Below are 60,948 nucleotides of genomic sequence, written 5' to 3' on the forward strand. Positions count from 1 at the left end.
TTATGGAAAGATGGATTTCTAATCCAATACTACATCTTATTATGAGCAAAGTAAGGTTACAATAGCATTACAGTATGGATATTTTTAAAAAAAGTAATGTATTTTAGATGGTCAGAAGAATAAAAACCTTTATATTGAAAATTTTTATTTCAGAAAGACAAATAATTAAGAGAATCTGTGAAAGATTTATTATTTCAAAGGGTATGTGAAATGCTTTTCAAGTACAATAATAACATGGAGGGAAAGAGAATTAATACATTTAGGAAAGGAGTAATTTTCCCAGATTCCTTCAGGATTCTCCCTTGCCATGCTTGAGAGATTCATTACCACCAGTACGCAAACCACTTGCTTGATCCCATCTGACTTTCTCTGGGAGGATATGGTAAATATGTAAAGAAAATTATGGAAACCAATTATGGAAACCCACATAGTATTCAAGTTTGTTCAAGTTGATTAAAACAGCATCTCTCCAGATCATGGTGCATGCACAAAGACACACAATACACAGTACATAAACATCACATAGATCAGTGGTTCTCAACCTTTCTTTCCACTCACATACCACTTTAAGTATTCCCTATGCCATAGGTACTCTGTAATTATTATTGGATTGTTTAAGGTGTTATGTGGGTGGAAAGAAAAAGTTTGAAAACCACTGTTTTCATCATACCTAATTGACTTGTTATGTGCATAGTTTCATAACTCCAAAGGAAATGGGCCAATCACAATTTTTTTCAAGCAAAATATTTAAGTAACAATTGGGTCCAAGGCAGTGGTTCTCAATCTTCCCACTCACATACCTTAAGTAATCCCTTACTGATCACAGAGCACCGATGGCATAGGGATTACTTAAAGTGGTATGTGAGTGGAAAGAAAAAGTTGGAGACCACTGACATGTAGTGTGTGTCGAAAGAACCAAAGACTTGTTGATCCAAACCAAGGCTTTTATTAACTAAAAGACTGGAGCATATCACAAGTAGGTCGACCAGTCCAGAATGACCTAGTCTGGCTAGGAGCAATCCTTTAAGACCTGCCAGTAGGTGTGCCTACACTCTCAGCCAATCACAGTCATCCTTCACTACCATCTGTACATATACACATTGGTGATAGAATCTGTACTAATCACTATATATATATCTATATCGATATATCTATAGATATAGATATCTATATCTGTATATATATCGATATAGATATCTATATAGATATATATATATAGATATCTATAGATATAGATATCTATATCTGTATATATATCTATATAGATATCTATATCTATAGATATATCGATATAGATATATATATTTTTTTTTGGGGTGGTTGTCATGGTAACAGCTCATCAATCTCACAGGTTGTGGGAAGAAGCTATCCCTAGCCAGATTTTGATGATCCTGTTCCTTTTTGATTGCAATGAATTGAAGATTCCGTGCACTAGATGGAAGGGGTATGTTATCATTCTCTTTGGAGAAATCTTCCAGAATAGGGCAGCACATTTAGCACAACACTATTACAGCATCAGTGTTGTGAGTGAGGAAACAGGTTTGGTAGGTCTCAAAGGCAAGGACTCTGAACACAGTTTTGATGTAGGGAAGGATTTCAATTACAGAAGGCAAGTGTGGGAAAATGGTAACTGATGCAGAGAACACACACATGTACACACAATGAACTGGTGCATACAATGATCAGGGAAAGATCACTACGTCGCCCCACCACCCACCCCTTGACTCATTGCAGGCCCGGTTCTATGCTACAAAGGAAACTAATTAAACACTCTCAACTCTTTTTTAACAGTGCATATCTTATCAACAGTTTCTCCAGCACCCTTCCGCATTTCTAGGCCTGGAGTGAAGCAGGGTGGTCCCATGCTGGTAAACAGAGCACATGGCCCCTTTATAGTGCTGGAGGGACAAGCCCACATCATTTACTGGGGGCCAATAGCTCCGTGGCAGGAGGGTTAATCTAATTACAACAGCCAATGGCCCAAGGCCAAGTATAGGCAGTGCAGTCCAGGTAATATACATGCGACCAACAGCTAGGTGTGCAGTAATGGGTGGGGCCAAACCTTGATTGGCAGCTGGTGTGTCCTCCAACTTGGTAGGGGGTCAGTGCTGTCACATGACAGCCACAGCCCTTCTCAATACAATCAGTGACCTGGGTTTGAATCCAGTATTGTCTGCAATGAGTATTAAGAGCTCATGCTTCATTTAGTGTGACTATCACTTCAAGGGTTAATACAGGCTGCAACCATTCAGAGTTGTGATGAGACTGGATGGCACCATCAAATACTGACTAATAAAGTTGATACTCTGGAGGAAGAGAAGGAACAATGGTTGTTTATCCAGGAACACTGGTGGTAAAGAGAGTCATGTGAGTGAGATACTTTAAAAAAAATCATTAATTTCATCACCACCCATCAGATTTTTTGGAATATTTTATTTAAAACAAATTCCATACAAGTAATTAATTAGGCATTATACAATAAAAAGTGTTTAAATTAAATAAATTTTCATTTGTTACATGATGGTTATAACACTTACCCTTCCCTTCCTCTCCCATTCCCATTCCCCTTCATAAAGAATTATATAGAGAGATAGATAGATAGATGTGTGTGATTAAAAAGAATTATATATAGTATAGAAAGAATAAAAAGAGAAAGAAACAGTGTAATATTGTGGATTCCCCAGAGCATCCGTCCCCAACACACTCGAACTCAACAGATTTTATGTGGTCAGTTTCATATTAAGGAGCTTGGAAGAACATTTCAACATATTTATTCCTAAAAATCATGTATGCAGGATCAAAATTCACAAAAATATATGATATTTATTTCTCAAATTGCATGCAATTTTCTTTAAAGGAAGACAGCTTTGAATTTCTGCTTTTGCCATTTTACAATCCTCTGGCACCACCCTATTGCCAAAGAGGACACAAAGATCATAGCTACTGCCCCAACTATCTCTATCCTCAGTTCCACAGCAACCTGGTGTATATACACATTGACTTAATCTCTACATTGTCCAGCACACGTCTGTTCTATTCCAACCTCATCCTGATCCTCAGGTCATTTTCTCTTTTGAATACTGAAGCAAGGAATTCATTTAGGACCTTTACATCCTCCTCCACCTCCAGGCACATGTTGCCTCCTTTGTCCTTTAGCGCCCCCACCTTCATTCTCATCATCCTTCTCTTCTTGGGGTTCTCTTTAATCTTACATGCCAAGGCCTTCAAGTTCTCCCATGTCCTTTCTTAAACTCTTTCCTGGCTAACATATTCTTCTCACAAGGCCTTCCTATTTCCTGCTTTCTATATCTAATGTATCCTCCTGTGGTGGGTAAGCCGCTAAATCAAAAGGAACACTTTGAGAGCTCTGGAGAAACTGGTTTAAAATCATGTGCTTGAAAAGGCCCACCTGGTCCTAGAGTCAACGTCCAGGCCGCAGCTTTGCCCTGCTCTGAGCATCTCTGCAGATTCCACTGGCTGTGGACTTACCTGCAGCTGCTGGCTCCGGTTTACCTGTCATGCAGGTGAGCTGCTACACTTCCTTCTTCCTTTTAACTAGCTGCTTCACCTGTTTTGTCAACTACAGTTCCCTTTTTCTATCATCTTTTCCCTGTCCCAGTGGGATAAACCTATCCTGAACCCAGCACGTGGTCCCTAAACTTCCACCACATTAGTTCTGTACTTTTACCGTTGACCATCTCTTTCCAATTTAATCTTGCTAGTTCCTGCCTCATACCAATGTAATTAGCCTTTCCCCCAAATAAACACTTTCTCATTTTGTCAGGGAGTTGTCACTCTCACCAATGTGCTCACCCACCGAGAGGTCCGCCACCTGACCAGGTTCATTATCCAGAATGGCCTCTCCTCTTGTCGGTTTGTCTGCATGCTGTGTCAGGTATCCTTCTTGAACACACCTGACAAATTCAGTCCCATCTTGCAGTCAGGAAGTACCAATTAATATTCAGGAAGTTGAAGTTTCCCTTCACAACAACCTCGCATTTCCTGCACCATTCCAAAATCTGCCTGCTTATCTGTTCCTCGGTGTCCTGAGGGCAGTTTGGAGGCCTATAGACTACTCCCATTAAAGTGATTGCACCCTTCCTATTTCTAGCTTCCACCCACATTGTCTCAGTAGACACTCCCTCATCAGCGTCCTCTCTTCCTAAAGCCATGATACAATTCCTACTCCTCCCCCTCTTAACAGGCACAACATTGTAGTTCCATGTACTAATCCATGTTCTGTTTACCCCTTTATACCTAGCATTTAAATAGACACATTTCAAACTCTCTGACTACTTTTATGTTTTGTTCCCTGCCCATTCTTCCTCACAAACACTGAACACATAGCATCGTGGTTTGATCTTCTGCCATATTCTTTGCACTATCATTCTGTTTCCACCCCCCACCCCCCCGCCAAACTAGTATAAACTCTCCCCAACAATTCTAGCAAGCCTGCCCGCCAGGATATTGGTCCCTCTCCAGTTCAGGTGCAGCCTGTCCTTGTTGTACAGATCAGACCTTCCCCAGGAGAGATCCCAGTGATCCATAAATCTGAACCCCTGTCCTCTGCACCAACTCTTCAGCCATGCATTCATCTGCTTAGGCAATTCCATGGGATTGAGGATAATTTACAACTGCTCTGGTTTTGGGGTCTCTGAGGTGGCAAATGAAGCTGACATGTGGAATCTTTCACTGATGGACCAGTGGCTGATGGGGAGTTTTTGAGCTGGTCCATTTCTTTCTCTGTTTTTGCAGGACAATGCAGACCTAGGAAGTCCTCCATCCTCAATTCTCCTTTTTCACTATGAGTAGACCTGGGCCAGAATGTCCTGGGAATCAGTGGGAATGCTGCACTTCTTCAAGGGGGCTTTGAACACATCCTTAAATCTTTTCCTCCATCTGCTTGCTCATCCTATCCCCCAAGAGAGCAGAGAAACCTAGTATCTCTTTTGGAAGTCTTGTATGAGCTTGGTCAAATTAGTTGAGTAAGTGTATTTTGGGACTCATTACAGTGGGCATTTCCCTGAGAGAGGACACGGATGTTGGATTACCTATGTTTCCATGGAATTTGGCAAATTTTGCAAAGAAAGATTTAGTGGTGTTTTTCTGTTTCTTAAGGTGATCCAGGTTCCAAAACCATATGGGGGAGTAGGGTTTGTTGTTGCCCAGTAGACAATGAGTCTTGCACCAGTTCTGGACCCTGATTTCCAAATAATCACCTAACGTCTGATCTACTGTACTGAAAGTAGTGATTAACTTCATCATCCAGAGATGGGTGCAGCAGGGACCTTTGCTCTGAGTGTATGAAATTTAAGAACTACCCTCTCATGTGCAGACACATAATTACTGGAGGAACTCAGCAGACTGGACGTTGTGAGATCGAAAACTTTGTGGCTGCTTTCCAAGTTTGACTCAATTTAATTGTATAGTTACAGTCTAAAAATAATAAATAAAAACTACCTAGCTCATACAACACATTTCACGTAAGTGGATTTAAACGTTCTTCTATACTGTATACAATCTAAATAGTATGAAAAAAAAACCCTGATGCTCCCCTAAACGACCCTCCCTTTATTTTGTACACATGTCCTCTGGTGTTTGCTATCCCTGGTCTGGGGAAAAAGGCACTGGCTTTCCACCCTATCTATGCCTCTCATAATCTTGAAGACCTCTCATCCTTCTACATTCCAAAGAGAAAAGTCCCAGCTCTGCCAACCTTGCCTCATAAGACTTGTTTTCCAATCCAGGCAAAATACCGGCAAATCTCATCTTCACCCTCTCCATAGCTTCCATACCTCTTTTTCTCTTTGGCTTGGCATCACAGACGAAGATTTATGGAGGGGTAAATGTCCACGTCAGCTGCAGGCTCATTTGTGGCTGACGTCCGATGCGGGACAGGCAGACACGGTTGCAGCGGAAAATTGGTTGGTGGGGTTGGGTTTTGGGTTTTTCCTCCTTTGTCTTTTGTCAGTGAGGTGGGCTCTGCGGTCTTCTTCAAAGGAGGTTGCTGCCCACTGAACTGTGAGGCACCAAGATGCACGGTTTGAAGCGATATCAGCCCACTGGCGGTGGTCAAGGTGGCAGGCACCAAGAGATTTCTTTAGGCAGTCCTTGTACCTCTTCTTTGGTGCACCTCTGTCACGGTGGCCAGTGGAGAGCTCGCCATATAACACGATCTTGGGAAGGCGATGGTCCTCCATTCTACCAACGTCCTGGTAAATCTCCACTGCACCCTCTCCATAGCTTCCACATCCGTCCTATAAAAATGAACACAAAACTCCAAGTCTGGTCTAACCAGAGATTTATTGAGTTGCAACCTGAGCTCTACTCTTGAACTCAATCCTGCTATTAATGAAGCCCAAAATCCCATAGGCCTTCTTTTCTATCCTATCAACTTGTGCTGTGACCTTGAAGGATGAATGAACCCAAGGTCCCTCTGTTCATCCACATACTTAAGTAACTGACCATTAACCATATACTCAGCCTTTTTTGGTTTGTCTTTCCAAAATGCATCACTTCACACTTACCCAGATTGAACTCCATCTGCCACTTTTTGTCCCAACTCTGCATCCTGTCTATATCCTTTTGTAACCTACGACAAACTTCAGCACCATCAATTTCTCATCTAATCTTGGCATCATCTGCAAGAATACTGACCCATCCTTTTGCTTCTTCACCTAGGTAATTTTTAAAGATCTCAAAGAGTGGGGGTCGCAGAACAGATCTGTGACCTCCAGGCAGAATACTTTCCTTCCATTACTATCCTCTGCTTTCTACAGGTAAGACCATTTTTTATCCACATAGCCAAGGTTCCATGGATCCCATGCCTCATGACTTTCTGAATGAGTGTCTCATGGAGGACCCTGTCAAATGCCTTACTAAAATTAATATAGGATCCAACACTTTGTCCTCCTTAATCTCAATATTGTCTAGCACACAATTCTGTTCTATTCCAACCTCACCCTGATCCAGGCCATTTTCTCTTTTGAATACTGAAGCAAAGTATTCATTTAGGACCTCTCCAACCTCCTCCACCTCCAGGCACATATTGCGTCCTTTATCCTTTAGCACCCTCACCTTCATTCTCATCATCCTTCTCTTCTTCACATAGAACACCTTAGGGTTCTCTTTAATCTTACATGCCAAGGCCTTCAAGCTCTCCCATGTCCTTTCTTAAACTCTTTCCTGGCTAACATATTCTTCTCATGAGCCCTTCTTATTTCCTGCTTCCTATATCAAATATACACTTCCTTTTGACCAGCTGCCTCACCTGTTTTGTCAACCACAGTTCCCTTTACCTACCATCTTATACTAAAGTTCAGGGAATTATCATTCTCACCAAAGTGCTCACCAACTGAGATGTCCGCCACCTGACCAGGCTCATTATCCAGAATGGCCTCTCCTCTTGTCAGTTTGTCCACATACTGTGTCGGGAACCCTTCATGAACACACCTGACAAATTCAGTCCCATCTTGCAGTCAGGAGTGCCGGTCAAAATATTCGGGAAGCTGAAGTTTCCCTTCACAACAACCTTGTATTTCCTGCACCATTCCAAAGTCTGCCTGCTTATTTGCTCTTCGGTGGCCTGAGGGCTATTTGGAGGCTTATAGATTACTCCCAGTAAAGTGATTGCTTTCTTCCCATTTCTAACTTCCACCTACACCTTCTCAATAGACACTCCCTCAGCAGCATCCTCCCTTTCTATAGCCGTAATACTATTCCTTACCAGTAATGCTACTTCCCCCAACCTTCCATCCTATTCCTTTTAAAACACCTAAACCCCGATACCTGCATCAGCCAATCCTGCCCATCCTCCAGCCATGTCTTTGTATGGCTATAATATCATATTTACACATACTAACTACTTTTATATTTTGTCCCCGCCCGTCCTTCCTCACAAACTCACAACACAATAGCATCCTGCTTTTGACCTTTTTCCCTATTATCTGTATTCTTATTCTGTTTCCACTCCCCTGCCAAACTTGTATAAGCCCTCCCCAACAACTCTAGCAAACCTGCCCATCTGGATAACGGTCCCTCTCCAGTTCAGGTGTAGACCATCCTTATTTTACAGGACAGATGTTCTCCAGAAGAGATCCCAGAGATCCACAATCTGAACCTCTGCCCCCTGCACCAACTCTTCAGCCACACATTCATCTGCTTAGGTTAGGGGTATCCAAAGTGGTTGATATTGACCCCTGAGGGTCGATGAGAAAATGTAAGAGGTCACTAAATGCCGGGGGGGTTGAAAGTAGATCGATAAATAGATTTAGTGGTGTTTTTCTGTTTCTTATGATGCCTGCTTAAGGTGGTCCAGGTTCAGGAACCATATAAGGGTGCAGGGATTGTTATTGCCCAGTAGACAATGAGTCTTGCACCAGGTCTGGATCCTGATTTTCAAATAATCACCCAAAGCCTGATCTACTGCATTTAAAGGTAGTGATTAACTTCATCATCCAGAGATGGGTGCAGCAGGACCTTTGCTCTGAGTATATGAAGATATGTCACGTGCAGACAAATAATTAATGGACGAACTCAGCAGATTGGGTGAATGTAGAGTCTTTTTCCTTAAGAGAGCAATCGAGATCCAGAGGACATAGGCTAAAGGTGAGGGAGGAGATTTAATAGGAATCTAACAGGTAATGTTTTTTATACAAGGGTTGGTGGATACATGGAACAAACTGCTGGAGAAATTAGTTGACGCAGGCACTTTTGCAATATTAAAGAAATATTGGGATATGGATAGGATAGGTTTAGAGCAGTGGTCCTCAACCTTTTTCTTTCCACTCACACATGCCACTTTAAGTAATCCCTATGCCATAGGTGCTCTGTGATTAGTAAGGGATTGCTTAAGGTGGTATGTGGGTGGAAAGAAAAAGGTTGAAAACCACTGTTTTAATTGTACCTAATTGACTCGTTATGTGAACGGTTTCATAACTCCAAAGGAAATGGGCCAATGGCAATTTTTCCCAAGCAAAATATTTCAGTAACAATTGGGTCTAGAGCAGTGATTCTAAACTTCCCTTCCAACTCACATACCACCTTAAGCAATCCCTTACTAATCACCGATGGCATAGGGAAATCTTACAGTGGTATGTGAGTGAAAAGAAAAAGGTTGAGAACCACTGGTTTAGAGGGATATGGTCGAAAGGTGGGATGAGTGCAGATTAGACATTTTGGTTGGAATGGGAAAGATGGGGTGTAGAATGGGGGAAAAAATCTGGGGAAGATGTGGGAAGTTTAAAGACAATGAGAAACCATGAGTTGGGGGGGGGGAGTATAGTTAATGAGAGAGAAAAAAGTCAGTACAGGAATATTTAAAGAAGAGATGGGAAGAATGTATTTAGAGTTACCTAAAATGTTCATGCTATTAGGTTGAATCTGTCCAGGAGGAACACATGTTATTCCTCAAGTTTATGGTTGGCCTGATTGGAATAAAATGTGAATATTTATTTATTTATTTGTATGTATGCATACTTGTCCAGTATATGTATAGTCTGTTTCTATATGTGTTATATCTGGCTATGCATCTGCGTGTTTTTAATTGAGGACCAGAGAATGCTGTTTTATCAGGTTGTGCTTGTGCAATCGGATGACAATAAATTTGACTTGACTTGAAATGTTGACTGATCATTTCTACCCATGGATGCTGTCAGACCTGTTGAGTTCCTCCAGGAATTTTTTGTCTGCTCTTATCTCTCAGGTGGTTCACTCATGCACAACCTCTGCTTGGCCTTTCTGATATAGGTGGATCCAAGATAGTTTATTTATTTCCATCATTTCCCAGAAGAACAGGATTCTTCAGATGGTATCTCCTCTGCTCGATTCCAAATAGAAACAGATTTATGGCAATAATCATGACTGTGTACTTTCTACATTCTCAATGTCAAAAGGTCTCAGGGTACACAAAAGATTGCAGATCCTGGAGCCAAACAATTCCCAAACTATTGGAGGAACTCAGGACACCAAGAAGCATGTTTGATCAATATGTATTAATTTAGGTAAATACTTGGCAAATTGATTTGCTAAAACTTTCGCTATGATTTTATAATCTACATTCAGTAAAGAAATAGGACTATACGAAGACACTTTCAACAGGTATCGATCTTTTTTTGGAATTACAGTAATTAAAGCACTAGAACAAGATTCTGGCAACTCATGCTCTTCAGTTACCTGTTGTAATATCTCCTCAAACACAGATGATACATCTTCATTAAAAATTTTATAAAATTCCACAGAAAATCCATCGTCCCCTGGTGACTTCCCATTTGGCATCTTCAACATAGCTTCCTTAATCTCAAATTCTGTAAATGGAGCTTCCAATTCCATAACATCCTCCTCTTCCAATGCTGGTAATGTTAATTTAGATAAATAAGATTCAATAGAACCACTATCCTGTTTCCCCTCAGAAATATTCAATTTTTTATAAAATGAATAAAACTGGACATTAATTTCCTGAGATTTATAAGTAACTGTTGAATTCTTTTTAACCTGTTTTGGAAACCTGCTCCGTCTTTAACTGCCACGCTAGTACCTTACGTGCCCTCTCACCCAACTCATAATAACATTGCTTAGATCGATTAATTAAATGCTCAAATTGATAAGTTTGCAATGTATTATAACGTAATTTCAAATTAGCCAAAGCCACATTTTTTAAAATCTTCTGTCACATCTTTCTGAAATTCCTTCTCCAATTCAGCAATTTACTTCTCCAGTTCCAAACTCTCTGCCATATAGAGTTTCTTAACTTTAGTAGTATAACTAATAATCTGCCCTCTTAAATAAGCTTTTAATGTATCCCATAATACAAAATGACTATCTACAGAATTAGCATTCTCAGTCAAAAACAAAGTAAGTTGTTCCTTAACAAAAGGAACAAATTCTGTTTTTTTCAACATTGTATTAAATCTCCATCTATAAGATGAACATACCACTTCTGAACTTATGCAAGAGAAAAATAATAAAGAATGATCTGATATGACCCTATTTTTATATTCCGCCTGTAATACTCTTCCTTGTAAATGTGCGGAGATACTAAAAAAAAAATCTATTCTGGAAAATGAATCATGTCAGGACGAATAAAAAGAGAAATGCTTCTCCATAGGATTGATCCTTCTCCGTAGGATTGACCCTCCTCCGTAGGATTGACCCTTCTCCGTAGGATTGACCCTTCTCGAAATATCCACCAAATTTAAGTCCTTCATCAAAGCCCCAATTTGTACCGCCATCTTTGATTTCTTTATACTTTTTGGAGATCTATCCAGGAAAGGATCCAAAACACAATTAAAATCTCCCCCAACTATGATACTTTCATTAGCTTGATTTAGCAACAAAAAAATCATCAGAAATAAAATGCTCATCATCCACATTAGGTGTGTAAACATTAAGCAAAGTCCAAGGTTCAGCAAAAAAATTACAATTCACCCTTAAGACCCATCCAACATTTCCTTCCATATTTTGTAATTCAAAAGACAAATTCTTATGAATTATAATTGCTACCCCTCTTGCCTTAGAATTAAATGAAGAAGAAAACACATGACCAAACCAATCTCTCTTCAATTTCAAATGTTCTTTTTCAGTCAAATGAGTTTCTTGTAAAAAGGCAGTGTCAATTTTCATTTTCTTAATATACGCCAAAACTCGCTTTTGCTTAATCCGATTATTTCACCCCTGAACATTAAGAGCTTTGGTGAAAGATATGTATAGTAGAGAGATGGTTTTACCTGTATTGATGGAATTTGAGTCTCTTTGATTTCTTCTATACCAAGAAAGGGTTATATTTCTGTTATGAACCAAGTATTACAAGACAACATGGATAAACCAGAATGGGAGAAGTCGAAGCTTAAATGGGAAAATGATTTAGCTTTTGTTTTTCCTGAAGACTATTGGGCAGATACGTGTCATGATAGTGTTACTAAATTGACGAATGTGCAGTATGGAATGGGTAATTATAACATTTTACATCAGTTGTATTTAACCCCAGAGAAATTGAAAAATATGGTTTTAGTAATTCAGACTCTTGTTTTGGATGTGGTGTATGTACTGGTACTTTTTTTTTACATGCTGTTTGGTCTTGTGTTCATTTACAACCATTTTGGCAAGAAATTAGGTTAAGTTTGGAAAAATGATATGACATTAAGTGACCACTAGACCCATCTATTTTGTTTTAATGGGTTATAGGATTCCTTTAAAGGGATTAGGGTTGGATAAATTTCAAATTGCATTTGTATGCTTAGCATTGTCTGTAGCTTGAAAATGTGTAGCAAGTACATGGAAAGATAACATAGTGATTAATATAATGTGGTGACATAATGAATTGAAAGCTTGTATTGTTATGGAAAAAAAACATAATTTGCATGATAATTATTTTTTGTTAATAAGTGGTTACCCTATTTGGAATATATGCATTTAGATGTATTTTGATTTATTATATATTCTTAGTTTCTGTTTATATATTTTGGCTCTCCTTAAGAGAGCTGGCTGATGGGGTGGGAGGGGACACAGTTTTTTAAATATTTTTTTGTTTTTTAAATTTAAAAAAAAATGTACTTATATAAAATTGTCTTTATGGAATGTATGCTGTATTATTAAAAATGATCTTTCAAATAAATAAATACACCAGGAAGCATGTTTGGAGCCCAGTGTGCAGTCAACAGTTCATGTAGGGTGCAGTCCAGCTGAAGAGATTGCCTTTCCTTTCCCATCCTCAGATGCTGCCCAACCCAATGAGATCCTCCAGCAGGTTTTTTTTTGCTTTTATCAGGCCTCTCATCAATTGTCTTGCTTTAGAACCATAGAACATTAGAGCACAGAAAACAGGCCCTTTGTCCCTTCCAGTCAGTTCCAAAGCACCCAGTCTGTACCCCTCCCATCCATCCATCTCCCTGTCCAAATTTTTCTCAAATGTTAAAATTGATCCCACATTCATCTCATCAGCTAGCAGCTCGTCCCATACTCACTGTGTGAAGAACTTCCCTCTAATGTTCCCCCTAAATCAGCAGTCCTCAAACTCTCCCCCCCCCCCCCCCCTACTTAAATACCACCTTAGGTAATCCCTTACTAACCTCAGAGCACTTAAGGCAAAACAGAAGTTGAGAACCACTCCTCTTTCACCCTGCCTTCTGGTTTGTATTCTCACTTCTCTGAGGGGAACGACCCCTTCTGCGACTGGGCATCAACAGGGACTGAGACTGATTTTGGGGAGGGGGGGGATTTAACTACAAAGACTAGGAGCCACAGTGGGGAGAAGGGGGTGCTGGAGAGCTGATGGAATAAGGTAGAGGGATGGAAATCGATGAACGTGTCATGTGGAAGACAGGTTTCTTTTGTAAGTCATTGATTGTGAATAAAGAACTTTTTTTTGGAAGGGAAAAGGCTCTGCATGGATGAAGAGAGAAAACCTGTTGGGAGAAGCAGCGATAGAGACTAAATATCCGCACTCATGCAGTTCCTGTTCCGTCTTGGCTGCTTCTCTCGGGCTTCTTTCTGGGCGGGGTGGACCGATCACAACACTTTGCATCCACTGGGAGCTGCAGGGGTTGCGAGAAAAGTTCCAGGGGAGGGAAAAATGCGACCGAGTTCCCTGCAAGTGAGCAGGCTGCGTCTGACCAGGCTCTGCGGCAACCTTGGAGGGCTTGAACGAGAAGGTTACGCGGGCGGCCGGGCTGCGGAGACGGGGCGGAGGCGAGGGCTGCCGGGGGGACCGGCCGCTGCCTTGCCGCGTGTCTCCGCCGTTCTCCGGCGCGGGGTTCACTCCTCCCGCGGCTTGACCGCAACTTACCAGGACGAATTTCGCAAGTCCGTGGAGGCTCCAGAAAAGTTTTGGAGCGAATGTGCCCAGCAGATCACCTGGTTTAAACCGTGGCGAAAGATTCTGGATTTTTCAGACCCGCCTTCTGTTCGATGGTAAGTATTTGTTGTTGCAAATAAAGGTCCAAGTGGCCCGCTTTGCGCTGTAATTTCACGCTGCTGACCAGAAGCGCAGGGGGTTCCGCTCCGCTCGCTTCCTTTGCCATCAGCTGGACGGGGGTGGAAAGTATCTCTGAGATACTTCACGAGGGGAGGTGGGGAAGGGGAGGTGGGGAAGGGGAGGTGGGGAAGGGGAGGTGGGGAAGGGGAGGTGGGGAAGGGGAGGTGGGGAAGGGGAGGTGGGGAAGGGGAGGTGGGGAAGGGGAGGTGGGGAAGGGGAGGTGGGGAAGGGGAGGTGGGGAAGGGGAGGTGGGGAAGGGGAGGTGGGGAAGGGGAGGTGGGGAAGGGGAGGTGGGGAAGGGGAGGTGGGGAAGGGGAGGTGGGGAAGGGGAGGTGGGGAAGGGGAGGTGGGGAAGGGGAGGTGGGGAAGGGGAGGTGGGGAAGGGGAGGTGGGGAAGGGGAGGTGGGGAAGGGGAGGTGGGGAAGGGGAGGTGGGGAAGGGGAGGTGGGGAAGGGGAGGTGGGGAAGGGGAGGTGGGGAAGGGGAGGTGGGGAAGGGGAGGTGGGGAAGGGGAGGTGGGGAAGGGGAGGTGGGGAAGGGGAGGTGGGGAAGGGGAGGTGGGGAAGGGGAGGTGGGGAAGGGGAGGTGGGGAAGGGGAGGTGGGGAAGGGGAGGTGGGGAAGGGGAGGTGGGGAAGGGGAGGTGGGGAAGGGGAGGTGGGGAAGGGGAGGTGGGGAAGGGGAGGTGGGGAAGGGGAGGTGGGGAAGGGGAGGTGGGGAAGGGGAGGTGGGGAAGGGGAGGTGGGGAAGGGGAGGTGGGGAAGGGGAGGTGGGGAAGGGGAGGTGGGGAAGGGGAGGTGGGGAAGGGGAGGTGGGGAAGGGGAGGTGGGGAAGGGGAGGTGGGGAAGGGGAGGTGGGGAAGGGGAGGTGGGGAAGGGGAGGTGGGGAAGGGGAGGTGGGGAAGGGGAGGTGGGGAAGGGGAGGTGGGGAAGGGGAGGTGGGGAAGGGGAGGTGGGGAAGGGGAGGTGGGGAAGGGGAGGTGGGGAAGGGGAGGTGGGGAAGGGGAGGTGGGGAAGGGGAGGTGGGGAAGGGGAGGTGGGGAAGGGGAGGTGGGGAAGGGGAGGTGGGGAAGGGGAGGTGGGGAAGGGGAGGTGGGGAAGGGGAGGTGGGGAAGGGGAGGTGGGGAAGGGGAGGTGGGGAAGGGGAGGTGGGGAAGGGGAGGTGGGGAAGGGGAGGTGGGGAAGGGGAGGTGGGGAAGGGGAGGTGGGGAAGGGGAGGTGGGGAAGGGGAGGTGGGGAAGGGGAGGTGGGGAAGGGGAGGTGGGGAAGGGGAGGTGGGGAAGGGGAGGTGGGGAAGGGGAGGTGGGGAAGGGGAGGTGGGGAAGGGGAGGTGGGGAAGGGGAGGTGGGGAAGGGGAGGTGGGGAAGGGGAGGTGGGGAAGGGGAGGTGGGGAAGGGGAGGTGGGGAAGGGGAGGTGGGGAAGGGGAGGTGGGGAAGGGGAGGTGGGGAAGGGGAGGTGGGGAAGGGGAGGTGGGGAAGGGGAGGTGGGGAAGGGGAGGTGGGGAAGGGGAGGTGGGGAAGGGGAGGTGGGGAAGGGGAGGTGGGGAAGGGGAGGTGGGGAAGGGGAGGTGGGGAAGGGGAGGTGGGGAAGGGGAGGTGGGGAAGGGGAGGTGGGGAAGGGGAGGTGGGGAAGGGGAGGTGGGGAAGGGGAGGTGGGGAAGGGGAGGTGGGGAAGGGGAGGTGGGGAAGGGGAGGATTAAAAAAAACCCCACACAAACTAATGTTGGAGAAACTCAGCAGGTCAGGCAGTGCAAAGGTATAGATACATCACCAAGTTCCGGGCTTGCTTCTTTCACTGTTGGGTTGGTTTCTAAAGTCTGAGAAGTACTTTTGCAGCCAAACAACAAAAAAAAACCCACACTAACAATTCGCAAACAGTTGAAGGAAGGTTCTTAAATGTTTTACCTCAGGCAAAATGAAGCTTTTGTGTCGCAGGCAATTGAGTTGGAATTGAACTATTAAAAACCTGTAAAGGAGTGCCAAGTCGGAGAGGATATGTGTGTTTTATTTAACATCATGAGTTGTTGACCAGCAAGTATTTCCAACTACGCCGTTTAGACTGACAACGAGGAGAGGCACTGCACCTGCAGCCCCCTCCAGGTTCAACCCTCCGGGTTCAATCCTGACTTCAGCTGGTGGCTGTTACTGCCAGTCCCTTTTTCCCTGGGTGCTCTCCTTCCTTCCTCCCCCACTCCCCCCCCACCCCTTACATCCCAATAGGTTAATTGGCGACTGTAAATTTGTAGTTAAGTGGCAAATGGTATAAACTGGGAAATGAAGATCAAAGAATAGTACAGGTCCTTCGGCCCACGATGTTGTGCCGCCCTATAAATACCTACCGAAAAACAACTAAATCCACCCTACATCGTGACCCTCGATTTTCTTTCATCGGTCTCTTAAATGCCCTTGTTGTTCCCTCCACCGCCTACAACTCTGTGTACAAAAAAAACACACACACAACTTACCCCTGATGTCTCCCCTAAACTTCCTCCCTTCACTTTGTACAGATTTGCTCTGGTGTTTGCTATTTGATGGGAAATGATGCTGGCTGTCTATCTTATCTCTACCTCCTCTACATCATGCTGTAGTCCTCTATTAAATCACCTTTCACCCTTCTTTGGTCCAAAGAGAAAACCTCTAGCTCTGCTAACCTTGCTTCCTAAAAGATAGAATGAATGAGTTGCATGTGGCCTGGGAAGTCAGGCATCTGGGAATGGGGCTGATAAAATTGATCTGGGTGCTAGAATTGACTCAGTAAGCTCTGGTTTCATGTGCTGCAGTAAGTGACAAATGACTGAATCAAATTAGAAGACATCGTTCATGCCACATTCATCCAAGAGGTGAGCTAAAGATCAGACATTGCAGGGCAAACTGGTTTTCAGTTTCATCCTCTTTCGAGTTCATCTGCCCCCATTCAAACTTGATTATTTCTGGTCATTGAATCCTGGCATCTATGTCTCAGCATCTGCCTAGTCCCTCTCACCCTCAACTCATGCTTGCGGTTCTGGCTTTCACTCTTGCTTCAGCAAAGCCTTTATTTAAAAATTCTTGTTTTCAAATAGCATTGTCTGTTTACTCTGTTTCAGTGCTTAAAAACTTCTGAGACTTCTACACTTGCCTTGGAAGTAAAATGCTTTACCATCACAGGCAAGCAGGCCTTTAGAAAGCTGTAGGGTTCCCCTCCCCTCCCCTCCCCCCTGCCACCCCCACCAAACCTAACCACCTTTGTCTCTTTCTACCTTTATCTTTTAAAGTATAGCTCTGCCTAAATTTTTGATTCTTTGGCGAGGCTGTCACCTTTTGTTTGATAATGCTCTTCGGAATCAGCCTGGAACATTTTATTATGTTTTCAAGTTTATTTATCATCTGATTATAAAACCTGAAGAAACTGCATTTGCCTGTCCTCTGCCAAACGCACATACAGACAAATGATACATATGCACAGTACTGAGATACAAATATGATTGGCAGAGAGTAGGTGGAGCCAGCCTCCCAGGTTACCTCCCCGCAGGTACAGTGGGTTTCCCCCTGCAATAGGTAGGAAGGGAGACAGGTGCAGGCAGCCATAGACAGACTAGTGGTTGTATCACTACAAATTGGCATCTACAAAGTAATTTGGAGCCAAAACATGGAGGTTAAAAATTCAGATCGAGTCCATTTACAAATGCAGCATAGAAAGGATTCTTAAGCAAGTTATCAACTGCAGTCAGCTTTCATTTTTAAATATAAATATAATTCAAGTCCTGCAACCACGGGATCTGTGTTTGGCAGCATCCACAAGGGCTTGCAGACTCCAGGGGAGCAATGGACTGACGCAAGGACCAGAAAGTTGGAGAATACTCCTCTTCCCCAGTTGAGAAGAAGCTTTGGATATAATCCTACAGAACGATGACTACGACAGTGGACTAGCGAGGGACTCGGCAGCTGAAGGACCATCACGGGCTGCAGGCTGTTGGCGACCTGCGGTCGAAGGACTCGCACAGGCTGGAGGTTGTTGGAGTCTGGTTAATGCAGAACTAGTTATTGGAACCAGTATTCAAGGTGGGGGGGGGGGGGTGCTGAGGTCAAGAATGGCTCCCGAAAGGCCTCGGGGCCTGAAGGCTTCCTGATCATATCAGAGGTTTGGACCTGGACCACGTTGCTGATAGATTGAGCTGGAATCTGTGCAGCTGTCAAGGCTGCAGGAGCAGGGGAGGCAAATCTATGGGCATTCACCATCTCTGAAAGGACTCACTTTTGCTTCTCTTTCATCTATTGTTAGTGGCACCGGGCAATGCTCATGGTGTCTTTTTGTTGGCTTTATAACTGTCAAAAGTGGAAGTATATCATGTATATTAAAATTTTAAAGTATTATTAAGTAACTGTAAAAAAAAACCTTTGAAAATGGGTACATCTAGTAGTTTCAGACTCAATGTTACTGATATCAGGCCTTTATTTATGAGTTCTTCAATTCAATTTTTCCCTTGATGGGATTTAAACTCTTACCTTTGGATGAATAGTCCAGGCTTGTGGTTACTTGTCTAACAATTCATCTATGCTATTTGTTCTGCGTGATCCATTATTTCATTTTCAATAAATAGCTGTTCATCCAACATTTAGCAGTGTGCTTCCTACCAGCCTCCTAGACATGTCAACTTTTCTCCCTGAACTGCATTGATTCCTGTATCTCAGCCCTGTAATCCAAACATTCTCTTACCTATGTTAAAATCAATATTATTGTTGTCGTCAAATCTGACCTTTATTTAGGGGCGGGGGGGGGGATAAAATGAGAGCAAGCAAGAATAGTAGAGATTTCCTTCTTTTGACTTTCCCATTTGGTGAGAAGGAGAGCCTGGGGAATCATGAAAACTGGTTGGAGCAGTGGAGATTTTCTATTTTTTTTGAAAATCCTCCACACAGTATAATTTAATCACCGCATGTACCCAGGGTAGTTGACAATAATCTTCCAAGGGAATGTTGCTGAAGAACCATAAATAATGCCAATTAAACATTTATGTAGAGTTGAACTTGGTTAAATAGGAAGCTTGAAGAAAAAATTTGCCTTTCTGCTGTATATTTCAGGTACGTTGACGGTGAACTTAACGTGTGCTATAATGCACTAGATCGTCATGTTGAAAATGGACGGGGAGACCAAATTGCCATCATTCATGACAGTCCAGTTACTGGGACCTTACAAACTATTACCTACAGTGAAACTTTGGAACAGGTAATATTGACTTCTCATTAAGTTGAACTCAATTGTGCTTTGATGCCACTGTTGTTACCTCTGGGGTTTGTTTTCCTCAAGGACAATCAATTTATTTCTCCTTGTCCTTTGGCCCTCAACTTTCAACATCGCTTCCAAACCTATCTATTCTTCCCTGGTACCTAATATCTATGTTCAGACCTTGGGCAGGCATGCTAAGATATTAGAGCAGCGCAACTCAGAATTCTTTTTGAAAGTTTTTTAAAACCAAGTGCTGGAAACACATGAACTATAGAGTGATTGTGCTGGACAACATAGAAGTAGGCATTTGCTATCCCATTTGACTTCGCCTGGTCTATATTTCTCTAAGTTAATGTGGCAGAAGCCTACAGTAATGAATGGGGGAAATCAGCTGCTGAGGGGAGGGTACATAATCTAAATCAGTGGTTTTCAACCTTTTTCTTTCCACACACGTAACTCTTTAAGTAATCCCTTTGCCATCGGTGCTCTGTGATTCGTAAGGGATTGCTTAAGGTGATATGTGAGTGTGAAGGGAAGTTTAGAATCACTGCTCTAGACCCAATTGTTACTGAAATATTTTGCTTGAGAAAAATGGTCATTGGCCCATTTCCTTTGGAGTTGTGAAACCGTGCACATAATGAGTCAATTGGGTACGATTAAAATAGTGGTTTTCAAACTTTTTCTTTTCACCCACATACCAACTTAAGCAATCCCTTACTGATCACAGAGCACTAATGGCATAGGGAATACTTAAAGTGGCATGCAAGTGGAAGGAAAAAGGCTGAGAACCACTGAACTAAACACTTAAATCTTAAGACATAATGAAAAGCTCCTGCATCTGTAGCTTTTGTTTCTTTACCATTAAAATCTTTGTTTAAATTTGCTTTTAAGTGTTTTAGGCTTTTAATGTCAAATTTAGTTTTCAAGGTTGAATTTATTCTTATAGGATGGTAACAGGCCCATCCAGCCCATCAGCCCATGCTCCCCCTCCCATACACCTATTGACCTGCAATCCCTGTACGTTTTTGAACGGTGGGAAGAAATTGGATCACTTGGAGGAAACCCACGCAGACATGGGGAGAATGCACAAACTCCTTACAGACAACGTGGGATTAGGCCCTGTAATTGTGTGGTGCTAACTGCTACGTTAACCATGCTGCCCTAATAAATTTCATTATGGTTTGATAAATTTAATTTTTAATACATTAAATTTGACTTTTATGAAATAACCTTGTAGACAGTCAGTGAGGTTGGAGAGCTCATAGTTTGTCAAAGTTTCATAAAATGTTTTTTATATATTCGGTAGGAGAAAAGTACAGAGGAAACCAGCTAAACTTTGAGTGCTTCACAAGGGCCCATAAACTCTGAGCCGAGCCAAAAGAAAGTTGAGAATAGACTGGCATAGACAGATGTTTATGCTGGCAGGAACTCAATGTGTCAGGCAGCATCCATGGATAGAGGTGGTTGCCCAACATATTGGGTCAGGATCCTTTATTGACGCTAAAATAGGAAGCGGTGATATCAGTATCAATTATACAATGGTGTTAGAAAAAAGAGGGGAGGGGGGTGATGGCAGATCAGACAGAAATTGGGAGAGGTGGAGAGACCTGCCTTATTGACCCAGGAATTAATATCATAATCTTTATTGCATTCTAAGATTGCTAAAGGAAATTTATTCTTCTAGAGTTGAGAACAGTTGCAGAAAATGTTGCAGATATAAAATTCTTGTACAACTACTGCAAACTGTTTCAAAAGAGCTTATTGTCCCTGCATTCTAATTTCCAGGAGTAATTCTTGTTAAAAATCTGCAGAAACACTTACAATGAAAATTGCTCCATTTTTAAATAAATCTATTTTTTTCTGTTTACCTTACTAAAAAGAAAGAAAAACAAATTTTTGTAAATATATAATACACCTGGCACCTTGCATTTAACAAGAAGCCACATTACACTATTTCTGCCAGTGGAAACAGTTTTAATTAATTCACATTTCCTAGCTTATTAATTGGCGTGAGCACTTCTAATGACCTTTCTCAACACCCTTAACGTTATATGTGCATTTAGTCTGGTTCAATTAACCCTGCGACTGCTCAGCTAAATTTTTGCTGCATCCTGTCAAGGATTTTCTCATCTTTCCTGTACTGAACGGGCCTGAATCTTATGGTTGTGGCTAACAGTTATTATATAAAGCCTTGTTTTTTCCATGCCTGTATTTGTGTAGCCTAGGATTCCAGATGTTAATTTCATAATTTTCTCAGCCTAACTGTTCCCTTCAAAGGTTTGTCCATACAGATATCAAGATTTCCCTGTTTTTGCCTTCATTACATTTTCATGTTGCAGTGCCTTTACTAATTCTTAACTCCAAAATTTGTCATTTTGCACACCTCTTCACTAGCTTTCATCTGTAACATCTCTGCTTAGTCCACCAGTTTGTCTAACTCAATTTAAAGTATATTACTATCTTCCGCACTTTGTCACATTTTCAAGCTCTGAGCTGCATCAACTCTTTCCTCGTCTAATGACACAACAAATTATTATAACCTAAAAATAACTCCATTGCCAAAAATTTGTTTGTGGAAAGTTTGTTTCTCGCATGAGAATCAGCTTTGTTTTTCACTCGTGTTAATCTTTAATAGCAAGATTGCCAAAGAGATTGCACTACTTTTTGAAATACTAGTTGATTAATAATTAAACTTAAAGGTCTTTTACCATCCTTGAAAAGCCAAATTGCACTAAATCTACACAAGAAAATCTTTTGTTTACAAATATCTATCTGATTTGTGTCTCTCAATTATCTTAATTTTTTTTGAGGGTTTCTAGGAGTTAGTAGCAAGGCCAACACTGATTGCCCAATGGTGACTGACCTTGAGAAGGTGGGGGTGAAATCGCTGCAGGTATTTCTGTTGAAGGTATATTCACTGTGCTATTGGGAAAGCAGTTCTAGGATTTAGCCCTGAAAGATTGGTGATCAATTTCCAAAGTGGGATGGTGTGTATCTTGAAGGGGATCCTGCAGTGGTGGTGATTCCACATGCTTGGGAGGTACTGTTGCAGTACCCTTAGCGAGTAACAGCAGTGCATTTTGGAGATGGTACACACGTGCGACAATGGTGAAGGGTGAGCATGTTTAGGATAATAATGGGGTGTCTTAAAATAACTTGCATTGACTTGGGTGGTGTTGAGTTTCTTGAGAGTAGTTGGTGCAATGCTTATCAACACATCAGCTGCTAAATGGAACCTTGAGGGTTGTGGACATGATTTGAGCTGTCCACACTCTATCAAACCAGTTGTAGCTATTAATGCATTTATCTATCTATCTATTTATTTATTTATTTATTTATTTATTTATGTGGCAGATCCATTGCAGTTACTCAGAAGGAAAGTGCAGGAAAGGCAGTCAAATTGAAGGACCCATCACCCCCAGTCACATGCGTCTCCCTCCTCTAGTTAGGTAGAAGGCTCAAGTGTGTGAAATAGCTGAAAATTAACCCCCCCCCCCACCCCCAACCCAAAGCTATCAGGCTTTTGAATGAAGCTAAACACCACCTGCTGGAGGAACTCAATGCATCAAGCAGGAGAAAAAGAATTGTCAACGTATTGGGCTGAAACCCTTCATCAAGACTAGGGAATGTGGAGAAGAGAAGTCAGTGTAAAAACTGCAGGGTGGAAGGGGTAGGATGTGGTCCATGAGGGATTGGTGAATCAGACGTGACTCATGATAGACAGTGGTGAAAGATTGGCAGATGCCAGTCAATTGGGGACAGAGGCAAGAGAAGCAAAGGGGTCAGATGGAGGAAGATGAGTCACTCAGGGGAGTGAGTGATAAGTGGAAACAAAAGCTGCCAGTGTTGGAATCTGATAAGGGAAGATAAAGTGGTGTAAAGAGAGATCTATGGAAACGGGTGGGGGAAATGAAACCAGAATCCAGTGAAAAGATGGGGGTGGAGGGGGATGATTATGGATAGGTGAGCTGAGTGAGGATGGGTGGGAAAGGGACAAAAAATGAGGTGGGAGGATAAATGCTCTCATGCTGCCCTTGTTTTGTAGAAATTGATCAAAATTCTGTAATTGTGCCCTTCCACTTCACACAGTTCCCTGAATGTTAAAGATGACATTTTAGAATCCTTCTTCCTATACCTGTGACAAATAAAGTTAACATTTGAAACTCTGTGAGAATGTTATTGGTGATCTGGTTGAATATTGAGGCTAGCTGACCTGACTTATAGGAGGTGATTTTTGTCCAGTACTTCTACTGTGTGAATGAAGCTTGGTCTCGCCTGAATGTTGTTTTTGATCTTTCTGCATTCAAGCTTGGCCTACATGAATCTCCAGTTTTTGTTTTAAACATTGTGAAATATTCAGTTGCCTTTTCTTCAGATGCCATGACAGAAGTAAGGTTAATGATGAGGGAACTGAACACTGATGAGTCTTGGACGCTGTTCTGAGGAACAACAGAGTACTGCTTGCCCGAGGTTAGGATAATTGACTCCCCACTGACCAGTATGATTTTCTTTTGTACTATGATGGTACTTCTACATGGCCAGTGATTTTTTTTTTCTCCCCTTGTTGCTTATTAACCAGAGCTTTTAAACTTGAGCAGTAAAATAAAATTCCTGCATTCTATTGAGAAGAATGATGAGAGAATTACTTGTAAAAGTTGTTCAGAAAAGACAGAAATGGGATGTGATTGCACAAAATTTTGGTGGTGTTAGAACAAGTTGAGAAAGAGTCGTATTGTGGTGTCAATTTTATAAATAAAGGTGTAGAGAATTAAAATTATAAGGTTGAGCTGAATAGCTATGACACATAGCTTTATCCATTTCTGATCAGTGCTAGAAAGGTACAGAAAAGGTTTGAGATGATGAGAGTTAATTCTCATTACACAAAAAATGTATTTACAGATGCATTGCTCTGGATTCCAGGTGATGCTTTGTAACCACTTACTCAATCCTCCCTCTTTTACACACAATACCCATATATAACCCTCAGGTACCTTCCTCCATTTTGCTTGTACCTTGATGAAGGGCTCAGGCCCGAATATTGGTTATTCAGTATGTTACTGAAGGAAGTCCCATAAAAAAACTTCTCCAGATGTACCCTGGAGAGCATTCTGGCTGGTTGCATCTTTGCCTGGTATGGAGGTGCCTATGTTCGGGACAATTAAAAAAAAAACTCTAGAGGGTTGTTAACTCAGCCTGCAACATCATGGGCATCTGCCATCTCTCCACTGAGGACAGCTACAGAAGGCGGTATCTTAAGAAAGCAGTCTTTATCCTCAAGGAGCCCCACCACCTAAGCCATGCCCTCTTCACTCTGCTACCATCAGGGAAAAAGGTACAGAAGCCATGAGATGAGCACTCAGTGGCACAAGGACAGCTTCTTCCCTTCTGCCATCAGATTTCTGTATGAACTATGGACAGTACCTCACTTTGTCTTTTTATTGTGCTATTTTTATTTATTTTGTAAGATGGGTTATATAAATGTGATGTTGCCACAAAACCATCAATTTCATGATGTGTTTGTGACAATAAATTCTGATTCTCTTTGCCATAGAAAGAATGCAGTTTGCCCTGCTGAGTTCGTCCAGCATTATGTTTTTACATATAATCCTCTTCCAGTTCACACTGCTTGTACCACTTACAGAATCCTGCTGTCTAGATGGTCTTTTCTTTCGTTCCACTAAAATTTAACACTTTACATTTCTCAGCAGAGTTCCATTTGCTCACTTCCCACCCCCATATCCTTGTCATCAGTTACAATTGACCTCACATTTAATACCAGCCATACCGACAACTGCATGGCCTGTACAAGTCCAGTTCATTGAAGTATAATAAAAACTTGTCCTGGTTCTGTCTTCCAATGCACACTTTTCTCCAGTCTATGAAACATCCTTTCTCCGCCACTGTTTCATGTCGCCAAATATTTTAATCCACCTTATTATTATAGTTTCTATTCCATAAACTTGAACATTGTGGACACATCTATTGTGTGGTACCTTATCATGTGACAACAAATTCGCACAGTGCATTTCCCTCATGAATCAGATTATTTAGACACAGTTTGCCTATAACAAATTTGTGCTGGCTTTCTTTCAATCCACAGTTGTCCAAGAGACTGCTCATTCTATCTTTTAATTGTCATAGTGTGAAACTCAGGTGGTGGGCCTCTATTCCGTTGCTCAAATCTTTGCAGCACAGCTACAATGCTTTACCAACCCAAGCAGCCAAGCCACAAAAATTGCACCCAGTTTCATCCTGAGCTGAATGACTCTGGGACAGTATGTTCCTTGGTATCATTGGAAAGGTGCAGTGATCAGCATATTTAAGTCAGTGGTGAGCAGGTTTGCATACCTCCGGTGGTGCGGCAAGCTTCACCCCAACCAGCTGTACTGACAAACCTCTCAGCTCCATCCACAACCTGTTTTTTAACCTTGTTTTGCAATAGCATCACGTTATCTGTAACGCTGTGAGTCCAGGTGCAAGTTCTCGGTCAAAAAATGTCAACAATTCCTTTCCTCCAATGAATGTTGTTTGACCTACCGAGTTTATGGAGCAATTTTATTTTATTTTGTCCTGATTCTAACATTTTTGGTCTCTTCTGGCTCCTTGTGTTTCTGGATGCACAGGAAAGAACAAGATCTAATGGTGATTCTTGATAACATTTCCATTGACTTGTGGTTTTTAAGATAAGAAATTGTATGTCGTGGGTGTGGGTGTATGTGTGTGATGCCACTTCAGATGTCAGCCAGTAATTTGTCTTTTATTTCTTCGTTTTTCCCTCCCCCTCTTTATCTATCACTTGGTTGTCGAAATTGAGCTGCTCTTCATTCTATCCCTTTGGAATTTCCTACCCAACCTGATTCCCTCTGCCCAGCATAAAGAGGGTGAGTGAGGTGTGCGTGTGTCCTTTTCTTCATCCCCTCCTTGTGATTATTGGCCTCTCCTGTGCTCCTGCTTGAACACATCCCTACCTTTTTCCTTCTTTGTATCCTCCCTACAACTTGCTTTACAACACTGGACAATGAAGATTTTGCTTCCTGAACTCTTTGGGTGTATTTTATGGATTTTGGGCTGCTGATCATAAAAAAAAAACATTTTCCTATCATGTACCACCGTTTAGATATAACTTATTTTTGTGTCCTAACATACTAAAAATTTACATCAAGCAGACAAAACCATGAAGTGCAGCATGTAATGGAAAATTCATCTTCTGCCTTTGCACTCGGACGTCTCTGCTCTTCTTGTTGCTGGTACAGTCACTGAGGAATGTGGTGAAAAGTTTCATTAGGACATTGCGACCATGGAAAAGCAGCATCAGGGCATTTGGAATCCATCAATGCTGGCCGACTATTGTTTGACACTGACTTGAGAGGCATCAGTTACTGAGTACAAACAAAAATAAGCGGCAAAACGCTTTTAGGTCAGTTGAACTAACGCAATGTATCACTAACATCCTGCATTTAAACATGCTAAATTCAATAAATGCTTCAATGTGCCATTGTATAGGACAATCCTCAAAACTTAAAAAAATCTCACCTTAACATCAGGGGTCCTCCTATACAAAGAGTATACTTTGACGACAAAATCACAACACCATCGCCATCTTCCTGCCGACTCTGATGCAATCTCGCGCATGCCCTGTTAGTTATTTACGAAGTCTCAACACTCCTCTGTAGGGTCCATCAGCCTGGTCCGCCTGCTGTCAGCTCTGTACAGGCTTTAAACGGCCTGTTAGAGGAGCCAACAGCAGTTTATTTTAAAATACCCAAATAAAAGCTAAACCTTTAAATGATCATTTGTTAGTAGAATATTGTGATATGGCTTTTAACAGCATTCACTGGTCAGCAGTAAGTGCCTGATTTTGGGGAGCTGTGCTGTCTTATACTCAGAACCAACATTTTAGATGGAATTTCCAGGTTGTCCTAGACACGAGTCATCCTACTCAACAGCAAAAACACTAATGTTTCTTGAACTTCCTATGTGATGCAACAAATCTGAAGTTGTCTATCATAATCCTCAATTTTTTTCAGAAGCAAACCTTTTGGGGGAAAAATGTTGTCGAGTGCCATTAGTTGCCGACATAAGGCGTTTTTCTGTACCTGCGCAACAGCTTGTGGCTTCTCTACATTGTTGGCTTGAAGAGCCATCTTATTCAAATGGAAAGACTCTCAACTTCCAAAAGTGTTTCAATCATTCCCTTTTTTTCATTGTACACTATTTATTATAAAAAACAATAAAAAAGATTGGAAAAAGAAAAGAAAGACCATATTTTAAAACTGATTGTTCACTGAAATCGTGTTTCACACACACTGACGAGTTAGAGTATGTTTTATAGACCTTGGGATGTTGATGCAGCAAAAAAAAATTGTAACAAGGCCTCCAGGCCTTGATACTTTCATGAAGGGCTCAAGCCTGAAACATTGGTTATGTATCTTTACCTTTTGCTGTATAAAGTACATTGTTTGACCGGCTGAGGTTCTCCAGCATCATTTACTTCAACCACGGTGTCTGTAGATTTTCGTGTTTTTTTTTCCCCTCTCTTGTAACAAGGCCTAATGTCCCTGTCCTATTAAACAATTCAAACCTGGATTCTGAACAAATGAAGACAGATAAGAGCAAACAACCTTCCGGAAAGTTGTAATAGTCCTTCCAGGACTGTCCACTGCAATTAGGAACAATGGTTCACGATTATTATATCAAAGAGCATACAGTAGCGATGTATAGTAAAGTTAATTGAGTGGTGGAATGAGCGTGCTGTGGAATCACAACAGGATGTAGGAGAGGTGAAGACTTCTTGGTAAAGTAAAAAGTTAAACCAGAAAATCTTCAGATGGTAGGGTTCAGTGCTACACTGCTGGAAAAACCTGGCAACTGTAGGAAGTAAGAGCTATACTTCCTATGAATGCCGCAAGACCTGCTAAGTTTCTCCAGCACATTTGGGTATTGCATTCGTAGAACAATCAACCTCTGTAGGATCATGGGAAAGTTATTTGTTTAAGAGTGATAAGGGCTCGAAAAATGGTGAGGTGAAGGCTGCTGGGGTGAGAACTCTAATTCCAGAGATTGAAGGCAGCGGTAAGCTTTGGTGATTGAGGAGCAGAAGGATCTGATCATGCAGAGAGAAGATATGGATACTAGTTTGGATGGAATCGCTGATGAGAGCATGGGATGGTGGTTGGAACGGTTTGAGACTTTTGTGCAGGAAGTAATAAAGTTAGAGGGAGTGGCAGGTGAGGTGTATTTATCTGTGAAACTTGATCGTTCCCACAGATCCAACTGCTCCTGAGGCGATACTAGTTAAGTACTCAGATTGTAGACTCAGCAATTTTCACTAAATTCAGGTGGCTATTAAAATGCAGGATGTAGCCTTTGTAAAATTTGGCTGTTGCCCCCTCGAACAAAACTGTGTTCTGGCTTCTGATTTTTAGCTTTTCATTTTTCCACTAAATAATCTCTTTTATTCTTGGCGATTATAAATTGCTACTTATCTTCATCTCCCAGTCTGACACTACCAATTCTGAGGCCCCTTGCTTTCTGCACCCTACTTATTAATATGCAGTTACAGATCATTGCAATTAAAATGTATTAGCATAATAAAATGCCATGAAAGTAAGTTTTGAAACATCTTTATTTTGAAATCATATAGGTGTCGAAGTTGGCTGGCGTCCTCGTCAGGCATGGAGTCAAGAAGGGCGATCGAGTTGTTATTTATATGCCCATGATTCCTCAAGCAATGTACACCATGTTGGCTTGTGCGAGAATTGGAGCCGTGCACAGTTTGATATTTGGTGGATTTGCTTCGAAAGAGCTTTCTGTCCGCATGGACCATGCCAAGGTAATGAGTTACAATGTGCATCATCTGATAAGAATGCTGTTGGAAAGTCACGGCAGGACAGCATGCACAAGCTACATCTCTTTTTCTTTGGCTTGGCTTCGCGGACGAAGATTTATGGAGGGGGTAAAAAGTCCACGTCAGCTGCAGGCTCGTTTGTGGCTGACAAGTCCGATGCGGGACAGGCAGACACGATTGTAGCGGTTGTAGGGGAAAATTGGTTGGTTGGGGTTGGGTGTTGGGTTTTTCCTCCTTTGCCTTTTGTCAGTGAGGTGGGCTCTGCGGTCTTCTTCAAAGGAGGTTGCTGCCCGCCAAACTGTGAGGCGCCAAGATGCACGGTTTGAGGCGTTATCAGCCCACTGGCGGTGGTCAATGTGGCAGGCACCAAGAGATTTCTTTAGGCAGTCCTTGTACCTTTTCTTTGGTGCACCTCTGTCACGGTGGCCAGTGGAGAGCTCGCCATATAACACGATCTCAAGCTACATATTGCTATCAGAACTGACGTTTGGATCCTGATCTAGAAACGGCCTACAATATAGCAGAATACTTCACGAGTATGTAATCAATCACGATTTTCCATTTGGGAGATATTACAGTAAATGATTGCAAAGGATAAATTGTCAGATTTAAGGAAGAAGTTCCAGAGCTTGCGTTCTTGACAGCAGATGCCACCACTAAAAATGATTAAACATGGCTCTAAAGGCTCGGAGGTCCCTGAGGTTGAAAGAGGGCTAAAGGACACTATTGAGGCAGCAAAGGGTGAAACCATGCAAGAATCTGAAAATGGTTGGAATTCATAATGTTTATTAAAACCAAAAATAGAGTTTTTTCACTATAAATTATTTACAAAAGGAAAACATTCAAAATCTCATCCCAACCTTAGTTTCATATCCTTAGGGTTACATCACTGTACATTGTTAAATTCATTTCTATTTACGCCACTGTGGCACCTTGTAGTTTACTCTCTTCTGTTGTGTGAGTGGCTTCCCTTTGGTCTCAGCCCCTCAATGCCCAGTTACGGGAGGACTGTAGACTGCGGTTCTTCCCCACAGCTTTCTCGCGTTGGCTGCATCAAACCTCAGTGCTTCCCTCAGCACATACTCCTGCAGCCTGGAATTTTCCACTTGGCAGCATTTCCAGACCAACTTCTCCACGTGCTGAAAGACCAATATAATTTGGGCAGATCAAAGTGAGTCTTTCAACAAGTTGATGGTCTTCCAGCAATTCTGGACATCTGGCTCTGTGGGCATCCCTTGGAGCAGCTCATAGATCAGAGAGTCCTCTGTCACGCTGCTGCTGGGGATGGACTGTGATAAGAACCCTTCCATCCTTCTCCACAGAGTCTTAGTGAATCTGGATTCAGCAAAGAGGTGGGTGACTGTCTTTGCTCCATTACAGTCGTCTTGACGACAATATCCATTGTGCAGGATGTTCCAGTCATACAGGAAGGATGTGACTGGGAGTGCTCCTCTCTCTACCAGCTAGGCCAAGTCATGGTTCGTGAGCACTGGTGATGAGCCATTCTGCTATGTGACCTGGATGGTCTGATCAGGGAACTACCCCAGTGGGTCTATCCGTGTCTCAGGATGCTTCATGCTTAGCCTGATGGCCTTGTGGTCGAAGGTGATGTTCTGGAAAAAACCTTTCCACAAAGGATAGGTGGTTTGGTAAAGTCCAGCTGACTAGGACATTGTGCTGCATTAAGGCCAGGCCCATCCTTTGCAACATCTGGGGCAGGTAGAACCTCAGCACATAGTGACACTTGGTGATCTCGTACTTTGGTTCCACACACAGGCTGATGCAGCAACAAACAAACAAAGGTGGTCATCAGGATGAGGGTCCAGGCTCCAATTTTCTAGTGACCCTTGTCATCATGGATCCCCATGTGAACTGGAAAACCGTTCTGGTGACCGCCAGCGCGGAGATGCGGTGGATGGGCCACACCTGCGCCATGTACAGCATTACTGAGATCATGTTGCATCTGGTGACCCAATTCTTCCCTGTTATTGAGAGCGAACACCACACTCACAGGCCCAATATCTGGCAGACTTCTGCAATCCACTCCGACCAATTCTTTTTGCATACCTCAGCACCTGCAAACTGGATCCCAACTACTTCAGGTAGTCAGTTCTGACTGTGAAGGGGTTGGTGGACCAGATGGGCCAGTTACCGAAAAGCATTGCTTCACTCTTCCGGTTTACCCTGGTGTCCAATATGGACTCAAATTGGGCACAGATGCTGATTAATCTGGAGACTGATCATGTGTCCGAGAAGGCAGCCATGTCTAAGGAGGCCTTGACCTGAGTGCCTCCACTGCCTGTCAATGTCACTCCTCTTATGCCCTTGTCCTCCCTGATAGATTCAGCAAAGGGCTTTATGCAGCGCACAAATAAGACTGGAGAGAGCGGGCCACCCTGCCAAATTCCAGACTGATGGGGAAGCTATCTGCTTCCCACCCATTGATTTGGACTGTGCTATGGATGTCCACATAGATGAGCTTAACTCTGGATTCACTCATCAAAGCTCATTTTGGAGAGCATGTCCATCAGGTTGAAAACGTCTTCTATTTGGTAGCTGTTAAGTCGACTGCTATGCAGGTGATAGATATTTGGTGCAAAGTAGATCTAGGTTGCCGCTTTGAATTCATCTCAGATGTATAGTGAATAATTAAGGATGGCAGGTCAAGAATGTGTTTCAAGTTGTCAAGTCTAGTGAAAATGAAGTCGTGGTCAGGATCATCAGTAATTAATTTGATGATTGTCAAAGTTGCGTAATATCGTTCAGATGGAAATAGACCGCATTTGCAATGGCATGATAAATGGTTCGAAGCTGACCAACATTACGACTTGTTTTAGAAATGTTTAAAATGTCTTTCATTTTTTTAAACCATTGGAGGCACTTGCTATCCTGTGTATCCCGTATTTTGAGGTTGGTACACTCGTTCAAAACGAGTCCACCATTAGTGATCACACTTTCGGCATGTGAATGCCTTTAATTCTGTAATTCCTATCCTAAGCCTCTCCATATTTACCCAAGCTTAGGGCATCTTTCTTATCTCATTTTGGGAACTGTAGTCAGATTTGGTTTGTTAATGCTTTCGGTAATTGTCTTGAGTCATTTTAGTATATTCTACTTGTTTAATGGCCATTTACAGTTCATTTACATTTATAATAGGTGCTTCAATTTTATTTGTGTATTATGGAAATGTCCAGGCTGCTAAAAGAACAAAGTTGAAAATCAAAATGTTTTAAAATATTTAGTTCAATATTTCCACTTGCTGCCTTAAATTTAATAGATAATTGATTGTTTGTCTCAGTCTGAGACGATCCCTCATTGCTAGAAGGGTTGAATTTAGGAGCAGGAACTGTATAAGGTATTGGTGAAGCTGCATCTGGAGTACTGCGTGCATTTCTGCCTCTTGGGAGGCAGTGCAGAGGAGGTTCATCAGGCTGATCCAAGAGATGAGGGGCTTGGTCTGTGAGGAGAGATTGAGTCGGCTGGGATTGAACTCTACTCGCTGGAATTTGGAAGAATAAGAAATGTATGACCATGAAATGAATAGATAAGAAAGAGGTAGGTAAGGTGTTTCCATTGGTGAGGAGACTAGAACTAGGGGCCATTGCCTCAAGATTTAGGCTAGTAGATTTAGGATGGAGATGAAGAGAAACTGCTTTTCTCAGTGGGTGGCAAATCTATGGAATTTTTTGCCCATTGAAGCAGATGATCTACCTCAGTAAAAATATTTTAAGACCAAGATAGATTTTTACATGGTTGGGAAATTAAGGGATATGGTGGGGGGGCGGAGGGGGGAAGGGAAACAGGTAGATGGAGGGGAAGACTATCATCAGATCAGCCATCTCGTTGAATGGCAGAGCAGGTTTGTCGGGCCTTGTTCTCTGCTCCTGTTCCTATTTTATTGTGTTCTTATGAGCCAATCATCTCTTCAGCATATCCTCATTACTTTAATTTCCTCTCCTGTTGTCTACATTTAGTAATGTTGTCTCAATTTCCAAATTTCCCTTTCATGTTTTCTCATGTCAGGCAGTGTCCTGTTGATTTTAATTAATCTTTTGTCTCAAAACCTGTTTCATGGTTTGGACCTCACCCATCCATCTCATTAATCTTGTTACAAAACCTTTCAGATTGTTTATATCTAATTTAGGCTTTAAGTTTTTTTGTTGTTGTTGGTGTTTGGTCTCCCTAGGAACAGAAATCCTTATTCAGTGGGGGATAAATAGAAATGTTTTTTGCCAACTCTTTCTGCACCTCACAACTTGACAGTGTTAACTGTTTGGTCACAAGTGATTCCACACTCTTTGAGACTTTGATCAAGAAACTGTTACTTGCACAAAGGCATCAAAGTCGAACTGAATTATTTTTAATTTTACTCCTTTATTAACAAGCTTCTTTCATTACAACAAGAATGGAGAAAAATTCAAAGAGGAATCCCAAAACACCAAAAAAAGTGATGATGTATGAATTTGTAGTATATTTCTAGTAGTTTGCCACCATTTTCAGTAATTGGCCTCGAATAAACCATTTTAATTGAGAGTTGTTTAGTGACATTGCGAGTGTAATCAGCTTGAGATTCCTTTGTCGCCACCTGTTCTCAAGAAGATTTCGTAGGAGAAAGGAATTCAGTTAACATTTATGGTTCTTCCCCTTATGATGTCTGTTTCATTGAAAAGAGTAAAAAGTGGGAATATTTATGATACTCATTAAGTGCAAAATATCCTGTTACATGCAACAAAGTAAACTGAGTTTAATCACATAATCAGTGGATTGCCGAATTGATGCACTTACAGATGTGTGAAGTTAGCAAAACATCTTCTGCAACCTTTCAGTAGATTGAACAAAGGAAAGTTTATTGTTATATAAATATGCACAATGTGCTGATGCACTTAAATTCTTGATTTGCTGTAGCCTCATAGGTGCATAAAATACTAAGAAACAATAAGTATAAATTGTCACGAGAGAAAAATAATATGAAAGAGTAGGTATGTATTAATGGTTGCCACCAGCGTTGTCTCCGCTCCATCCTCAACATTCATTGGAGCGACTTCATCCCTAACAATGAAGTACTCGAGATGGCAGAGGCCGACAGCATCGAATCCACGCTGTTGAAGATCCAACTGCGCTGGGTGGGTCACGTCTCCAGAATGGAGGACCATCGCCTTCCCAAGATCGTGTTATATGGCGAGATCTCCACTGGCCACCGTGATAGAGGTGCACCAAAGAAGAGGTACAAGGACTGCCTAAAGAAATCTCTTGGTACCTGCCACATTGACCACCGCCAGTGGGCTGATATCGCCTCAAACCGTGCATCTTGGCACCTCACAGTTCGGCGGGCAGCAACCTCCTTTGAAGAAGACCACATAGCCCACCTCACTGACAAAAGACAAAGGAGGAAAAACCCAAACCCCAACCCCAACCCACCAATTTTCCCCTGCAACCACTGCAACCGTGTCTGCCTGTCCCGCATCGGACTTGTCAGCCACAAACGAGCCTGCAGCTGACGTGGACATTACCCCTCCATAAATCTTCGTCCGCGAAGCCAAGCCAATGAGAGAGAGAGTGCTAGAAATAGTGATGTAACAGGACTTGGACACAGGTTGGGGACCACAACATCGTGTGCTGAAGGGCCTGTGCTGTGTTGTTATATGTAAATTGTTTGAAGTTTTATTAAAAAGCTTCTGATATGTTCCCTTGCACTTAAGCCAAAACTGATTGTGACTGCATCATTTGGAATTGAGCCATCGAGAAGAATCGAGTACATACCACTGCTAGAGAAAGCTTTGGAAATGGCTATACACAAGCCAGATAAAGTCATCATCTACAATCGGCCCAACATGGTGAGTATTAAGTTCAAGCTATTTTGATATAAATCTCATCCCTGAAATCCTCTTTTATAATGTAACAACTTTGTGAAGGAATTTATTTTCATTTTTTTTTACATAACAGCTATACATCTTTGAGCCTTTCAGCACGGAACCAGGCCTAGAGGCCTAGCTTGTCGGTGTCAAACAACATGTTCTCCTGCTTTATTCCCACTTGCCCGCATTAGGCCCAGACCCCCTCCCATCTGTGTAATTTCAAGTGCTTCTCAAAGAGAGGGAAGGTACCTAGCACTACCACTTTGTCTGGCAGCTCATTCCATACACTTACCACCATCTGAGTGAAAAACTGTCCCCTCACATCCCTTCTAATCCACCCCCCCCCCCCCGACTGTTACTTTTCACCTTATCCATGCCTCTTATAATGTTAGAGACCTCAAGAAGATCCTTTCTAAACTTTCTATGCTTAAAGGAAAACAGGCTTAGTTTTTCCAGTCTCTCGTAATGACTCAACTTCTCTAATCATGGTGGCAGATTGATAAACCTTTTCCAACATTTTAATATCCTCCCTATAGTTTGGAACCTAACCAGCCCATAATATTCCAAGTGTGGCCTCACCAGTATTTTGTACGACTTCAATATGACATCCTAACACTTGTACTCATTGTCCTGAATTTTGAAGACAAACATCTCAAATGCTCTCTTCACTACTATGACCACCTGTGCTGCCATCTTTGAAGAGTTATGTACCTGTGCTTCAGGTCTCTCTTCAAGTCCTGCCCTGGTTCAATTTACCCAATGTAACACCTCACATTTCTCTGTGTTGAGATGCACCTGCTGTTCTTTAGCTCAGTTTCCCCATTTGATCTGGATCCCACTGCAAACCCAGGTAACTTTCTCTATGCCAAATAGTGAAACACTAAAGTCTGCAGATAATGAGATTGTAGTAAAAACACACAGAAATGCTGGAGGAACTCAGCTGGTCTCGCAGCATCCATAGTGGGTAAAGATATATTACTGATGTTTCAGGTCTGAACCCCTCAAAATATAAGCAAAAATCAGGCAAGCATCCCAATTAAGATTGGAGACTGAGGGAGAAGAGTGGGAGGGGGAGGAGTGCGGACCATCTGCCAAATGGTGTTAATTGGATGTGATTAGATGAAAGGAGTCAGGGAAAAGGGAAGAGAGAGAGCAACAAGGACAGGATTCCCCTTGTCCTTATCATCACCCCACTAGTCTCCATGTCCAACATACCCTCTCTACCATTTCTCCCACCTGCGACATGATCCCACCATCAAACACGTATTCCCACCTCCTGCATTAAGTACCTCAGCTCTGTCCGCCGTGATAGCGTGGATCTCCCAGTGGCTGACATGTCTGTCCATGCTCTTGTGCACTGTCAAACTGAGGCCACCTGCAAATTGGAGGAACAACTCCTCATCTTCCATCTGGACACCCTCCAAATGGATGCCATTAACATTGATTTCACTGGTTTCTGTTAAACCACTCCTCCCTCCCCAATTTTTGTCCCCCATCTTCTTTCCTTTACCTCTGTTTTTCTTTCTCGCTAAGCTCTCCTTAATCTTCTGTGGTGAATGTCTCCCCTCTGACGAGCCTTGCTGGACTAACATTGGCTGTGCATTATCTCTCCTGTTAAGGATATTCCCCTTGGATATAACTGTATATGTATCTATTGTCTTTCATTATTGTACCATGAGTTTCTGCTAATAAAAGCCGTAATTATTGTTTGACCACATCGTCTTTGTCTACTTCATCAACTGGCACTTCATCTTCCTTGGCCAATCCAATGTCAATAGATTTCATTTCTCAGAACCCTCCCCACCAGTTTCTCCACCACTAACACCAGATTAACCATTCTTTCATCTTAATATACATAAAATCTTTCTTTGGATTCTCTCTCGCACTGTCTGCCAACACTATGTCAAAAACCTAACTTTGCACTCCTTATTTCCTTCACTGTTCCTCAAGGATTTCCTTGAACTTGACAGCCTTTTTCTAACATATCTTTCCTTTTTCTTTCTAACCTGTGCCTCTATATCTCTCTATATCCCATGTAAAGTAGGGTTCCTTTAACTTGCCATTTCTGCCCTTCACCTCACGGGGAAAGTGTTCATACTGGACCTTCCTTATCCGCTCCTAAACACCAGCCATTTAGCAGATGTGCTCTTGCTCTGTAACATTTGTGTCCGGTCAACTAGTGTTAACTATTGTCTAATCAATGATGAAATTGGCCTTGCCCCAGTGGAGGATTCTCACTTGAGAACCAGGGTTATCCTTTTCTATAATTGTTTTAAAGGTAATAGAATTGTTATCACTGACCTTAAATTATTCCCCTACCAATACTTTGGTTACCTGTCCAGATTCATTCCCCAATACAATTGCACTATTACCCATTCCCTTGTGGACCTATCAACATTATGCTGTAGAAAGTTCTCCTGGACACATTTATCAAAGTTCATCCCATTCAATTCCTTAACACTTTGACATTTCCAGTCATTGTTGGGCAAGTTGAGATCACCTGCAGTATCAGGGTTGCAATTTTTACAGACCCTGGCTACCTCTCTACGTATTTGATTCTCTAGCTCCCTGTAACTGTTTATTGCCCTACGGTGTTCACCCATCAAGATGACTACTCTATAACGGTACCTGATTACCACTCACACACTGCCTCACAGTAATTTTTCAGCAATATTCTCTTGAAAGATTATTGTAGTATTTTCTTTGACTAGGATTGTAACCCTCCCCCCACCCCCTCCCCCCCCCATTCCTATAATGCTTGTAACTACAGTAGCTAGAACATTGAGCTGCATGTCATGATTTCCTATAACTATGTCTTTGTTATGGCAACAGGGTCCCATTGTTCTGGACCTATCCATGCAATAAGTTCATCCCCTTTCCCGTCAGCCTTCTTGCGTTAAAATAGAAGCAACATAGATTGCTTTTCTCACTTCGCTTTACCTCCACTGACCTGTTCTGCTTCAACATTTGCCTTTCTCACTGTCCTTAACCTTTCAGTCTCACTCTGTTGAGCTAGGATCCCACCCTCTCCCAGACAAACAAAGCCTCTTGGGTGAATCTTGTAAATCCTACTGCCAGAATATCTGTGCCCCTCTAGTTCAGGTGTAACCCATCTCTCTCGTAAAGGTTGCCTCGACCTCAGAAGTGATTCCCATTTTTATCAATCTGTAACCCTTCTTCCTGCACCAACTGCTCAACCATGTATTCATGTTCTCTATCCTCTTATTCCTACTTTCACTCCATGGTGCCCTGGTAGTAATCCAGAGATTACCACCATGGAGGTTCTTTAGCGCATATCCTAACTCCCTATATTTGTTTAGCAGGATCTCCTCCCATTCCCTACGTCATTGATATCAATGCATAACCTGGCTGCTTGCCCTCTTCTTTATGAATGTTGTAGACGCTTCTGATTCAGGCACGTGAGAGGCAACGCATGATCTGGGAGTCTTAATCTTGTTCGCAAAATTCCGTTACTTCCTCTGATTATTGCATCTTCTTTCTTTCACTGTCTCTCTCCTTTTCAACCCCCCTTCCATTCTGAGCCTCAGTGCCAGACAGTGCTAGAGACATGGCTACCACCACCTACCACCACCACTCTCCCCACCACCACCACCCCATTTTAGCTCCTAACCCTCCAACTGTGTCCAAAGCAGTAGTTAAACAAGAATGTCTGCAGACACAGGGGTTGTAGTGCAATACACGAAGTGCTGGAGAAACTCCGGAGGTAATGCAGCATTTATAGGAAGTTAAATTGCATCTAATGCTTCGGGCATTGAGGAAGGGCTCAAGCCCAAAAGATGGGTCACTCTCAACTTCCTGTAGCTGCTGCGTGACCTGCTGAGTTTCTCCAGCTCATTTGTGTCATCCAAAATGGTTTGTTTCCGAGGGGGATGGCCACAGGGGGTTTCTGCCCTCTCAGGCTGCACCCTCTACCTTTCTGGGAGGTCAGCCAGCACCTCCCTGTTTGCACTTTAGCAGAGACCATGTCACCAACATTCTTCCCAATGTTGTGCGTGTCCTGACAATAACCACACCAGCAGTGCGAGTATAAGACAGCTTTAATAAACTAATATGTACACTAAGAGGTCTTGTCTCTCTGTAAGACGAACCTGGAAGGCTAGACTGTATCTCTGGACTACTTTATATACAAGGTTACCGGTATAACCCCTGGTGACCTAGTAGTATAATTACAGGGCGCTGCAGCTCAACTAGTTCTCTGTACATCCAGCTGCCTGATCTGGTCCATCAGAAGTTGCGGATGCATGTACATCCCACAGGAGCAGCCATTTTTATTAAATGTGGAATGATTCCTTGCGTAATTTCACACAGGAGAGTAGTAAACATGTTGCCAGTGTCTGACATCCCATTGTTTCTCTCCCTATTTTCATGCAAGCTATTTTTTCTCACATGATATTTGATTATTTTTGTCATGAACCAACACTAAAGAGTTATTTATGGAAACCAATAAACACCTTTGGATATGAGGAAATCTGAGCATCTGGCAGATATCCATGGAGAGAGTGCAAACTGCACAAGCAGCGTCCCTGCTGAGGATTAACCCTTGCCTCCTGGAGCTGTAAAGCAGCAGAACTTACTCTGTGTCATCTTACAATTATTTCCCACAAGAGAAGCCTCATTTCAAAACGTATAGAGGTTGGAGGGTAATTGGGCGGCATGGACTCATGGGCCAGAAGGGCCTGTTACCATGCTGTATGCCTACATTTAAAAAAAAAATAAAAAATTAAATATTTCTTACTTCCAACAGCTGGTCACTGAAAAGAAAATGGGAATGAGAAATGTATAAATCCAGAAAAAAAAATCCAGAAGTGGCATCCTGTTTGCCTCCGATACCTCTTGATTAGTTCAGATGAGATCAACTAATTTGCTTGCATCAGGAATCAAACCTCGCAAGTTTCTGGTCAATCTACATGGTGAACTTAAGGGCCTATCTCACTGGCCTGGAGACTAGATGGCGACCTGGTGGCGACTCGAGTCTCCGCTGGTTGCAGAGACATCTCCGCGACGTCTCCTGGAGACTAGCCGGGTCTCTGGGGAGTCGCGGGAAATTCAAACATGCTCGATTTTTTTTTTTTTTGGAGACTTTTTCCAGTCTCCAGCAGGTCTCAGAGATGTTTCTGAGACTAATTTTGTCCGCGACTGGGGAGACGTCTCCGCAACTGAGAAGATGTCTCGGAGACGTCGCCGCGAGATCCGGGCGAATTGGTTGTCACCTTGTCTGGAGACACCTCGGGCATCACTTGGTGAGAGCGGAAACCATTTTTTGGTCTCCCAAGTTGCCGAGTTGCCGCGACTGATCAGTCGTGGAGAAGTCTTTGTCAATGAGATACCAGTGTTCAGGCACATATCCTTAAGGATTGAATTCTGATATGAAATAGCTATTCAGTCATCAATGCAATCACATAATATATGTAATCTTTACTACATCTTGTTTGCATATATCTCTCCTTCCACCCACACCCCCTCTCCCCCCCACCAAATGCAATGAGAGGATAGTCTTCCCTTAATCTCTGTCAGAAGTATGAAATCATTCTTTAAGAGTTTAGATAAATTCATTTGCATAGCCTTGATCCTTGTGAGAATTTATCAAGTGCACAAATGAGCTTTATATTTGTTTTGTGAAGTAGTTTAAAAGGCCTCAAAGGTGCAAACAATGTTATATTAATACCCTTCTCTTTCCAAAAGTGTGGAAGGTTTTATTTTTGTGTAGCTTGGGTTGAAAATGGATAATTCATCATCAGAAAGGGTAAAGGAGGTCAGCCTCTCTCAGATGCTGATTTTGCGATTAGCACATATCCATTTCCAGCATTAATGAATCTACTTCTATCACTTGATGAAATGTGAAAATTGCAATAGATTTTGTAGTAAATGTTATGATTCTATTTTAAAATTATGTTTTAGGAGACCGCTCATTTGACCTCTGGTTGTGCGCTAGACTGGGATGAAGAGATTTCTGCGGCTCGGTGTCATGACTGTGTCCCAGTGTCTTCAGACCATCCCCTGTATATCCTTTACACGTCAGGAACAACAGGAACGCCAAAGGTATAAAATTCAATTGCTTCACGACTCATTAAATTTCTCCAGTGCTTTGTGTGTTGCTAAAATTATATTCTTCCGACTTGGTTTGGATTTTAAATTATATTCTTCCGACTTGGTTTGGATTTTAAAGTAGGAATTTAATGGAAACTTTTTTTTAAAAATTGCTCCATGTGAGTTTATTTTCAAAGATGATAAATATTTTCTATATGTGGGGATGTATTTAATATCTTAAGGAGAATGATAACTAATAAACAGTAAACATTGAATGTCCACGTTGTATGGAGCTTTTTGCCCTTTTCTCTTGTTTCAATGGGTATTTGCAAGCAAGTGAAACACGGAAGTATGCAGATGCTGTGATTGTAGTAAAAACACAAAAATCTTGGACCCGACCTGGCTTTAAACACAGGTTATTTCACATGGCAATTAAGTGGGATCTCGGCATAAAAATTGTTTCTTCGAGCAAAGCAAATGATTATCATTTCTGCACAATACAAAGGAAGTGGGCTGTTTAAACCAGATAACTAGTTTTCCCATTATACATAAGATCTCCTTTGGGTATTGTAGAGCTCGTCGAAAGAACCAAAGACTTGTTGATCCAAACCAAGGCTTTTATTAGCAAAAGACCGGAGCTCTTCACAGGTGGCCGACCAGTCCGGAATGATCCGACCTGGCTAGGGACACAACCCTTTAAGGCCCAGACAATAGGTGTGGCTTAGCTCTCAGCCAATCGCTGTAAGCACAGTCTAGATACAGTAACTATATACACTATGTACATTGGTGATAGATCTGTACTATCACAGGTATATTCTCACTCTTCCAGACCCACATTATTTGCAGAAACATTGGTTTCTTTTTACTTCTCTCATCTGGGGATGCACAGAGGATTGGTAGGGGCATGTCACAAAACACGAAGTACACGATAAATCAAGTTGATAGTTAAAAATGTTTTTCAGGGAGTTGTTCGTCCGTCTGGTGGATATGCCGTAATGCTGAATTGGACGATGTCAAAAGTATATGGTCTCCAGCCTGGTGAGGTGAAGTTTAATTCCATTACTTGTGAAAGATTTTTCCCGGGGAAACGCGCAGACAGACACGCAGAGCTGCTCAAAGATCTTAAACTCGGTGAAAGACGCTTATTGGTCTGCCTGAAGATTGTTGGTCTTCCAGCACAGTGAGATGTTAGTGAGGGAATGCTGTCGACTGGCACATTTCAGGCAGCAGGAGTACCTGCTGAGGGAAGCAGTGCACCTTGGTGCAGGCAACACAAGGGCTCTGTGGGGAAGGACCACAGTCTAGGGTCTTTCTCCTTCCAGGCACTGAAGGGCTGAGACTGGAGAAGGAAATTCCTCTAACAATGGAGGGGTTTAGTGGCCACTGCGCAGCAACTCGGAGGATTCATGTTACAATGTACTTAATGTATATACAAATATGACACGCAATATGCAAAAAATACGGAACGGATTTCCTTTGTGTGTAGCTTCACTGTGAATAAAATTTGTTTGCAGAAGAAAAATAGCTCTTTTGTATTTTCCAGGTCTGGTGGTCTGCTTCGGATCTGGGCTGGGTCGTTGGTCATTCGTATATTTGCTATGGGCCACTTCTTCATGGCAATACATCGATTTTATATGAGGTTGGTGGAAGGAGAATATTGTTATCTATTTTTTTTGCATGAGGATTTTGAGAAGAGTATTGGACATTTGGAATTTAGGTCCTCATCTGAGCCATTATAACTGATTATCCTTAGAGTAAGGACACTTCAAGTTTCTTGAGAGCTGCAATGGTAGAGAAGTGAAAACATAGTTACCTGGGGAAGCAAAATCATGTGTTCAGCAATTTATGGTGACTGCCAGTATCTACAAAGAGCCTGGAAAGTCTCGACAAATCTTCTGAAGAAAGGCCACTAATTTTGACGATAGGTGCAGGAGTGAGTTATTCGGCCCTTTGAGCCAGCACGCCATTCACTGGGATCATGGCTGATCATCCACAATCAGTACCCTGTTCATCCATAATCCGTACCCTGTTCCTGGCTTCTCCCCATGTCCATTGACTCCTCTATCTTTAAGAGCTCTCTGTAACTCTTTCTTGAAAGCATCCAGAGAATTGGGCTCCACTGCCTTTTGAGGTTTTTCCTCAACTCTGTTCTAACTGGGGCCCTCTGGTTCTGGACTCCTCCAACATTGGGGACATGTTTCCTGCCTCTAGCATGTTCAATCCCTTAATAATCTTATATGTTTCAATTAGATCCCCTCTCATCCTTCTAAATTCCTGTGTCTATGAGCCCAGTCGCTCCAATCTTTCAATATGTGGCAATGCTGCCATCCCGGGAATTAACCCCGTAAACCTACGCTGCACTCCCTCAATAGTAAGAATGTCCTTCCTCAAACTTGGAGTCCAAAACTGCACACAATACCCCAGGTGTGGTCTCACCAGGGCCCAGTGCAACTTGAAACATAAACTTTGTTTCTGCCTCTACAGATGCCATGTTTCTGTTATTATTTATTAACATCTAGTACAGGGTAAATGTAGGACCGAGAATAATTTTGATGCTAAAGTAGTTTAAAGCCTGGTGGTGGTCACTATTGAATAAATCAGCAAGAAGACAAAATTCTCTTGGGATTAACAGAGTAGATTCTGACTTGATGTTTTCACCAGCTGGGGGGATAAGAACCAGGTGTCATAGTTTCAAAGAAAGGGGTGTTCTATTCAGGACAGAGATAAAAAGACAATAATTCACTGAGAGGCTGGTGAATCATTGAATTTAATATTGTAGAACTCTATTAAATCACTTGTCATCTTTCATAACTTAAGTCCTAGCCCTTCGAACCAAGCCTCAAAAGACATTTTTCCAATCCAGGCAGCATCCTGGTAAATTTCCTCTGCACTCTCTCCATTTTGAGCTGCTAGAGAAAGTGGTGGACATAGGTGTAATTGCAAAACAAAATTGGCCACATACAAGTAAATGGATGTGTAGCTAGGCCAGTATGGATGAGTTGGACTGCAGGGCCGGTTCCCATGATGGGTAACTCTATGACTGACTCTGGTCATGGTTTTATTGGCAGGCACTAGGAATCGAATGGCCTTCTGGTTTTGCTTTTGTGTTCTTGCATTCTTAAAACAGGGCTAAATTATGCCCAGTACGCACACAATAGCCATTTTATTCTTCCTGTCACATCCTACTCCTTAGAAATAGGAACCTCAGTGTTTCTGGCCTTTTTCCTGATTTCAGACCCTTCGTGCTGTGCCCACCACTGCAATTACTGAGTGTGAGCTGTAAAAGTTACAGTGTCTACACTGCATTTCCTCTCGTCTGAAGAAAGGAGCAAACCTTGTGTAAACAAAAAGAGGCAAATGAAGTGTCTCACTCAGTTGATGCTTATGCCCAAATACTCTGCTCGATGCCACCTGTGCTCTATCCAAATGCTCTGTAGAGACTCAGTATATTCAAGACTGACGTCGACACATTTTTAGATACTGAAGAAATCAAGGGATGAAAGATCAGCTCTGTGATCTTATTGAACAGTGGAGCAGGCCTGGTGGGCTGAATTTCCTGTTTCTGTTATTTTCATGTTCTAACTTTTCAATTCAACATTTATAATACGGTATAAAGCAACCAGAATAACATAATTTCTTGGGCAATTTCTTCTTTTAGTAATGATATATAATTAACATTGTTCATTTACTAACACAGGAGATGTTGATTTTGCTCTGTCCATGAATCGCTCTTGAATAATAAATTGTTTTGAACAAGAACAGCAGTACAGTAATGTTCAGGCATCCATGTGAATTATAATCAAATGACCAAGATTACCCTTTGAAACAGTTGGCATTTGGCACAAAAATAATAACAAATATAACATTAAATAAAAAGTTATACGTCTAGCATAATTACACATTTAGCAGTGATGTCCTGTATTCCAAAGCGTAAGTTGAGATGTACAGGATTCATAAAACTGCTGACTATCACAGACATTTTGAAGATGTAAAATTCACCCTGTTTTTGGGAAGTTTTAAAGTTGGTACCTGTAGGCTTTAATTAAATGATCAAGCTAGCAATTCATACCACTCAGTAGAAAACTACCAATGACAGCATGGCATGTAGTTCCAGTGATCTGACTTCCAGAATTGTCTCTGTGGAGTTTGCATGTTCTCCTTGTGACTGAGGGTTTGCTCTGAGCCATGATTTCTATGTTGCACTGGACACCAATTTTTTTTCAAAAGATTTGCTTCTTGAGAAAAAAAATTGGCGGTTATGATAGACAACTTCAAATGAACGCAAAGGTAATTTCAGTTTTGCTGTATCATGTAGGAGGTCGGAGTAACATTAAATTAGCTTTTTATTGAATTTAGCATTTTTAATCGCATAATGATACTGACACCTTGCATTAATTCAGCTGACCTAAAAATGTTTTGCCACTCATCTGATGCCTCTTGTGTCAGTGTCCAACAATAGTTGGCCAGCATTGATGGATTCCATTTGCCCTGATGCTGCTTTTCCATGGTTACAGTGTTCTGGTGAAACTTTTCAGCATGTTCCTCACTGACTGCACCAAGATCAACAGGGAAGACGTCCGAGTGCAAAGGCAGAAGATGAATTTTCTGTGACATGCTTCATGGCTCTGTATGCTTGATGAAGACTTTAAGTATGTTAGGACACAAAAATAGGTTATATTAAAAGGTGGTACATGATAGGAAACTGTTAAGGTGATTTTTGTGATCAGCAGCTCAAAATCCATAAAATACACCCAAAGTGTTCAGGAAGCAAAATCTTTGTTGTCCAGTACCATTTGTTTACTTTAAGTCACTCTTACTCCACAGTAGAATTGGGCCAGCATTGATGGGCATGTGAAAGAGAATATGTTTTAGGGAAATGAGTGGGGGAGTAGGATTGGTGGGATTACTCTGAATATTGGCACTCAGCTTGATGGGTGAAATGTCTTCCTTCTGCCAAAGAAAATGGCAAAATATGTACATTCTTTGCTGCCTTATGAGATACCTTTTAGATTTTCTTTTTACAAGAAGCATCCGGTCAATTCTCACCCATAATTTGGTGGTGAGACTGGACTTATTTCAAATCTGTTTCTTATTGCAGGGGAAACCTGTTGGGACCCCAGATGCTGGAGCATATTTTCGCCTATTATCTGACCATGGAGTCGCTGCGTTATTCACGACACCAACAGCACTGAGGGCAATTCGTCAGCAAGATTCTGAGGCACTGCTTGGAAGACAGTACCATTTTCCAAGGTGACCCTTCGTGGGCTTCAGAGCTAAATTAAAAAAAAAACTAAACAGGCATTTAAAAAAAAAATAGCACTGCTGTTTGCCTAATGTGGGGGAGTCAGGCTCATTTTACATGGTTAACTAGTATATGGAAGGGAATATACTCAGCAAGGATTATATGGAGACAATATAGATTCTTTGTTTTTATTTAAATGTAAAGCCAACATAGTTTCAGCCTGAAATTCCTATTCTCAGGCCGAAAATGTCGGTTATGCTTCTTTACCTCCTACGGATACTGCGAGACCTGCTGAATTCTTCTAGCATTTCTGTGTTTTTACAACAATGACGGTGTCTGTAGACTTTTGTGTGTCACTCTAATATAGTTCATGCTATTTTATGGTGAAGTTTTCTGGAATTAAAAAAAAACTTTGGAGGAATTAAGCAAATTGAGAAGGATCGGTGGGGCGAAAGGAACTGTCGACGTTTCTTGTCAAGGCCCTACATTAGGAATGAGAGCAAAGAGAAAACGGGTATATTCCTTCTTCTTAATGCAGGTGCTGCTTAGGTAATGAAAAGAAAACACTCGTTTGCTGTGAGCAATTCGAACATTTCGAATAATTGAGCACAGATAAGGTGAAGACAAACACAATCTACTGGAGGAGCTCAACGGCTCAAGCGGAATCAATGGGAGAAAAATAAGGGTGGACATTTTGAAGCTTCTCATTCATGAGTTTGAATGAAGAAATTTGGCTCAGAACATCAATCATTCTTTTCCTCCCACTGAGCTCCTCCAGCAGATTGGACGTGGCTTCAGATTTCAGCGTCTGCAGTCTCTTGTGTGTCTCCATATCAGCTGAGTTTGGTGCTTGACTTGAAGGTGTGCAAGTGTTAAAGAATCAAACTTAAACCCGTCTGCGTCGTAAACATTGAGGCTTTAAGCATGAACTGTATTGGACGGGAAGGGGCCCCCTGGCTCACGTGTCTGTGCTGAATAAAAGTCCCAATAAAAATTCTTGCTACTTGCACATAATACATCTCTTTATTCCTGCATATTTATGCATCTAACTAGGAGCCCATTAAAATGCTACTATTGTATCTGCTCCCACCACTGCTCCTGGCAGCTTTTGTGTAAGCAGGCAAGGAAACAGAAGATTCTTATTGTTTATTTTGTATGCGGTGCAGAAGGCAGGCCACACAATAATTTTGCGCTGTTGGGATTAATCAGCTTAGTGAATTAATGCTCATTGCTTTCTTTGGGGCTGACTGTGATATTGACATTCATTTTATTGACAAAGTGATTTGATTTCTTGCTTGTAGAATGGGCATTGCCAGGCACTTTTGTTATGCAGTGTAAACTTTCCACTTGCCATTTTCTTCTTGGTGAATTTCTCGAAATCTCTGCTGCGGAGGGCTAGGGGCGTAACAAGAGGGAGCAGATAGAAAAGTTGAGGACTGGGGAATTCTTGGGAACTGGAGCAGAAGAGGGAATGGTCCTGAGGCAGGTCAGATGTGATCATTTTGAAAGGCAGGGCAGGTTGCTGCTCCATTTCTTGCTTTTATTTCCACATAATGGGCTGTTCTTCAAGCTTGCATCGAGTTTCCTTTGTCTCAACGTCAGAAGCTAAAACACAGGAAAAATCAGGGTGAGATAAGACAGCTAATAAAAACACCGAAGCCCTCTGTCACATGCTGTTAATGTTTTTCTAACTCCAGGTTGCGGACTTTGTTTGTGGCTGGGGAACATTGTGATAGAAATACTTTGAAATGGGCCAAACAAGTTTTCAAAGTTCCTGTTCTGGATCATTGGTGGCAAACGGGTAAGAATTGTTGATATTGATCATTAATTGTAGCGTGTGATCATGATGTGCCCGTCTACATAATTGTGCTCTTTAGTGATGCATTGATTCAGCCATTCAGCTTCCCAGCAGAGCAAACCCATCAGTCCTTTTCTTCTGCAGCCTTTCAACTTTCCTTTAGCAAACCCATCATGCCCTCTTTGTTTCTCTGTCCACCCGTCTGCGGAAAAGGATAATCTGCAGCTGCCAATTAACCTACCAATACACCCTGGGATGGGGGAAGAAACTGGAGCACCTGATGGAGACCCACGTGAAGAATGTGCACTGGGGCAAGACTGGACCCAAGTTCAGGGTCAACTCTGCTTTCCGGCGCTGTGGCACATCCACACTGTGCTGTGTCATTGCTCAAATGCAGAAATTGAAGAAATCAGGAAGGTCCTGCTGGACCTAACCAGGAATGACTGGGGGCATGTATCTACCTTGTAAAAGGCATGTAAATGCTGTTCAAGAAGCTCCAACCTCTGGGCCTCTGTACCCCTCCTTTGCAATTAGATCCTTGACTTTCTCATTGGAAGACTACAGTCGGAATGAATTGGAAACAACGTCTCCTCCTCACTGATTATCAACACAAGCGCACCCCAAGCATGTGTGCTTAGCCCACTATTCTACTCATTATACAGCCACGACTGTGTTTTCAGGCACAATTCCAGTGCTATCAACAAGTTTGCCAATGACACCACAGTTGTCGACAGAATCACAAGCGGCAATGAGGAAGCGTACAGGAGGGAGTTAGATCAGCTCTTTGAGTGGTGTCACATCAACAATCTTGTGCTCAATGTTAGCAAAACCAAGGAGATGATTGTGAACTTCGGGAGGAAGTGGGGGGAACATGATTTAGTCCTCATCAAGGACTCAGTAGTGGAGAAGGTCAAGAACTTCAACTTCCTGGTGTCAGCATCCTCAAGGATCTGTCCTGGAGCCTCCGTGTTGATGCAATAATGAAGAAGGCTCGTCAGCGGCCATAATTTGTGAAGTGCAAGAGGAGATTCGGTATGTCACCGAAGACTCTCGTAAATTTCTACAGGTGTACTATAGAGAGGATTCTGGCTGGTTGCATCACTGTCTGATATGGAAGCGCCAAATCTCAGGGCAAGAATAAACTCCAGAGGGTTGTTAACTTGGCCTGCGACATCAAAGGCACCAGACCTCACTCCATCAAGGACATCTACATGAGGCGGTGTTTTTAAAAAACAAAGACCCCCACCACCCCCGCACCACCCAGGCCATGCACTCTTCATTCTGCTACCAGCAGGAAGGAGGTACATGAGCCTAAAGATGAACGCTCAGTGGCACAAGAACAGGTTCTCTTCATTCTGCTACCAACAGGAAGGAGGTACATGAGCCTAAAGATGAACACTCAGTGGCACAAGGACAGGTTCTTCCCTGCTGCCATCCAATTCCTGAATGATCAATAAACCCAAGAAACTGCCTTACTTTTCATGCACTGTTATTTTTATTTACTTTTTAATATGTTAGTGTTGTAAGATGGTTCATAATATTAAGATTTGCCTGTGATGGTGCCACAAAACACCAAATTTCGTGACGTGTTCATGACAAAAATTCTGATTCTGAGTTCCATTTTCTATCATTCAGTTTTATTGGGGAGATGGTTGAAATCTTTGCATTAGCACGTGTTTCATGAAATTCTAATCCCTCCCTTTGTCATTTACCATCATGAGATGAGTAATTTTTTTCAAGAATGGGCCATTAAAATCTCTTTGTGACTTGTGCAGATGTGCAGCAATCAGGGTAACTAGAAAGGTATTTTGCCTTCTGCAGACATACCTGAGTTTTCATGGGAATGTATTTAAAGGGAACTTGAATCTTCTTGTTGGATGTTGCAGTGAAATTGCTTCTCTGACAGCACCACTGAAGGAAATTCAAATGCATGAATCTGACAGCATTGCATTCAAGATGAGTTCAGCGCAATGAGTTAAGCAACTTTTATCATCTCATTTAATATACTTTGTTCATATTGATATCTGTGTCTTTTCGGAATTGCCGTAAGGTACGTATATTATGGAGAGATGAAAGAAGTGAAGAATTTTATTTGCGTAATAGCAGATGCTTGCTCTTGGCACCCACTTTCCATACTGCTACGAGGTTAACACTTGAAAAGTGAAAGAGGAAAATTTTAAGTTTCGCCTTTACCAGAAAAAGAAATTGCTGAGCTTGAAAGAGCTATGAACTGAGCAATTATGTGAATGCGTAAAGGTCTGCGTGGAGGGGAGCAGGTGTTTAGGAAGGCTGTAGAGCTGAAGGTGGTTGAGAAATAGGGGAGGGATGAGTTTATATCGGAGTTTGAAAACATGCTTAACATTTTGAAAACAAGGATCAAAATTAATTCTTGTACCCAAATAATAGATTTTTCCATTGATAGAACTATAATATAAAACTAACTGGTTTCTTTTTTATTATTTCATTAGAAACTGGATCTCCAATAAGTGCAACTTGTGTCGGTCTGGGAAACTCCCTGAACCCTCCTCCAGGGCAAGCAGGACGACCTGTTCCAGGATATAATGGTATAATTCATACTCACTCTGCCTTCATTTGGGGATAATTGGTTCATGTTCTAAAGTTTCTCTTGAGAGAAATTTGCAATAAGCAGTGAAGAAGGGATTTCTCCAGGTTATGGAAGACCTGACATCGAAACCTGATGTTACATAAATTCTCCCATAGAACATTAAATATGTACAAACAAACAGACCTCAAAATTTAAGATAACGTTGAACAATTTATGACAAAAAATGTCTGAACGGGCAAACATCCAAATGTTCAAACTGTGATTTGATTAGAAAAGAAATAACTTTGATGAAATTGTGTTATCTTTGGCCCAAGATGTTTTACAACTATATCTATTGCTAGCTGTAAATCAGATTTTCGATTTATTGACAGAGATTCTTTTTTTCTTGCGGGCACAGCAGAACTACCACTAATTGGATTGAAAAATACAGAGAGTTACAGTATACCGTTTTCACCATTTTGCACGCCAGAAGATAAATGCTTTGATATACCACAATCTCAGTGTTTTTCTAACAATGGATGATTAAATTAAACTTATAGTTGATGATTATTAAGCCTAGTTTGGAGTTTGGATTGGGACACGTAGAGTCAAAGAGAGTGGCAACAGTCCCTTCGGCCCAACTTGCCCACGTTAACCAAACTGTCCCACCCACACTAGCCCCATCTGTGGAAGAAGCATTGGTCACTTGTTGCAGTACATCTGGTAGGTAATATTACATTCTCCCCATGTCTGAGTGGGTTTCTCTGGGGGCTCCTGTTTCCTTCCTCCGTTCAAAAACCTTCCTGGGAGTGTAGGTTAAAGGGATGTAAATTTGGCGGTATGGACTCATGGGCCAAAATTGCCTGTCACTGTGCTGTATGTTTAAATTTAAAGACTTTTTTTTAATTTGCTTCTGGAATTTAATTCTTCAAGAGGTAAAGTTGCTATTTGCCCAGAGCTCCCTGCCAGTGTGTCCCACCTCAGCAAACTTGCTCTCATAGTCTCCTAAGTACTGATCAAAGCCCAGTATTACAGAACTGTGACAGAAGGGCTTTGCAAATGTAAAACTGGGTTGAACGAGCAGTTAAAACAACAGCTAAATGAAAAATCTGGTGGAATCACTCTCCCTGCTTTGCTCTATGCAGAAAATAGCAAAAAGTGTAACTGTCCATGATCCCAAAAAGTATATCAAACAAACATAAACATTTTAAAAATAAACTGACATTTAAAATGCTTAAAAAGCAATTACATTGTACTAATCAATTCATTCATGTGACTCACCATAGACCTTTATGGCTGGCCCTCTCCAATCAAACTAATGGAAATGCCTACACCTGGATTAACCTGATTTCCCAGAGAGAAATACTGCATAATTATCATAAATATGTACTCTGCCATTTGTTTACATTAGGATTCCAATGTTCTAGTAAAGTTGTCAAAAGGGTGGTGAAGCGCATCCAGCAGATTCAGGACTTCTGCTTTCACACTCACATGTGGGAATTTGAGACTGGGGTCGATAATCTGGGGAAATTTCTGCAGTTCTGTGCAAAATCCAGGGCATGTTTCCTGGAAATTGCCATCTATTCTTTCATTTTTACTTTAAGAGCACAGCAATGTGGTGAAAATTGGTACTGCATGCCTTGGGCCAATATTTACTTTTGTAGTGCATCCAATATTAAAATTATAGACACTTTGTACAAGCATTGTTAACAGTGAAGTGGCCTCAATCATCGGATATACTTCAGGAGAACTTTGTTATTTAGCTAACAGGTCAGTAATTTCACTTTGGAAACTAAGATGTTGACATTTGGTTTCATTGCTTGTGATGAATGATTTCATAAATGCCCATTTTTGTACATTAAAAAGAGGTTTTGTCTTTAAGTGTTAATGGCACATTTCACAAAATAGGAGCAGTGAACCAAATTCCAATTTGAATTGTTTATAATGAAACTCCGGCTATGTGGCATATGGGGAATGTTTGACAGCTCTTGGGTTGTATTCTTAGGAGTACAGGAGAATGAGGGAGGGGGGAGGCGGAGGGGGAATCTCATAGAGACATTTTGAATATTGAAAGGTTTTGAATGCGGAGAAGTGGTTTCCCTTGATGGGTGAATGTATCCAATTAAAACAGAGGAGGAAGAACTTCTTTAGTCAGAGGGTCATGGATCTGTGGAACTCACTGCCGCACAAAGCAGTGGAGGGCAGATCTCTGGGAGTATTTAAACAGGAAATGGATAAGTATCTCATTAGTAAGCGGTATCAAAGGATATGGGGAAACAGCTGGAAATTGGAACTAAGCGTGAGCATAATTCGGCTTAGTGCAGAGTCACGGTATAGACTTGATGGGCCGAATGGCCGGCTTCTGCTCCTTTTAACGTGACTATTAGTATATTATAACAGGAATCGATGCAACAAAAATATATTTTAATAAATATCTTCCAGATATGATTGTGCATGTATAATTCGTTATTAAGGACTTCCTATAACCATATAACCATTTACGGAGCGGAAACAGGCCATGTTGGCCTTTCGAGTCCACACCGGTTCACTGATTTTGTGCGCCCTCTTCAAGCATTGGTCCCGGTAGATCTTCATTCAATAACGATGATACCCACTAATTTTTTTTCTTCCTCAGATATATGTTGGATAAAACTGGACAAAAGACAAGTAAAAAGAATAAAGTGCCCAAATTTATGGTTAAACCAATGCAGGAAATTAAACTTATGGATATATAGAGGAGGCAGCACCCAAAAGAGAAGGGGGGGAGGGGGGAAAACCAATAAATAGCAAAATTGTCCAGGGTGAACATTTTCATTGATTGTCGTCATAGTATACTCCATCTCAGTACAGGCCACATATGAACTATTTAACCTCTCAGGATGATGCTTATCACATGGCTTGGAACCTGTGACAAGAATTGTAGCTGTTCTTTCAAAGTAGTTTATTATAAATTAAAAACAGGTTGTGCTGATTTTTATTTTTCTTGTGCATGGCTTTCACTGTATCAGGCATTATTTTCTTTGTATTCCCTTTTTGAATATCCACAAATCCATTTAATTCATCGACTTCTAGTGGTATGGTCAGCATGTTGAATAGGGCTATTATTTATATGCACAGTAAAACCCCTGTTATGCGGAATTCAAAGAACTGGGAACCTCAATCAACTGGCAAAAAAAAAGATTAAAAAATGGACGTTTAAAATTGGCGCACCTTGCCGTTAGTTTGCAATCACGCAAAACGCAATCTCAACCAACCAGAAAATACACTGATCCAGCATCTACCAATCCCCAAGAGGTGCCTGATACCAGGAGTTTTACTGTAATAGCCAAACACAAAACAGGCATCAATGCTTTTGACAACTATGGTCAGGTGTTATTTAGATATCAGGCATTTAATCTGATTTATTAACAAGATTTGATAATCTTTTAATTTTATAGCTGTAATTCTGGATAACAACATGAAAGAAATGAATTGCAACAGTCTGGGGAACATTGCAGTGAAGTGAGTATTCATTGCTCTACTAGGATGCATTCAGCATTGTCCCATTTAATAGATCTGACCTTATTTTTGACCAGCCATCTGAGTTCTGGGCTATTGATCCAGAGGCATGGTTTATATCCTGATATGTCAGCTGGGCAATTTAAATTCAATTACTATCTGGAACCTAAAAGTTGTCCCAGTAACTGTAAGCCCAAAACTCTTGGATTGTAGCAAGAACATAGCTGGTTCAGTGATTTCCTGCAAGGAAAGGATTGTGGCTTTTGGAACTCGTGTTAACGAACATGGTGTATTTTATTTAAAGGAAAAGACTTTATGAAAGCACTGGGGAGATTGCTAATATCATTTTGGTACTGGAAAAATAATGCAGACCTATTTCAAGTGCAGTGTTCTACCTCTCACTTCCTCCAATTCTGAGGAAGGTTATTGACTTGAAGCATTCACTGTACCTCGTTTCACAGTGGGGTGAAACACGAAAGTCTGCAGATGTTATGATTGCAATAAAAACACAGAAATGCCGGAGGAACTCAGCATTTCTGTTTTTACCTTTTATCTCAGTAACTGCCTGACGAGCTGCAAATGTACATTTTCTGCTTTAATATGGAAATTTGTGCCTGCTTCGTTCCAGTTCTCTTCATCACAAGCTGCTATCCCTGTTTTAATACAATTGTTTCCTTTAAGGTTACCTTTGCCTCCAGGTACATTTGCAACACTTTGGGAGAATGACAAGCTGTTTAAAGAGCTCTACTTTACTAAATATCCTGTAAGTATGAGACTTGAAGAAAATCAATTTTATTGCTGACTAGAATGAGTGTTCGAGGTTTCCTGTTGCTGGTGTTTGAAATGGTTAATTTTTGAGTTCTAGAAGACTTTCAACCTTTCACCCTATCCTCCTGCTGAAGTAGATGAGGGAGAAGATAAAATGCCCTCTGAAACCTGTTGCCTCAGTCCAAATTGAATTTGATTTTGAGCTGACAAGAGACCTCGCACTATATGGTAAAGAGCGTCATGCAAATGTAGCATTGCTTCAGGTCAGCCTGGCAGTATTACACTGGCTACCATGAATGTGGTTTGGTCACCTAAAAGATGGGTGGCTTTCTTTTATGGTACACTTGCCCATCAAATCAATATTCACTTTCTCCCTGCAACACCCCCAGTTTACACCCTCACTCTTCTTCCACACATGTGGTAGGGTGGCCAAATGGTCTAAGATGGGATGGCTTGAAATTTCACCAAATTTCACTTGTTCAGCTTTACATCCAGATTGGCTTGGTATTGTGGAGAGATGTGACCAGTGGTATATTGCTGCCGGGACTTCAGTTGTTTGTGATGCCACTTGAGCGTGAATGTATGATGAGTAAGTTTGTGAATTAAACAAAATATGGTGGTGTTGTGGTAGTGAAGAAGGTTGATTTTCCTACACAAGTATGTGGTTCAGCTGGAATATTGAGCAGAATATTGGCAGATAGGTTTTAACCTTTTCAAATGTGAATTTTAACCTTTCTGGGAAGTCCAAATTAATTAGGGATGTTGATGAGCAGAGGGACTTTGGGTCCAAATCCTAAGTTTCATGAAAGTGGCAATGCAGATGGTAGCCAGTATGGTGAAGAAGGTATATAGAATGTTTGCCAGGGTGTAAATTACAAACTTTTGAATGCTGCAAAATGCATGGACTGGCCATATTTGATGTGCAACTCCAGAGGGGAGCGGTAGCCTGTGAAGAGAGATTGAGTCTTATGGGGCTGTACTCCCTTGAATTTAGAAGAATGAGAGGGGATCTTACAGAAACGTGTAAAATTATAGAAAGCATAAATAAGGTAGAGGTCGATAAGTTGTTCTCGTTGGTGAAGGAGATTAGAACTAGGAGACATAGCCTCAAGATCCAGAATAGTAGGTTAAAGATGGAGATGAGGAGGAACTGCTTTTCACCGAGGGCAGTGAATCCATGGAATTTGCTGCCATTGAAGAAATGGAGGCAACCTCAGTGAATGTATTTAAGACAAGGTTGGATAAATGTTTACAAAGTAGGGGAATTAAAGGGACATGGGGAAAAGGCAGGTAGGTGGAGATGACCCTATCAATCAGATCAGCCATGATCTCATTGAATGTCAGAGCAGGCTCAGTGAGCTGGATAACTGATTTTTGCTCCTATTTTTTGTGTTCTTTTGTAACTTTGCTTTTCACTTTATTAGAAAGGATGTGACTTTCCTGGAGAAGGTGAGGAGTTGATTCACCAGGATGTTGCCTGAATTGAAGAGCATTAATTATTGGAAGAGATTAGATACTGGGTTTGTTTTCCTTGGAGCAGAGGAATCGGAGGAGTGACCTGAAAGAGGTTCATAAAATTATGAAACCATAGATAAGGATGATAGTCTACCTTTTTTTCCCATGGTAGGGTGTCAAAAACAAGAGGGTACATGTGTAAAGTAAGAGGGATGAGGTTGAAAGGAGACCTGAGAGGAAGATTTTCCACAAGGAGGGTGACTGATATCTGGAACAGAGGAGATAGTGGAGGCAGATACTATCATTCTGTTTATGAAGCATCTAGACAGGGATTTTGAAGTATGGCAGACTATATGGTCAAATGGGATTAGTATAGAGAGGCATAATAATCGGCATGGACATAGTGTGCCAAAGGAACTGTTTCAGTGCTGCACAACTAACTCTGACTCTCTAGCTTTACTGTCACAGACCATTTAGTACCAGAACCCTAGACTAAAAATGGGGTTATAAACAGTCCAGTAATGCTTATAATGTACCAGTTGGCAGAATCTTGTGCTTTACTCAAGCCTTTATTGTGCTTGCAGCTTTCAGTGCTACAAAAAGTGGGCATGATTCATAAAGTACACTCACAGATAATGATACTTGATTACTGTGGCACTTTTATCTTTGATTTGTTTTTAAACTTTATGAAATGCAGGGTTACTACGACACAATGGATGCTGGCTATATGGATAATGATGGATATTTATATGTTATGTCTCGTATGGATGATGTAATCAATGTTGCAGGTCACAGGATTTCAGCTGGAGCTATTGAAGAGGTAAAATAACTTGAGAATATTTTCTCGCCTAAAACTTCTCCCTCCCCAGCTGATTAACTGATAGTCACTAATTTACTTTCTGAAATTGAAACAACTCGATGTAAAACTGATTTTTCAAGTAATATATGATCTCGCAAAGCATCATATAATATACTGAAGATATTTGCTCATATTTCTTTCAGTCGATCATTTCTCATCCGGCAGTCGCAGACTGTGCTGTTGTGCCCTCAGAGGATCCAGTCAAGGGACATGTTCCATTCGCCGTGTGCGTTTTAAAGGCCGGTAGGGTGATTAATCTTACATAGTTGTCTTTACATTCCCGATTAATAAGATTCACATTGTGCTTCATAAAATATGTACAAACAGGTGTAGCTGAGACATTTGAGAACCTTGCGGAAGACATTGCTCTAATTGTTCGGGATTCCATTGGTCCAGTTGCTGCGTTCAGGAAAACAATTTTTGTACCACGGTTACCAAAGACTCGTTCTGGCAAGATTCCTCGTTCTGCACTCTCGGCAGTTGTAAATGGCAAGCCTTTCTCAGTAAGTTGGTGTTTTTCATTTATTTTGTGCAAGAGTTGTGATTTTGAACTTTTAATTTTTATTATATATAAAAACATTCTGTTTGTCAATTCAAGATCCTTTTATTGTCATGTTTATGACATTAATGAAATTGATTTTAAATGTAGACATACAGCACAGTAACAGGCCATTTTGGCCCACGAGTCCGTGCCGCCCAACTTGCGCCTAATTAACCTACACCCCTGGTACGTTTTGAATGGTGGGAGGAAGCTGGAGCCCCTGGGAAAAACTCACGCGGACTCTTGGAGAACGTATCAACTCTTTACAGACAGCACCAGTCCCAATCGCTGGCACTTTAAAGGCATTGTGCTGAATGCCTCGCCAACAATGCCATAAGCCAGACAGAGATTCGGCATCAGCAGAAATTGTCCAGCGCTCCTTACAGTCAGAGAAAGAGAAGCAAAAGAGGCCCCCCAAGATTCAGGCATCCATGGATTCACTTCAGTCCAAAACGTCATCAACCTAAGCTCCAGATCCAAACCTCTTATACAGTCAAGAAGGTTCCAATACCTGGTACCACTTTCAGCCAGTCTCATGCCAGCAGCTCAGCTGCGTGGGTTGCTCATTTCAAGTCATGAGTCAACAGCCCATCAACTGTGTAGTTTTCCACCACAGTGCCCCTCACTGGTCCGCTGCTGTGGTTGCCATCTCACAAAGTCATCTCCTTTGCTTCTCTTTCTTAAATGGGTCGGTTGGTCTGTGCTTTCCTGGTCCCCCCCCACCCCTTTTATTCAAGTGCCTGTAATGATGTGATCATAGTTGCAATGCCTTACCGTGTGATTATACGTGGCTGCCATCAGGGGGCTGACATAGTATGCAGTATCTGTAATGGAGACTTGCAGCCTCATGGTCTGCTTCACGGTGCTGTTTACAACAACTTTAAAGTAAATAACCTTTTCCTTCATCCATGTGTTGTCTTAAGAACTCACACATACGACTACAAGATGAAACAGTGCCTACCTGTGTTTCCTGATGAAGGGCTTGGGCCCAAAATGTTGGTTACCTTTTAGTTCCTATGGATGCTGTGTGACCTGCTAAGTTTCTCCAGCACTTTTGTATATTGCACCTGGCTCCAGAAGCTACAGATTTTCTTGTTTAGCTGGCATAATAGACTGTTAGGGGAAAAAGGCATAATGATCTATAAATGTTAAAGTAGGAAATTTGGGCTCCTGAAAATGTTTCTTGATGAGGAGGTTGGTTTCCTGGCAAGTTTCCAGTTTGAGCTCAAACCTAACTACTCATTGCAGTTAAAATTTCAAAAGATTAACTCAATATTTTTGGTTAAAAAAACTTCCATTAAATGTTCACTAATTTCCATTGAAGTTTAGTTTCCGCAAGCAAATTAAGGTTGGCTTCTTGGGCAATCAGGAACTGAAACCTATCAGAAGTGTTGTTAATAGATACAAAATTTAAACTTACAAGATGGAGATGGACGTGACTCTGAGAAGAGCATGGTAGAGGTGAATGTGGAGAGGGTGCTTAACATTCCTAGAAATTTGGCAGAAAATAGTGTAAAGTATCAAAACATTTTAATTGTTTTGTTCATATTCAAGAGCCTACACAATCAGTAATGGGGTACCCATGCGCTCCTCAGTCTTTACTGTGACTGACCACACAAACCAGAGTGAAATTGGATTTTGTTCCCAGTTATGCCAAACCTCAAGTAAAAGACATCCTTCTCCCTCACTGACCATGGCAGCACTCCAGTAATAAGGGCCAGTGAAAGAATATACTTCACTGAATTTAAATTGCAAATTTGGTTAAAAACTTTCTCTTTTCCTCACTTAATTTATTCTTAAAAATGTGTATAGAACTATCATTTTATGACTCGAGTAGATACTGCTTTTGGGAGTTCTTTAGAACAGCCATTCTCAACCTTATTTGTGGTCCCCAGGGCTCTGCTCTGTTTATGGGCCTCCTTCCCTGTGAAACAGTCAAATTTTGGTTTCTTCCATACTTCTCTCCTGCCAACTACATTACAAAAAAAAATTATGTAACATGAGGTGAAAGGAAAACAAAGCTTCCACTTAAATGTGCTAGCCCCCCTCCCCCCCCCCCCCATTAAGAATGGCTGCTTTAGAGTTGTGCTGTGCAGATTAATAATCAATGTGGTCTCACATGACCTCTCCAATATAAATAAACTTTGTCATAAACACTTACAACTTTAATGGTGGGACCATCAGATTTATGAGGTACAATGAAATATCGGTCAGTTTTTTTATAGTATTTTTCATTACTTCAGTTTATGTTCCAGATTATAGCTGACTGATAGTCATGCAGCAGAGATCCTTCAGTCTGCTGAGTCTTCACTGACCATCAAACTCCAATTTATACAGTACTCCAAAATTAATCCCATTTTATTCTCTCCCACTCACCTGCATGCCAGGAGCAATTTACAGTGGCCAATTAACTAACCCACCAAACCTCATATCTTTGATACATCGAGGAAACTGGAGCACCCAGAAGAAAACCAGACCATCAAAGGAAGAACATGCAAACAACCTTTGAGGTCAGGATTTAATCGAGGTCTTTTGTGCTGTGAGGCAATGCCTCTGTTGGCTATGCTACAGGGCTGCCCTGATTTTGTTTTAATCAACAAGCCAAATTACATTTTTTGTAACATTTATCTGATAAGCACTTTGGTACAAATTGTTCTTTCTTTATGATTATTGCCATTGCTAAGAATGTTATTTTTAATTTCTTCCATAGATAACACCAACTATTGAAGATCCTGGAGTTTTTGCAGAAATCGAAGCTATATTGAAACATAAGAAAGTGACATCTTAACTTTAAATGCATTACAATGAACTAGCATTCGTTTTCCGATCTGGTGTCCTCTTGCAACAATCTCTAAATGCAACATGGAAAATCATTTTAAACCACATAGCATTCAATTCTTTAATTTCTGCAGAGGAGCTGCATTGATAAGATTGTACTGCACTGTATATTGTATCAATACAATTATAAATACAGACTGTTTCCTGGGTGAAAATTTAATGAAATTAATGTCATACCATTTGGGTCCAAAATTCTTTAAAGATTATGAAATAAAATTGAATTCCAGTCAAAAACTTGCAAATAAAACCAGTTTTAAATGTGACTATTGTAAAAGGTAACTTCTAATTCTGATTTATCCTTAATTTTTTTTTAGGATTTTCCATTGGTTTAACACAGTGTGATGGAATCATGGAGAGTACACAACATGCTCTTGTGACCAGCCTATCCAAACCAACAATCAAGTACCCATTTCCATACTAATCCCATTTACTAGCACTTGGCAATTCTAGTACTTATCTCCAACTTCTTAAAGATTGTGAGAA

At 41.9% G+C, this 60,948-nt stretch overlaps 1 protein-coding gene across 2 annotated transcripts; it reads left to right on the top strand.

The window, feature by feature from the left end:
- The first annotated feature begins 13,369 nt into the window (after positions 1–13,369).
- acss3 (acyl-CoA synthetase short chain family member 3) lies at positions 13,370–60,728 on the top strand. Of its 2 annotated transcripts, XM_069904024.1 has the most exons (16): positions 13,370–13,905; positions 19,027–19,171; positions 28,815–29,003; positions 34,718–34,852; positions 40,793–40,933; positions 41,884–41,964; positions 42,465–42,560; positions 46,020–46,171; positions 47,861–47,964; positions 50,430–50,525; positions 53,944–54,007; positions 54,686–54,767; positions 56,925–57,047; positions 57,230–57,329; positions 57,414–57,589; positions 60,338–60,728. In XM_069904024.1, exons 1-16 carry the CDS (start codon positions 13,442–13,444, stop codon positions 60,413–60,415), a joined length of 2,226 nt encoding a protein of 741 aa, XP_069760125.1. In that variant the 5' UTR covers positions 13,370–13,441; the 3' UTR covers positions 60,416–60,728. The 2 variants fall into 2 exon arrangements, with proteins under 2 accessions (XP_069760125.1, XP_069760126.1); XM_069904025.1 differs by lacking the exons at positions 13,370–13,905; positions 19,027–19,171 and adding an exon at positions 26,568–26,588.
- Positions 60,729–60,948: the final 220 nt, after the last annotated feature.

Source organism: Narcine bancroftii, chromosome 11 (assembly GCF_036971445.1).
Source record: "Narcine bancroftii isolate sNarBan1 chromosome 11, sNarBan1.hap1, whole genome shotgun sequence".
Classification (NCBI taxonomy): domain Eukaryota; kingdom Metazoa; phylum Chordata; class Chondrichthyes; order Torpediniformes; family Narcinidae; genus Narcine; species Narcine bancroftii.

Excerpts from the sequence above, each read along its gene's own strand:
- acss3 (XM_069904024.1), top strand. The coding sequence starts at position 13,442 with ATGCAGTTCCTGTTCCGTCTTGGCTGCTTCTCTCGGGCTTCTTTCTGG. Across the intron at positions 34,853-40,792 it reads TCTACAATCGGCCCAACATG|GAGACCGCTCATTTGACCTC; the intron begins GTGAGTATTAAG and ends ATTATGTTTTAG. Across the intron at positions 41,965-42,464 it reads ATGGTCTCCAGCCTGGTGAG|GTCTGGTGGTCTGCTTCGGA; the intron begins GTGAAGTTTAAT and ends TGTATTTTCCAG.